This window comes from Aotus nancymaae, unplaced genomic scaffold (genome assembly GCF_030222135.1).
Source record: "Aotus nancymaae isolate 86718 unplaced genomic scaffold, 86718_ANA_hifiasm-v0.15.2.pri h1tg000021l, whole genome shotgun sequence".
In the NCBI taxonomy this organism is placed as follows: Eukaryota; Metazoa; Chordata; class Mammalia; order Primates; family Aotidae; genus Aotus; species Aotus nancymaae.
The window spans coordinates 21,363,478-21,414,403 of NW_026988433.1; the positions used below are offsets into that span (position 1 = coordinate 21,363,478).

General features: G+C 48.8%; 1 protein-coding gene and 1 pseudogene across 1 annotated transcript; both read right to left on the reverse strand.

Annotated features, from left to right (window-relative positions):
- Positions 1-319: 319 nt before the first annotated feature.
- Positions 320-43,996, reverse strand: ALDH2 (aldehyde dehydrogenase 2 family member). The gene is made up of 13 exons (XM_064379838.1): positions 43,883-43,996; positions 27,830-27,934; positions 26,326-26,466; positions 24,325-24,404; positions 20,616-20,727; positions 20,000-20,128; positions 19,138-19,251; positions 18,376-18,478; positions 17,779-17,963; positions 11,926-12,090; positions 9,951-10,108; positions 5,250-5,364; positions 320-760 (listed from the first exon to the last, which is right to left on the reverse strand). The coding sequence occupies exons 1-13, from the start codon at positions 43,994-43,996 to the stop codon at positions 728-730; spliced, it is 1,554 nt and encodes a 517-aa protein (XP_064235908.1). The 3' UTR covers positions 320-727.
- Positions 5,371-6,735, reverse strand: LOC110569268 (small ribosomal subunit protein eS6-like; annotated as a pseudogene).
- Positions 43,997-50,926: the final 6,930 nt, after the last annotated feature.

Here is a 50,926-nt window from a genome sequence, read left to right on the forward strand (position 1 = left end):
GAGATGGAGTCTCACTCTGATGCCCAGGCTAGAATGAAGTGGTGCGAACACTGCTCACTGCAACCTCTACCTCCCAGGTTCAAGCAATTTTCCTGCCTCAGATTCCCAAGTAGCTGGGATTACAGGGACCAGCCACCACGCCTGGCTAATTTTTGTACTTTTAGTAGAGACGGGGTTTCACCGTGTTCGCCAGGCTGGTCTCAAAGTCCTCACCTTGCATGATGCACCTGCCTTGGCCTCCCAAAGTGCTGGGATTACAGGCATGAGCCACCATTCCCCACCATCCTTGGGTTATTGAGATGGACAAAGAGTTACCCAATAAGTTAAGAGCAGCTTTTTTTAATGAATCTGAGCCCAGAATACAAAGCAGGGTGTAGCAGATGCCCTGATGCTGATATAATTTTAAACAATGGCTTTTTCTTCCCCCATTAACTCGAGTTACAGGAAGCGTTTCAGAGAGAGGATAAGACATTTGAATCTATTTTTTAAAAATCACCCTGAAAGCTAGCAGTATTGTTGCCGTTTAAAAGGTTCCCAATATACTCTTACCCTCAACCAACCCACCATGTTTATCAATTCAAATTCGAGAACTTTCTTGACCCAAGAGATTTTGTGGGAAGATTTTCTCTTTTGAGATATTCAGCATGCAAGGATCACTTTTCTTGGCTTTGTTGCTGATCTTGTTGAACTTTCAATCAATGGCTGAGGAAGGAAGCCCGCGTGATTCTTAGGAGTTCTTCTGAGGCACTTTGACTGTGACCTGAAAGGGGCACAGAGAAGCAATTAGATCTTCCTGCTTCCCTGTGATCTGTAGGCGCCCTCAGCTAGGTACTGGCTGAGTGCGAGCAGAAGGGGCATTTTCTTTTTCTATTCCCTCAGGCTGGAGTGCAGGGGTGCAATTCACAGCTCACTGCAGCCTTGACCTCTTGGCTCAAGCGATCCTCCCACCTCAGCCTCCCAAGTAGCTGGGACTACAGGCATGCACCATCACACCCAGCTAACTTTTTATATTTTTATTAGAGATGGGGTCTCATTAAGTTGCCCAGGCTGGTCTTGAACTCCTGGGCTCAAGCATCCCTCCTATCTGGGCCTCCCAAAGTGCTGCAATTACAGGCATGAGCCACCGCACCTGGCCTGTAACTATCATTTTGATGAACAGTTATAGGCCAGTGATATCAGAATTTCTATTTTGAATCTGGATCTTGCCCCTGGAGCTCCAAGCCCATCTCCTCTTGGGTTTGGACAGGTACCCCAAACACAACCCTAGAGAGAACCAAGGAACTTCAGTGTTCCCTGTCGCAGGACTAGCGTCACCACTCAAACCCTACTTGGAAACTTGGATGCCACCTTTGATTCCTAGTTTTGCTTTTCTTCTCCATATCCAGAGTCGCCAATCCTAGTCCAGGCTTCTCATCACATATGCCCTCTCTTCTCCACCTGCGCTGCGCCACGCCAATCTAAACCCCCATCATCTGTCTCCTTGGAGCAGTCTCCTGACAGCTCCCTCATCCCTCCTCTTACCAGATGGTCCATTCTCCCTACTGAAGGCAGAGTGAGCTTTGCTAAATTTTTAAACAACTTTCTTGGGCCAAGTGCGATGGCTCACACCTGTAATCCCAGCACTTTAGGATGCCAAGGCAGGCGGATCACAAGGTCAAGAAATCAAGACAGTCCTGGCCAACATGGTGAAACCCTGTCTCTACTAAAAATACAAAAATTAGCTGGGTGTAGTGGTGCGCACCTGTAGTCCCAGCTACTCAGGAGGCTAAGGCAGGAGAATCGCTTGAACCCGGGAGGCAGAGGTTGCAGTGAGCCGAAATCGTGCCACTACACTCCAGTCTGGTGACAGAGCGAGACTCCATCTCAAAAAAAAAACACAAAAAACTAACAAAAAACTTTCTTGAGATACAATTTATGCACAATCAAGTATAATTGCTTTTAGAATATTTCAAGTTGTACAATCATCACTATACTCCAATTGTAGAACATGTGCATCATCTCCAAAAGCAATCTTGCACCCATGAACAGACACTCCCCATTCCCCACACCCTAGGCAACCAGTAATAAGTTTCTGTCTCTGTAGATTAAGCAGAGCAATCTTTTAAAAATACAAATTGGGCGGGGCGCAGTGGCTCATGCCTGTAATCCCAGCACTTTGGGAGGCCAAGGCGGGTGGATCACTTGAAGCCAGAAGTTTAAGATCAGCCTGGTCAACATGGCAAAATCCCATCTCTACTACAAATACAAAAAATTAGCCATGTGTGGTGGCAGGCACCTGTAATCCCAAGTACTTGAGTGGCTGAGGCAGGAGAAAGGTTGCAGTGAGCCACAATCGTGCCACTGTGCTCCAGCCTGGTCAACAGAGCGAGACTCTGTCTCAAAAAAAAAAAAAAATTTTGAGCCACCTAATTCTTCTACTTAAAATGCTCCCATAGGTGAGAACAAAATCCATTATCACAGACACCAAAACCCACATCATGGCCAACAAGGCCCAGTGCAGTCTGGCCCTGCTGTCTCCCCACTAACCATATCTTCCACCACCATCTTTCTGCAGTTCCTGGAAGAGCCATATTTCTCACCATCACAGCTTTTCCCGAAGCCATCCTCTTTGTTTAGAATGTTCTTCTCTTCCTCCTTTCACCAACTCAACTTCCACTCATCCTTCAGGTATATCAGCTTAAATACCCCCCTGTCACATGACCATCCTAGATATCACCTCCTTAACCCTAGTCATGTGCCAAGATTTGAGACTCTCCAGGCCAGGCGTGGTGGCTCACGCCTGTAATCCAAGCACTTGAGGCCAAGGTGGGCGGATCACCTGAGGTTGGGAGTTCAAGACCAGCCTGACCAACATGGTGAAACCCGTCTTTAAAAAAAAATTTAAAAAAATAAAATAAATAAAAAAGACTCTCCAGCAACTGAAGGACCTTTTATCCAGTTTCATGACTCAAAGCCCAGCACAAGCTGTCCACCCACATGGGCACCTCCTGCTGCTGTGGGCTCTGCTCGGGCAGTGGATGAAGAATACCCACTGGGAACTGGGTGGAGTTAAAGGAAACAAGACTGTCTGTGAGCTGGTCTTTGTCATAGCTTTATGGTGGGGACACAGAGACTCATTCTACTGTTTTTTTTTTTGTTTGTTTGTTTGTTTGTTTGTTTGTTTTGAGACAGAGTCTTGCTCTGTTGCCCAGGCTCTGTTGCTCAGTCTCAGCTCACTGCAACCCGGTTCAGACAACTGTCTGCCTCCCGGGTTCAGACAACTCCTGCCTCAGCCTCCCAAGTAGCTGGGACCACAGACACATGCCACCAGCCTGGCTAATTTTTGCATTTTTAGTAGAGATGGGGTTTCACCATGTTGACCAGGCTGGTCTTGAACTCCTGACCTCAAGTGATCTGCCCACCTCGGCCTCCCAAAATGCTGGGATTACAGGCGTGAGCCATTGTGCCTGGCATCATTCTACCATTTATACCTGTTCTTTGCATAGATTGGAAAGTTTCCACACCAAAGAAGCAAACATGTTTAGTTGATTCCAGTGAGCTTTTCAGGAACACAGGCTGCGCCCTCGGCCTCTCCAGTCTCAGGCTTGGCACTGTAGCCCTGAATGAGTCCCATCTGCCTTTTCTCACCTACTCCATGGCTGGCAGGCTTGCCTTGAGGCTCCTCTTTTCCAGTCCTGGAAAGGCCAGCTCAACTCATTTGCCTCTTCTTTAAACACCACTTGTGTTTATGTTTGTTTGCTGGTTAAACTGTAATTAGTGTTCATGGTAGACAGAAAATCATTTTTACTTTCGTGTTTTTCCCTGTTGTGTTTTTCTTTAATGAGATGGTGTCTTGCTACGTTGCCAAATTAGTCTCATGAAATTGGCCAACATGACTCTTATTTGGCCTGACCAAGTTTTTCGACTTACAAAACTGAGAGCCAGTCTGAGTGTGGTAGCTCATGCCTATAATCACAGCACCTTGGGACCAAGGCAGGAGAATCGCTTGAGCCCAGGAGATTGAGACCAGCCTGAGTAACACAGTGAGACCCAATCTGTACAAAAAATACTAAAATTAGCTAGCAATGGTGATATGCACTTGTAGTCCCAGCTACTTGGGAGGTTGAGATGTGAGGATCACTTGAGCCCAGGAGGTGAAGGCTGCAGTGAGCTGTGATGGCACCACTGCACTCCAGCCTGGTGATTCCAATCCTGGAAAGGTCTGCTCAATCTGTTTTCCAGGCTGGCCTCAAACTTGTAGCTCAAGTGATCCTCCCACCTTGGTCTCCCAAGTAGCTGGGACTACAAGCACGGACCACCACACTCCACGTTTTCCTGTCTTTTTTCATATTTATAAGTAAATGTATCTAAGTATCTATATATGTACATATATTCCAAAAATTGGGCTTATACTGAACGTACATTACTTTGTGTACTGTTTTTACTTTAAAGGCTAAGCATTTTCCATATAAATATTCTACAAAAGCATCTGTAATAGACACCTATTACTCCATGACTGGGGAATTTACTGGACATTTAGGTTACATCTGATTTTCCCCTCTTAGAGATAAAGCAGTGATGAACATTTATGGAAGTAATGCTTTCTTTGCATTTCTGATGAGTCCTTCAGGCTATATACCAATCACTGAAATTGCAAATTAAAGGAGATGGGTATAGTTACGAGCCTTGATATCTCATGCCTAATAGCTTATTCTTTTTTTATTTTTATTTATTTTTAATTTTTTTATTTTATATTTTTACTATGGGAATTGCTCCATTTCAATCTAATAGCCAATTCTTACTAGAAGCTTTTCCTCTTGGCTCCGCACCCTGAGGTCTCCCCCTCTTCTCAGGCTCTATAGGCCTTGGTCTATAACAAAGCCCAGCAAATGACTGCATAGGCCTGCTGGGGGCACATCCCTCAGTATTTCTCATGGGACAGAGCAGAGGCTGGGTCTTTACCCTCTGTTGTTACTTTTCAGGCTTAAAATGGGAAATTAGTAGGAAACACTGATGGCCTCAAGCACAAGGGAGAGGCTGAAAGGTGGCCCGCTCAGCAGACCCCAAACCCCTGGCAGGCCCCAAGCCCCCAGCAGTTCCTAAACCTCTGGCAGGCCCTGAGCCCCCAACAGACCCCGAGCCCACAGCAGGCTCCGAGCCACCGGTAGACCCCGAACCCCAAGCAGGCCCTGAGCCCCCAGCAGGCCCCAAGCCCCCAGCAGACCCCAATCCCACAGCAGGCTCTGATCCCCAGCAGGTCCCATACTCACAGTTTTCACTTCGGTGTACGCCTGAAGGCCGTACTCGCCCAACTCCCGGCCATTCCCTGACATTTTGTAGCCGCCAAAGGGTGACTGGGCGCCAAACACATCATAGCAGTTGACCCTGTAATTTGAAATGAGATTGCAGAAATCACTCTTGGGGGTTATAGGTTACACTCCCAGGATCCCGGTATTGCTCCAAAGTCTTTCTTTCTTTATTTATTTATTTATTTATTTATTTATTTATTTATTTATTTATTTTTTGAGTCTGATCTTATTTATTTGTTACTCAAAAAATCTTATTTCTGACTGGATTCAGACTTAGAAGTAGAAGCTCGCAGAGACGAAAGTCTGCATCTCTTCACAATTTGTTCCTGGCGTTTCTCTTTAGCCTCCTTCATTCTCTGGCCAAAAGTTTAGCATATTCTGCAGCCTCTTCCTTGTTTTTCTTAGTACGCTGCTTCTTCAGAGCAATACACCGCCGTTGGTGCTGCAGGACACGTGGAGTAACAAGACGCTGAATCTTGGGTGCTTTGGTCCTAGGTTTCTTACCTTCTTTGTTTAAGGGCTTTCTTACAACATACTGGTGGACATCATCTTCTTTAGAGAGATTGAAAAGTTTGCGGATTCTGCTAGCTCTTTTGGGCCCCAGGCGACGAGGCACAGTGGTTATCAGTTAGTCCAGGAATATTCTTCTCTCCTTTTTTTACAATAACCAAGTTGAGAACACTCAGATTAGCATCCACGATGCAACCACAAACTGATTTTCTCTTTCTTTCTCCAGTTCTCCTTGGTCTGTAACAGGAATGCCCCTTACTCAGTAGCAGGTGGACACGGCCATGGGTCAAGACACCCTGCTTCATGGGGAAACCTTGTTTGTCGTTCCCACCACTGATTCGGACCACATAACCCTTCCATTCTTCGCCCAGAGCGTCAGCAGCAACTTCTGTCGCCATACGCTTCTCATAAAAAGTACGAAGTTTGCGTTCATTGTCCACTTCAATGAGTTTCTGGCACCCAGTGGGCGGGAAGGAGATGTTCAGCTTCATCTTGAAGCAGCTATACACCTTCCAGGTGCCACGGAAAAGAGGGCCAACTTCCGCTTAGCGCATGTCACATAGCTATTTATTTTTAACTTCAAAAAATTTTTTTTTAGATGGAGTCTTTCTCTGTCGCTCAGGCTGGAGTTGCCATGGCAACATCTCAGCTCACTGAAACCTCCTGCCTCAGCCTCCCGAGTAGCTGGGACTACAAGCACATGCTACCCCATGCCTGGCAGTAACTTTTTTTTTTAAGAGATGAGGTCTCACTATGTTACCCAGGCTGGTCTCCAACTCCTGGCCTCCAGTGATCCTCTGGCCTCAGCCTCCCAAGTAGCTAGGACTACAAGTGTGTGCCACCATGTCTGGCTAATTTTTATCTTTTTTTTTTTTTATTGAGATGGAGTCTTGCTCTGTCGCCAGGCTGCAGTGCAGTGGTGCAATCTTGGCTCACTGCAACCTCCGCCTCCTGGGTTCAAGCGATTCTTCTGCCTCAGCCTCCCGAGTAGCTGGGACCACGGGTGCGTGCCACCACGCCCGGCTAATTTTTTTTGTATTTTTAGTAGAGACGGGGTTTCACCATGTTGGCCAGGATGGTCTTGATCTCTTGACCTCGTGATCCACCTGTCTCGGCCTCCCAAAGTGCTGGGATTATAGGTGTGAACCACCGTGCCCGGCCTTATCTTTTAATTTGTAGAGATGGTGGTCTCACTATTTTGCCCAGGCTGATCTCCAACTCCCGGCCTCAAGTCCTTTGCCTCAGCCTCCCAAAGCACTGGGATTACTGGTGTGAGCCACTGTGCCTGGATGGCTTTTTCTTTTTGCAATTTAAAAAAATTATTAAATTTTATTTAAATTTAAAATTCATACATTTAATTTTATTTTATTTGTTTTTTTTTTTTTTTTTTTTTTTTTTGAGACGGAGTTTCGCTCTTGTTACCCAGGCTGGAGTGCAATGGCGCGATCTCGGCTCACCGCAACCTCCGCCTCCTGGGTTCAGGCAATTCTCCTGCCTCAGCCTCCTGAGTAGCTGGGATTACAGGCACGCACCACCATGCCCAGCTAATTTTTTGTATTTTTAGTAGAGACGGGGTTTCACCATATTGACCAGGATGGTCTCGATCTCTTGACCTCGTGATCCACCCGCCTCGGCCTCCCAAAGTGCTGGGATTACAGGCGTGAGCCACCGCGCCCGGTCTTTTATTTGTTTTTGAGACAGAGTCTTGCTCTGTTGCCAGGCTGGAGTGCAGTGGCGCAATCTTGGCTCACTGCAACCTCTGCCTCCCAGGTTCAAGCGATTCTCCTGCCTTAACCTCCTGAATAGCTGGGATTATAGGTGCCTGCCACCATATCCAGCTAATTTTTGTATTTTTAGTAGAGATGGAGTTTTACCATATTGATCAGGCTGGTCTCAATCTCCTGACCTCATGATCCACCCACCTCAGCCTACCAAAGTGCTGGGATTATAGGTGTAGGCCACCAGGCCCAGCCTAAAATTCACCATTTTAAAGTGTACAATCACTGGTTTATAGCATATTCATAGTGTTGTACAACCATCACCACTGTCTACTTGCAGAACATTTCTATCGCACCAAAAGAAGCCCTATGCCCAGGAAGCAGGCACTCTCCACTCCTCCCTCCCCCAGCTTCTGGTAGCCACCAGTGTACTTTCTGTCTTTACAGATTTGCCTATTCTGATATTTATAATACTGTAAATGCAGTATGTGGCCTTTAGTGTCTTCTGTGTTCTTTTTTTTTTTTTTTGAGATGGAATCTCACTCTGTTGCCCAGGCTGGAGTACGATGGTGTAATCCCGGCTCACTGCAACCTTCGCTTCCTGGGTTCAAGTGATTCTTCTGCCTCAGCCTCCCGAGTAGCTGGGACTACAGGCACTTACCACCATGCCCAGCTAATTTTTGTATTTTTAGTAGAGATGTGGTTTCACCATGTTGGCCAGGCTGATCTCAAACTCCTGACCTCAAGTGATCTACCCACCTCGGCCTCACGAAGTGTTGGGATTACAGGCGTGAGCCACTGCACCCAACCGGTCTGGGTTCTTTCACTCAATGTGATGTTCACAATTAATCCATGCTATCGCACGTATGGCTGCTGATATGGTTTGGCTGTATCCCCACCCATCTCATCTTGAATTATAGCTCCCACAATTCCCACGTGTTATGGGAAGTAATTGAATCATGGGGGCAGGTCTTTCCCATGCTATTCTTTTGATAGTAAGTCTCACAAGATCTGCTGGTTTTCTAATGGAGATTTTCCCTGCACAAATTCTCTTCTCTTGTCTGCCACCATGTGAGATGTGCCTTTTACCTTTCACCATGATTGTGAGGCTTGCCCAGCCCTGTGGAACTCTGTGTCCATTAAACTGCTTTCCTTTATAAATTACCCAGTCTCTGGTCTGTCTTTACTAGCAGTGTGAGAACAGACTGATGCAGCTACTTCATTCCTTTCTGTGGCTGACTCATATTCCGTTGCATGGACTGATCACATTCTATATCCATTCATCAACTGATGGATATTTGGGTTGTGTTCACCTGTGGCTGTTATCAATAACGCTGCTGTGAAGATTCATGTACGTGTTCTTATGTGGATGCATGTTTTCCTTTTTCTTGGAATAAATACCTAGAAGTGGAATTGCTGGGTCATATGGGAGCTTCATGTTTAACTTTTTGAGGAACTCCCAAACCGTTTTCCATAATGAGTACACCATTTTCCATTCCCATCAGCAACATAGGAGGGTTCTAATTTCTCCACATCCTTACCAATACTTTGTTTTTTAAAAATATAGCCCAGCCTGGGCAACATGGTGAGATCTCATCTCTACAAAAGAAAATATTTTTTTTTAGTTGGCCAAATGTGGTAGTGTATACCTGTGGTCCCAGCTACTTGGGAGGCAAAGATGGGAGGATTACTTCAGCCCAGGAGTTCAAGGCTGCAGTGAGCTATAATTGCACCCCACAGCACTCCAGCCTGGATGACAGAACAAGACTCTAGCTCAAAAAATAAAACTAGGCCAGGTGCAGTGGTCTGTAATCCCAACACTTTGGGAGGCCGAGACGGTTGAATCACAAGGTCGGGAGTTAGAGACCAGCCTGGCCAAGAAGGTGAAACCCTGTCTCTACTAAAAATACAAAAATTAGCTGGGCACAGTGGCAGGCACCTGTAATCCCAGCTACTCGGGAGGCTGAGGCAGGAGAATTGCTTAAACCCGAGAGGCGGAGGTTGCACTGAGCCAAGATTGCGCCACTGCACTCTAGCCTGGGTGACAGAGCAAGACTCCGTCGCAAAAAAAAAACTAAAAATAAATAAATAATAAAAATATAGCCATCCCAGTGGGTATGAAGCAGGGGCTAAGCCTTTAGGATCAGTGTCACAATCACGGCTCCCTCTGCTCTGGTCTCCTGCCCTGAGGCAGCTGGGGAGGAGCCCCGCCACCCAGCTCACTGCCAAAGACAGGTGCAGGGCCTTTGCACCACAGAGAAGCTTGATCCCCCAGAGGTGAGGTAGCAAGAACTCTCAAATTGACACCACACCCTGACCCAGGAGAAACTGAGCCCAGCTCCCCAAATTCTGGGATGGTGACCACTGGATTCCCAAAGGCCCTGGCTTTCAGGAATCTCCGTTGGGTTGTAAAGGGCTGCTGGGAGGCTCTTACCACACGGTGCCTGCCTGGAGGGCCTGGGACAGGTAATTGGCCTTGTCCAAGTCCTTTGTGAAGACAGCTGCGGCCAGCCCGTACGTGGAATTGTTGGCTCTCCCGACAGCTTCTTCCATGGTCTTGAACTTCAGAATCTGCATCACTGGCCCGAAGATCTGGAGTGAGAGAGCAGAGTAGCGGGGTACGTCAACACAGAGGCACCTGCCATCAAGCTCTCACAGAGTGGAACAGATGATTCCAGACGGAGGATGAGCCCCCAGCCATGTTCTAACAGTTCTGGGGAAGATAAAAGCCATCAAGTCCAGTAGAATGAGGGAAGGAAGCTAACAGGGGCCAACTTCCTCCTGTGGGCCCCAGGCTTTACATACAATTTCCCATTTCTAAATAATCCTGCCAGGTATGAATTATTCACACATGACATGTAGATTTACTGTCAAATAATTTAAGTTGGCTGGGCATGGTGGCTCATGCCTGTAATCCCAGCACTTTGGGAAGCCAAGGTGGGAGTATTGCTTGAGTCTAGGAGTTCGAGTCCAGCCTGGCAAACATAGTGAGACCTCATCTTTACTAAAAAAAAAAAAAAAAAAAAAAAAAAAAATTTGGCTGGGCATGGTGGCTCACCCCTGAACCCAGCACTTTGGAAGGCTGAGGCAGGTGGATCACCTGAGGTCAGGAGTTCAAGACCAGTCTGGCCAACATGTCAAAACCCTGTCTCTACTAAAAATACAAAAAATTAGCTGAGTGTGGTGGTCCACACCTGTAATCCCAGCTACTCTGGAGGCTGAGGCAGGAGAATAGCTTGAACCCAAGAGGTAGAGGTTGCAGTGAGCCGAGATCACACCACCGTATTCCAGTCTGGGTGACAGAGCGAGACTGTCTCCAAAAAAAAAAAAAAAAAGCTGGGAGTCTGCCTCGGACTTCCAAAGTGCTGGCCCACAGAAAGATGGCCTAAGATATTCTGTAAACAGAAGGGAAGCTTGGGCCAGGCGCAGTGGCTCATGCCTGTAATCCCAGCACTTTGGGAGGCTGAGGTGGGTGGATCATGAGGTCGGAAGTTAAAAAAAAAATTTTTTTTTTGAGACTAAGTCTCACTCTGTCTCCTAGGCTGGAATACAGAGGTGCAATCTCAGCACACTGAAACCTCTGCCTCCTGGGTTCAAGCAATTCTCCTGCCTCAGCCTACTGGTAGCTTGGATTACAGGCAAGCGCCACCACGCCTGGCTAATTTTTGTATTTTTAGTAGAGATGCAGTTTCGCCAAGTTGGCCAGGCTGGTCTTGAACTCCTGACTTTAGGTGATCTACCTGCCTCGGACTCCCAAAGTGCTGAGATTATAGGGGTGAGACAGTGTACCCAGCCTCTACTAAAAAAATTTTAAAACATTAGCCAGGCCAGGAGGCTGAGGCAGAAGAATCACTTGAACCCAGGAGGCAGAGGTTATGGTGAGCCAAGATCGCACCACTGCACTCCAGTCTGGGCGACAGAGCGAGACTCTGTTTTAAAAAAAAAAAAATTAGCCAGGCGTGGTGGTGAGCACCTGTAGTCTCAGCTACTCAGGGGGCTGAGGTAGGAGAATCACTTGAGCCCAGGAATTCAAAGCTCTAAGGAGCCATGATCACCCCACTGCACTCCAGCCTGGGTAACATAGCAAGACCCTGACTGAAAAAAAAATAGGCCATGGGAAGGAGCAGGTAAGGTCATTCCTAGACTCCTGGCTCTCAGGGCCAGGATACAAGGGCCTGCAGGCCATGCTGGGGAATGCAGATGATCTCCCAGACAGAGGGTAGGAGCTGAAGAGGAGCGACAAGATCAGATGCATACCATGAATCACTTGTTCTGGGCACTTGTTCTGGGCATAACTCATGATCTGGCCCCAAGACAGCAGATGGGTGACAGTGTCAGGATGCCAGGCTGAACTGTTTACCTCTCCTTCTGCCAAGAACGGTCCCAGAGCACCGGCCCCAGGTGCTCACCTCCTCCTTGGCGATGGTCATGCCATCCTGCACATCTCCAAACACGGTGGGCTGGATAAAGTAGCCACGGTCGGCAGCAATGCCCCCACCACACAGCAGCTTTGCCCCTTCTTGTTTCCCAGAGTTGATGTAGCCAAGGATCTTCTTAAACTGAGTTTCATCCACCTGTGGGAGAAGGAGACCAGAGTTATGGAGACGTCAGATTCAGACCTCTCCTAGGCTTCAGGCTTAGAATGACGCAGGCAACCAGACAACTGGGAAATGGACCAAGGTCATGAGTAAGCAAGATTGGAAGAGGAAACACACAGGGCCATTATCAGAAAACACAAAAAAGACCCAGCTTCCTCAGCCCGTCAAAGAAATGCACATCACATCCATTTTTTACTTTTCAACTATTAGATTAGCACCGCCTCCCAGGCTCAAGTGATCCCCCCACCTCAGCCTCCCAAATAGCTGGGACTATAGCCACACACCACTATGCTGGGCTGATTTTTGTATTTTTAGTAGAGATGGGTTTTGCCTTGTTGCCCAGGCTGGGGGAAGATTTGTAAAGGCAAAAGATGGAAACAATTCTAAGTATAAACCAGCAGAGGGGTGGTTAAAATTATTATGCAATATATTCTGTCATCACTAACAGATCTGTAAACTAACTGACAGAGAAAGATGGCCCAAAACATTCTGTAAAAAGAAGGAAAGACGGCCGAGTGCGGTGGCTTACGCCTGTAATCCCAGCACTTTGGGAGGCTGAGGCCTGCGGATTACCTGAGGTCAGGAATTCAAGACCAGCCTGACTGACATGGAAAAACCCCGTCTCTATTTATAAAAACAAACAAAAAATATTTAAATTTAAAAAAAAAAGAAGGAAAGCTTGGGCTGGGCACGATGTCTCACACCTGTAATCCCAGCACTTTGGGAGCCCGAGGTGGGTGAATCACGAGGTCAAGAGTTCAACGAGGTCAAGAGCCCAGCCCAAGAGATCACGAGGTCAAGAGCCCAGCCAACACGGTGAAACCCCATCTCTACTAAGAATATAAAAATTAGCCAGATGTGGTGGTGCGTGACTATAGTCCCAGCTACTCGGGAGGCTGAGGCAGGAGAATCGTCTGAACCCAGGAGGTGGAGCCGAGATTGTGTCACTGCACTCCAGCTAGGGCAATAGAGTGAGACTTCATCTCAAAAAAAAAAAAAAAAAAAAAAAAAAAGAAAGAAAGCTTGTAGAACAATATGCACTATACGTCCTTTTTGGGGTGTGGGTAAGGGTGACAGAGTCTCACTCTATTGCCCAGGCTGAAGAGCAGTGGCACAATCACAGCTCACTGCAACCTCAACCTCCCTGAGCTCAGGTGATCTCACCTCAGTCTCCCGAGTAGCCGGGACCACAGGTGATTACCCCACACCTGGCTAATTTTTATATTTTTAGTAGAGATGGGGTTTTGCTATGTTGCCCAGGCTAGTCTCCAACTCCTGGGCTCAAGTGTTTGGCCCACCTTGGCCTCCCAAGTGTTAGGATTGCAGGGGTGAGCCACCACACCCAGCCTATTTTTTTTTTTTTTTTCTTGAGACAGAGTCTTGCTCTGTTGCCCAGGCTGGAGTGCAGTGGTGCGATCTCGGTTCACTGCAACCTCCGCCTCCCGGGTTCAAGCAATGCTCCTGCCTCAGCCTCCAAAGTAGCGGGGCCTACAGGCATTTGCCACCACGCCTGGCTAATTTTTTTGTGTATTTTTAGTAGAGACGGGGTTTCATCATGTTGATCAGGCTGGTCTCAAACTCCTGCCCTCATGATCCACCCTCCTCAGTCTCCCAAAGTGCTGGGATTATAGGCATGAGTCACCACACCTGGCCCACCTGGCCTATTTTTAAAAAATAAACATACAACAACATAACTGTGTGTGCATGTGTGCTTACCTATGGAGAATTTAAAAAATGAAAGAGAGTCTTATTTTTTACATTAAACACCTTTTTTTCAAAGAGTCAGGGTCTCACTCCGTCGCTCAGACAGCAGTGCAGTAGTGTAATCACTGCTCACTGCAGCCTCGACCTCCTGGGCTCCCATCTCAGCCTCCCAAGTAGCTGAGAGTATAGTCACACATCACTACGTCTGGCTAATATTTTTTTGCTTTTTTAAATTTAATTTTTAATTTTTAAAACTTATTTGTTTATTTAGAGACAGAGTTTCACCCTTGTTGCCCAGGCTGGAGTGCACTGGCATGGTTTTGGCTCACCACAATCTCTGTCTCCCGGGTTCAAGTGATTCTCCTGTCTCAGCCTCCTGAGTAGCTGGAATTACAGGCATGCGCCACCACGCCTGGCTAATTTTGTATTTTTAGTAGATACAGGGTTTCTCCATGTTGGTCAGGCTGGTCTTGAACTTCCGACCTCAGGTGATCTGACTGCCTCGGCCTCCCAAAGTGCTGGGATTACAGGCATGAGCCACTGCTCCCGGCTAATTTTTTTTTTTTTTGAGATGAAGTTTCACTCTGTTGACCAGGCTAGAATGCAGTGGCGTGATCTCCGCTCACCACAACCTCCACCTCGGGTTTAAGTGATTCTCCTGCTTCAGCCTCCCAAGTAGCTGGGATTACAGGTGGCCGCCATCATGCCCCGTTAATTTTTGTATTTTTAGTAGAGACAAGGTTTCACCACATTGGCCAGGCTGGTCATGATTTGCTTTTTTTTAGTAGAGATGAGGTCTTGCTGTAGTGCCCAGGCTGATCTTGAAATCCTGGGCTCAAGAGATCCTCCTGCCTTGGCCTCCCAGTGTTGTGGTTACAGATGTGAGCTGCCACACATAGCTTAAACACTTTCTCATTAAATTTTTTCATGCAAGTTTATATTACCTTAATAATGAGCCACAAAGATAAATGAGACAAAAAGAAATGTTAGGATGGGCATGGTGGCTCATGCCTGTAATCTCAGCACTTTGGGAGGCTGAGGCGGTGGATTACCTGAGGTCAGGAGTTCGAGACCAGCCTGATCAACATGGTGAAACCCCATCTCTACTAAAAATACAAAAATTAGCAGGGCACAGTGGTGGGCACCTGTAGTCCTAGCTACTCAGGAATCTGAGACAGAAGAATTGCTTGAACCCGGGAGGTAGAGGCTGCAGTGGGCCAAGATGGCACCACTGCACTGCAGCCCGCATGAGAGAACAAGACTCCTTCTCAAAAGAAAGAAAGAAATGTTAGTGTTCCTAGCTGCACTATTCACAGTAACCAAAAGGTGGAAACAACCCAAGTGTCGGTCAACAGATTAATGGAAAATTTTAAATGTGGTCTATCTACACGATAGAATACTACTTGGCCTTTTATGTTCTGATACATTCTTGTTACAACATGGATGAACCTTGAAAACATGCTAGGTGGAAGAAGACAGACATAAAGAACCATAGAGTGGCCGGGCGCGGTGGCTCACGCTTGTAATCCCAGCACTTTGGGAGGCCGAGGCGGGTGGATCACGAGGTCAAGAGATCAAGACCATCCTGGTCAACATGGTGAAACCCCGTCTCTACTAAAGATACAAAAAATTAGCTGGGCATGGTGGTGCATGCCTGTAATCCCAGCTACTCAGGAGGCTGAGGCAGGAGAATTGCTTGAACCCAGGAGGCGGAGGTTGCGGTGAGCCGAGATCGTGCCATTGCACTCCAGCCTGGGTAACAAGAGCGAAACTCTGTCTCAAAAAAAAAAAAAAAAAAGAACCATAAAGTGTAGGATTCCATTTGTATAAAATGTCCACAGTAGATAAATCTATAGGCAGAACATAGATGGGTGGCTGCCTGGGCCTGGTTGGGGGAGGAATGGGGAGTGACTGCTAATGGGTACAGGGTATTTTGGGGAGATGATGACAACATTATAGAATTAGTTGTGATGGTTGCACAATGTGTGAATATACTAAAAATCACTAAATTGTACATTAAAATAGTGCATTTTATGCTATGTGAATTGTATCTCATTAAAGCTATTAAAGATAGAGATGGAGACCAGGAATGGTGGCTCACACCTGCAATCCCAGGACTCTGGGAGGCTGAGGTGGGAGGATCACTGGAGCCCATGAATTCAAGACCAGCCTGGGTAACATAGTGAGACCCCATCTCTACAAAAAAATATGAATATTGGCCAGGCACAGTGGCTCATGCCTGTAATCCCAGCACTTTGGGAGGCCAAGGCGGGTGGATCATGAGGTCAGGAGTTAGAGAAAAGCCTAGCCAATATGGTGAAACCCCATCTCTACTAAAAATACAAAAATCAGTGGTCATGGTGATGTGCACCTGTAATCCCAGCTACTCAGGAGGCTGAGGCAGGAGAATCACTTGAACCTAGAAGGCAGGGGTTGCAGTGAGCTGAGATTGTATCACTGCACTCCAGCATGGGCCATAAAGCAAGACTCCATCTCAAAAAAAAAAAAATGTGGTGACGTGTGCCTATAGTCCTGTAGTCCCAGCTACTTGGGAGGCTGAGGCAGGAGGATTACTTGAGGCCAGAAAGCCATGATCACCCCACTGCATTCCAGCCTGGGCAATAGAAAAAGACCCTGTCTCCAAAAAAATCAAAGAGGGAGATGTTGGGCACATAACCGTGTCCCATGGCAAGGCCATCCCATTCTCAGACATGGCCATGGCTCCTCACTGAGGAACCAGAAATGCAAACTGCCAAAAGAAAGAAGCCAGTCTGAGAAGGCTACCTACTGTATGATTCCTATAAGACAATCTGGAAAAGGCAACACTATAGACACAATAAAAAGATCAGTGGTTGCCAGAGCTCAGGGGAGGAAAATGACCCCGAGGCCAGGAACGGTGGCTCACGCCTGTAATCTTAGCACTTTGGGAGGCCGAGGCAGGCAGATTGCCTGAGGTCAGGAGTTCAAAACCAGCATGGGCATAGTAAAACCCTGTCTCTACTAAAATACAAAAAATGAGCCAGTCGTGGTAGTGCTTACCTGTAGTCCCAGCTACTCAGAAGGCTGAGGCACAAGAATTGCTTGAACCCAGGAGGCGTGAGCCAAGATCACGCCACTGCACTCCAGTCTGGGAGACAGAGCAAGACTCTGTCTCCATTTAAAAAAAAAAAAGACACACACACAAAAAGCGATCCCAAATGTGCACTACAGACTTAGGTTAATAATAAGATACCAGCATTGGCTCATCAGTACTAACGGATGGACTACACTCATGCAGGATATGAATATAAGGGGAAACTGGGGGAGGAGGGAGGTGCAGAGGAATATATGGGTACCATCTGTACGTTCAGCTCGATTTTTCTATAACCTAAAGCTGCTCAAAAGTAAAATCCAGGCTCGGTGCAGTGGTTCATGTCTGTAATCCCAGCACTTTGAGAGGCCAAGGCAGGAGGACTGTTTGAGCCCAGGAGTTAGAGGCTGCAGTGAGGTATGATTGCATCACTGCACTCTAGCCTGGGCAACAAAGTGAGACTTTATCTCTAAAAATTAAGCAGGTAAATAAAATCAAGCAGCTCAAAACATGAAGTGAAATCAAGTCCCTACACACTACCCATACCATGGCTCTCAGACACCACAGTTCACAGGGCTGTGTATCTTCTGGTGGATATATTTCTATTGATGACCAAGGTCTGGGAAACACACACTCCCTTTTGCATACACTCTTGGTATTTGTTACATATGTGCAATTTCCACATCACAGTCACCCTGTGAATAAGGCAGGGCAGGCTCCGGGATGGGGAAATGGAGGCTGAGGGAAGTAACACAGCTTCCCAGGGGCACACAGCTGCTGCATGGCAGAGCTGAGACCTGAACCGAGTCCCACCTGATCCAAGCCTGATGCCCTATCTGCTTCTCATGCTGGCTCTGGACACCCAGACCCTGCTGCACTGCCCGGCTCACCTGCGGCCCCTGCTCGGTCTTACTGTCAAAGGGGTTCCCGACCACCCGAGACTTGGCCCGGGCAACGCTCCGCTCCACAAACTCATCATAGATGTCCTCTTGCACGAAGGTCCGGGAGCCGGCACAGCAGCACTGGCCCTGGTTGAAGAACAGGGCAAAGTGGGCCTGCTCCACGGCCCAGTCCACTGTGGGAAGCAGGCAGGGGACAGAAAAGCAACAGTGAGAAGAGGAGGAGGACCCTGGCCCCGGTGGCCATCTGCCCAAAGGAGCCTGTTCTCACCCCTGTCAGGGTTGGTGCCTGCTGGGTGCCAGAGACAGACACAGGGAGAAGAGGGGCGATCTGGGAGCCTACCACCCACCAGGACAAAGGGCCTGATGGTGGCAAGTGGATGAGTCAGACAGCAGGGGCGTGGCTTGGCCTGATGATGCAGAGAGCAGCCAGGGAGAGGCTGGGGACAGGCCGAGGCCAGGCCACATGGGCCAGCACTGGCGTCTTATCCTGAGGACTGAGAGACAGCAATGCCACTGGGCACTGGGGCGACAGGATTGGGCAGAACCACAGCACAGGTGGCCAGCCTCCCCCCGCCAGAAACTCACTGTCGGCATCTGACATGATGATATTGGGGCTCTTCCCTCCTAGCTCCAGGGTCACTCTCTTGAGGTTGCTACTCCCGGCAGCTACCTGGATTAGGCGGCCAGTCTGTGGGGACACAGAGAGAGGAAGGAGCTCTCAGTGTGGGGAGAAAGAGCCCAGCGCTCTAGAGACACAGAACAGGGACCCCATGCCTTGAGCGAGCAACTGGACCACAAGAGACCTAGAGAATTTCACCAAATAGACGTTCACTTTTTTTTAGGGGGGGAGCGGGGGGCAGGGTCTCGCTCTGTCACCCAGGCTGGAGTGCAGTAGCGTGATCTCAGCTCACTGCAGCCTTGACCGCTCAGGCTCTGGCAAACCTCCTGCCTCAGCCTTCCGAGTAGGTGGGGCCCAACACACACGGTACCACACAGGGCTAATTTTTAACCACAATGGCAGTCCTGGTCAAGGAGTCTGACCTGGCCAGGGTGATTTGCTTTGGGGCAGGCGGTCAGCTTTGGGCTATGTGGAGCCTGGTGGGGCCTGGCCTCCTTAGTCCACATGGGACACCAACCCCTCCCAAGGGCAGCTAGTGTGAGACAACCAGACCACGAAGGGCTCAACCCTGCCCCACCCCTCCTGGTACCTACAGGTTTCTCGCCTGAGCTCTGCAGAGGCAAGTCCTGGAGGAAGAGACCTCCACTTGACACCCAGAAGCTCATCTTGAGCGTGTCGTCCACTGAGGACAGGGGGAACTTGCAAGCCTGAGGCCAGGGTCACCTTACCTCAGTGGAGCCTGTGAATGCCACTTTGTCCACATCCTCATGGGAGGCAATAGCAGCCCCGGCAGTAGGGCCAAATCCAGGAACAATGTTAACCACACCAGGGGGAAAGCCGGCCTGTGAGCAAACAGCCAGGGGACATTGGGAGTCACCCTCCTGTTCAGAAGGGCCCGACCAGGGAAGACACATCCTTTCTCAGAGAGGGTAGGACAGTCTGCCAAGGACACATGAGTACAGAATCCAGTTTTATGGGGTACCACATGGGAATTCCTAATGGAACAGAGAAGGAGCCAGTTCCCTGGGGTTCCCTGCGTCTTTGCCCCTCCCCTGACAGCATTCACTTAGAACAATAGTGGGTTTTGTTTGTTTTTTGAGATAGAGTCTCTCTCTGGCACCCAGGCTGGAATGCAGTGGTGCAATCATAGCTCACTGCAGCCTCAAACTGCTGGGGTCAAGTGATCCTCCTGCCTCAAACTCCCAAGTAGTTGGGACTACAGGTGCATGCCACCACACCCAGCTGATTCTTAATTTTTTTTAGAGATGGGGTCTTGCTATGTTGCCCAGGCTGGTCTCAAACTCCTGGGCTCAAGCAATCCTCCTGCCTTGGCCTCCCAAAGTGTTGGGATTACAGGTGTGAGCCACCAAGCCTGGCCTAGAGCAATATTTTTAATTCTTCAAAGGGGATCTTGCAGTGAAGTCCAATGTGAAAAACAGGTAAGAGGGAGCCACTCTGGTTCACATGATGATGGAGGGACTCCACAAACGCCCCTCCCTGTTTAGGGACCCCTGAGACCCTCCTTAGAACTCCTTTAGAACAAGCCTCAACAAGAGCATTTAGAGGTTAAGACCAGGACAAGTCACGCACCTCCTTGATCAGGTTGGCCACATAGAGGGCAGTAAGGGGCGTCTGCTCAGCTACCTTCATCACAACCACGTTTCCAGTCGCCAAGGCTGGGCCCAGCTTCCACGCTTGCATCAGGAGTGGAAAATTCCACTGCAACAAACAACAGCTGCCCTCAAAATCCAAGCTTCCTCAGCTAACTACACCAGGTACCAGAAGGTGGCACACCCAGAGGACAGAAGCAGCACCGATTCTCTGAACCCTGCATGTCCTCCCCTAACTCCATCCATCGTGGTTTTAAGATGGATGGACGAGGCTGGTGGTGCATGAGGATGACAGAGACTCACATTTATTCATGCTTTTATGTCCTAATTGTCACCTCCCTAAGACAGGCACTATGTTCATTTCCACTTTCCAGATGGGGAAACTGATGTTTGGGGGATAAGTAACTTGCCCAAGGTTACAGAATTCATGAGTGGCAGGGCTCAGACTCAAACCGGGTTGGCTTTGTCAGAGTCCATCTTCTTACCCACCACCCAGGCTGCCTTCTGACACCACCCTCAGAACCTCTGTAATGAGCCTGGCAAAGACTGCCAAATCTCAGGGTGCCCTGAAGAACTTCCAGGGAGGCTGGGCTCACCGGAATGATCTGCCCACACACCCCCACAGGTTCATGGCGGGTGTAGCTGAAGAAGTCTCCGTCAATAGGAATGGTTTTCCCATGGTACTTATCAGCCCAGCCGGCATAATACCTTTGAAAAAAGAAACACTCAGGCTTAAATCAGTGATTGTCAGGGACCTCTGCAAACCCTGGCAGAAAGAGAAGACTCAAACTGGTCCAGCTGGGTCTTTCTGATAACTGCCCTTGCTTTTGGTTTATTCAGAGAAAGATAAATGACTGCTAATGTCACGATAATCTACTCTAGGTAGCTAACCCCTAAACCTCAGAATCACCTGGGGTGCTTGTAAAAAACACCAGATCCCAGGAGTCCACTTCCAGTCTACTCAATCCCACTCTCTGGGGCTCATGCCCAGGAATTAAAATTTTTTTCTTTCTTTTTTTTTTTTTTTTTTTTACGAAACAGGGTCTTGGCGGGCGTGGTGGCTCATGCCTTTAATCCCAGCACTTTGGGAGGCCGAGGTGGGCAGATCACGAGATCAGGAGTTCGAGACCAGTCTGGCCAATACGATGAAACTCTCCCCCTACTAAAAATGCAAAAATTAGCCGGGCATGGTGGTATGTGCCTGTAGTCCCAGTTACTCTGAAGGCTGAGGCAGAAGAATCGCTTGAACCTGGGAGGCGGAAGTTGCAGCGGGCAGAGATCTCACCACTGCACTCCAGTCCAGTCTGGGTGACAGAGCGAGACTCCATCTCAAAAAACAAGAAAAGAAATAGGGTCTTGCTCAGTTGCCCAGGCTGGAGTGCAGTGGCACAATCATAACAGCCTTGACCTCCTGGGCTCAAATGATCCTCCCACCTTAGCCTCCTCAGTAGCTGAGACTACAGGCACACGTCACCATGCCTGGCTAATGTTTTTAAATTTTTTGTAGAGATGGGAGTCTCCTCATGTTGCCCAGGCTGCTCTCGAACTCTTGGGCTCAAGCAGTCCTCTTGCCTTGACCACTCAAAGTCCTGGGATTACAGGCATGAGCTATTAGCATCTGGCTAGTGATCTGGGTTTGAACACGGGTTTGTGACCCTGGAAGAAAGCCAGCCAGGGGATTGCCAATCTATGCAAGTCCAGGCACTGCAGCTTCCCTAGCCCAGATCTATACAAACACAGTCTACATGACATGTGTTTTGCAAGCCCCAGAACAGTTACTTCATCAGCACAAAAGCAGAATGCCAAAATTCAGGCAGGCGTATGGCTCCAACTGAGATGTATCAGGCTGCTGTCTCTGGGGTGTCCTTGCAGAAGAGTTTCTCAGCTTGGCACTGCTGACATTTGGGGCTGGAGAATTTTTTGTTGTGGGACTGTCCTGGGTGCCGTATGATGTTGAGTGGCATCTCTGACCTCTACCCACTAGATGCCAGTAGCACCCTTCCCTCACAGTCAAGGCTGCCAAAAACGTCTCTAGACATTGCCCAGTGTCCCCGGGGAGGCGTGATTGCCCCGAATGTGTGTCCCTGTTGTGAAGGATACCGACTGTTTTCTTGTCCAACCTCTACTCTTCTGGCACCGCTTCCTCCCTACCACCTCTGTTTACATGTCATAGGGAGACAAGCCATTATATACACAAATGATCTATCCACCCCTGGCCACAGCTGGCCAGGCTCAAGGCCAGCCACTCAGGGTCCTCCCCCAGGAAGGGGGAGGCATTACAACTAAAAGATGACAGCTTAGCCTGGCTGTAATCAGGCATGGAGATGCAAGCCCAGGTGGTGTGGGCTGCCAAGTCTCAACATAAAAACTGACCCTCAAAGCCAGTGTAGCTGAGAATGAAGCAAGCAGGGAGGTGAGTGAGACTCAATGGCCTTTTACATTAGAGACTCCTGGACTCTATTGTCTAAGTTGGGCTCAGTGAATTTATTTATTTATTTATTTATTTATTTATTGAGATGGAGTCTTGCTCTGTCACCCAGACTGGAGTGCAATGGCATGATCTTGGTTCAATGCAACCTCTGCTTCCTGGGTTCAAGCAATTCTCATGCCTCAGCCTCCCGAGTAGCTAGGATAACAGGCACGCACCACAACTGCCTGGTTAATTTTTGCATTTTTAATACAGATGGGGTTTCACCGTGTTGGGCAGACTGGTCTTGGACTCCTGACCTCAAATGATCCACCCACCTCAGCCTCCCAAATTGCTGGGATTACAAGTGCGAGCCACTGTGCCCGGCCTCAGTGAATTTCTGGCAGCTGCAACATGAAAGCTCTAACAAAGCTCTTGGTCATTGAAATGTTCATGATTGCTGGGCTTGGTGACTCATGCCTGTAATCCCAGCACTTTGGGAGACCAAGGTGGGAGGACTGCTTAAGCCCAAGAGTCCAAAACTAGCCTGGGCAACATAGCAAGACCCTCCATCTCTACAAAAAATTTAAAAAGTAGCCAGGCATGGTAGTGCACGCCTGTGGTCTCAGCTACTCAGGAGACTGAGGTGGGAGGACTGCTTGAGCCCAGGAGTTCAAGGCTGCAGTGAGCTACCACTGTACTCTAGCCTGGGAAACAGAGTGAGACCCTGCCTCAAAAAAAAAAAAATTAAATATCAATCAATTAATCAATAAAACATTTATGATTAAACTAAACCCAGAGCTAGTAAAAGGAAGGAAATAATAAAGACTGAAACAGAGATAGATGAAAGAGAATACTTCTTGAATAGACAAACAATAAAAATCAACAAAACCAAAAGTTTGGTTCTTTGAAAACATTCACGGGGCTGGGTGTGGCCCACGCCTGTAATTCCAGCACTCTGGGAGGCCGAGGCGGGTGGGGGGGGATCACAAGGTCAAGAGATCAAGACCATCCTGGTCAACATGGTGAAACCCCGTGTCTACTAAAAAATACAAAAATTAGCTGGGCGTGGAGGTGTGTGCCTGTAGTCCCAGCTACTCAGGAAGCTGAGGCAGAAGAATCGCTTGAACCTGGGAGGCAGAGGTTGCAGTGTGCCAGGATCGTGCCACTGCACTCCAGCCTGGCAACAGAGCGAGACTCTGTCTCAAAAAACAAAACAAAACATTCACAAAATGGACAAACCTTTAGCTAGACTAAGAAACAGACAGAAAAACCAAATAACGAAAAATGGTGGCGACATCACTACAGATGTTACAGAGATAAAAAGGATTACAGGAGAATACTGTGAATAATCATACACCAACAAATTAGATAACCTTGATAAAATGGACACATTCCAAGTAACACAGAAAGTACCAAAAGTGACTCAAGAAGAAAGAGAAAACATTTATGACTAAGTCACAATTTGTGATATTGAGGGATTTTCCCATGAACTAGAGTCTAAATGGAGTAGGTGTCTCTAACTCCTGTGATCCTTTTGAATTTCTGTAATTTTTGTTTGTTTGTTTCGAGACAGAGTCTCACTCTGTTGCCTAGGCTAGAGTGCAGTAGCATGATCTTGGCTTACTGCAACTTCCATATCACAGGCGTGAGCCACTATGCCCGGCTAATTTTTATATTTTTAGTAAAGACAGGGTTTCACCATGTTGGCCAGGCTGGTCTCAAACTCTTGACCTCTTGATGTAATCCGCCTGGCTCAGCCTCCCAAAGTACTGGGATTATAGACATGAGATAATGTGCCAGTCCCTTTTGAATTTTTGTGATTTAATTTTTACCTCCTAACAACATTGCCTCCCCTTTTCCAGCCAGAACAAAGAACAGGAAAGCGGAGCCCGTACCTGAGACATTTGAGGACCATGTCCAAATCCACCAGGTAGGAGATGACATAGGGCTTGCCATTGTCCAGGGTCTCCAAGGCCTGAGAAAAGAACAAGGTCAGTAGAGACATGGGTGCAGGACTGAGAGGAAAATAAAGGCTGACAGAGGGTGGCAAGGCTGGGACTGAGAAGGGCTGGTGCAAGCCCAGGGTGAGAGTCTCCTTTGTGCCACCAAATGTCACTGGCATTTCTAGACTATTGCCATGGTGTCTCCAAAGGCAGGGAGGAGGAGGAAGGGGGCCAGGCAGGATGAGGCAGCAACTTCTCACTCAGTCATTTCACAAACACACTCTTTTAGCATCTGCTCTCTGTCAGATCCAGGTGCTGGGATAGAGACCAGAATGGAGCTTACAGAGCAAAGAGATCATGCATAATGACACAAGTCCTCAGTCACACATGTTAAGAGTGCTAGAGGCTGAACACAGTGACTCACACCTACAACCCCAGCACTTTGGGAGACCGAAGCAGGTGGGTCGCTTGAGGTCAGGTGTTCGAGACCAGCCTGGCCAACATGGTGAAACCCTGACTCTATTGAAAATACGAAATTAGCTAGGCATGGTGGTACACACCTGTAATCCCAGCTACTGGGGAGGCTGAGGCAGGCAAACTGCTTGAACTTGGGAGGCAGAGGTTGCACTGAGCCAAGATCGTGCCACTACACTCCAGCTTGGGTGAAGAGCAAGACTCCATCTCAAAAAAAAAAAAAAGAATGCTAGTGCAGGGAGTCAGGCTACCCAGCCCTGTCTAGAAATATTAGCCAGAGATGAATCCTTTAGGCTAGAACCTGAAGGATATGCAGGGGGCAACTGGGCAAAGGGGATAGTATGGATGGTGATGGGCAAAGAGCATCCCAGGCAGGTGCAAGCCCTGATGCTCAAAGAGGCTTGGCAGTCAAGCATGCGAGCACAAGCTCAGGAGCACATGTGAATGTGAGGACCGTAGTCCAGCATGACTCAGACAATGGAACCAGAACAGGCTGGGTTGTTTTTTTTCTTGAGACAGAATCTCACTCTGTCACCCAAGCTGGAGTGCAGTGGCACCATCACAGCTCACTGCAGCCTTGAACTCCTGGGCTCAAGCAATCCTCCTGCCTCAGCCTCCCAAGTAGCTAGGACTACAGGCATGTGCCACCATACCCAGCTAGTTTTTTAACTTTTTGTAGAGATGAGGTCTCTCCATGTTGCAGGCTGGGTCTTACAGACCATGTTGAGGATTTTATCCTAAGGATACCACGTGCCATGGTATAATCTGCCTTCTGGAAGGTTCACTCTCATTGCTGTGTGCAGAGTTGATTGGGGCTGGGAGGAGATTGCCTCCTGGTTTCTTCTCCTCTTGCAGCCAGGGGGAAGGCCTGCCATGGAGGGGCCCAGGGAGAGGTGTCCATTCCCAGGGGTCTCTCTCCCTGACACAGCTACTCTCCCCTCCCCTAGATCCTTCTTGCTTAGCCAAATCCGCCACATCAAAGGAGACACTGAGGATGGGCACAGTGGCTCATGCCTGTAATCTCAGCAATTTGGGAAGCCAAGGTGGGCTGATCATTTGAGGTCAGGAGTTCAAGACCGGCCTGACCAACATGGTGAAACCCCTCTCTACTAAAAATACAAAAAATTTAGCCGGGCGTGGTGGTGCATGCCTATAGTCCCAACTACTTGGAAGGCTGAGGCAGGAGAATCGCTTGAACCCAGGAGGCAGAGGTTGCAGTGAGCCAAGATCATGCCACTGCACTCCAGGCTGGGCAACAGAATGAGACTCTGTCTCAAAAACAAAACAAAACAAAACAAAAAACAAAACAAAGGAGATAGTGAAAGGCTCCTCTGGCTAGAACAGAGGTGCCGCCCAAAGGTGTCCAGCCTACACCATTCCCATCAGGCCCATGTCAGCAGTGTGGCCCCGGCTGTTCACAGGATGCTGCAGGCCCATTCACCATGTGGGATCTGATGGGGAGAAGGGCTGAGGACTCACCGCCAGGTAGGTCCGGTCCCGCTCGATCAGATCAGCCAGGCGGTTCAGCAGCCGGCCCCTGTGTGATGCATCCATGCGGCGCCATGGTGAGCCTAGCTGGAAGGCGGCCCGGGCAGCCTTCACCGCCTTCTCCACATCTTCCTGGAAAACACAGGAAAACTCAAGCCTTCCTGGAAAACTCAGGCCTTCTCAGCAATAACCGACTCCGAATACAAACACATCCAGAGGGCTGTCAGCACATTGCTGCACAGAAAACCTGCCCATAACTAGTGCTCCTAGCCCAGCAGAGCCCTGTCTGATGAGCACCAGATTTTGGCAAGGGTCTGAATAACATGACCCTCCCCTCCTTTCCTGAAGTTCCGACGGGAATGAGAATCTGGACAATTTCTTTCTTTCTTTTTTTTGGATCCCGGCTGGGCCAGGCGCAGGACCGAGGCCCCACAGCTCCAACCCGGGCCTGCAAAGCCCTGTACTTTTATTTTAAAATTATTTATTTATTTGTTTATTTAGAGATGATGTCTCACTATGTTGCCCAGGCTGGTCTCAAATTCCTGGGCTCAAGTGATCCTCCCACCTCAGCCTCCCAAAGTGCTGGGATTACAGGTCTGAGCCACCACACCCGGCCATTTATTTATTAATTTTAGAGATGGGGGTCTCACTATGTTGCCTGGGCTGGTTTCTAACTCCTGGGCTCAAGCAATCTGCCCTCCTCAGCCTCCCAGAGTGCTGGGATTATAGGCTTGAGCCACTGCTCCTGGCCAAAAACACAAAATACTTTTACTGAGTGTAATTTGAGGCCAGGCTCGGTGGCTCAAGCCTGTAATCCCAGCACTCTGGGAGGCCGAGGCGGGCGGATCATGAGGTCAGGAGATCGAGACCATCCTGACTAACATGGTGAAATCCCATCTTTACTAAAAATACAAAAAAAAATTAGCTGGGTGTGGTGGTGGACCCGCCTATAGTCCCAGCTTTTCGGGAGCCTGAGGCAGGAAAATTACTGCAACCCAGGAGGCAGAGACTGCAGTGAGCCAAGATCAGGCCACTGCACTACAGCCTGGGTGACAGTGCGAGACTCCATCTCAAAAGAAAAAAAAGAGTGTAACTGAAAAATTTTAAACATATTATTATCAGCTTTGATTGGTTCCTACAGCCTATACAATTCAAACCTCCACAGGAACTAGTTCTTAGGATATCCACATTCTACCCAACAAGGTTTCCATCTAACAGTGCCTCTCCCTTCTCTGACCTTCAACTTCCAGGTCTGGAAAGAAGATAGTGTATTAGATATTTGACAAATTCACTTCCAAGTCTATAGTTCTACACTAAGTGAATTAACACCGTTGTCTGCAGTGAAATTTCTGTTGATTAATTTACTCGGAATTTTTCATTGGTATCTGTTAGTTGTAAAAGTAATACACATACATGGTGAAGCTTTCGCCACATAAAAGCATGCAAAATAGAAAACGAATCCATCCCTGCCCCAAGGTAAGTCACCAGTTCTCACCTTGTCCCCTTCAGCTACCTGACAGATGACCTCTCCAGTGGACGGATTGACCGTGGGGAATGTTTTCCTGCTGACAGCATCATGCCATTCATTGTTTATGAAGATCTACAGTGAGAAGGAAAGAAGTTCTCAGGACCAGCTCTCAACCTAATACTGACTACCAGTATTGTAAGGAAAAAAAAAAAAAAAAACACAAGGAAAAGCAAATATGAATTAATTTCAGAGTGGTATAGCCTAGAAATGAAAAGCACAGGCCTTGCAGACAATCTAGACTGGAATGCCCACTCCACCAAGTGACCTTGGGTAAGTCATTTGACTTTTCAGTGCCTTGGTTTCCTTGAAAAATGAAGAGGATGTTCCTACTTGTTTTAAGTTATCCATTGTTGTGTAACAAAGCACCCTAAAACTTGGTGGCTTAAATTCATTTCTTATGCCCAGATGATGGTTGGGCTTATCTGGGCAGTGTTCCCTTGTATGGCTGCAGTATGAGGGGCAGCTGGGGTCACAGTCACCCAACTCTGAGGCTGAATGTGCAAGATGCCATCTGCACTCACTCGCCTAGCACCACGTGGCTGGTTGGGGTTCCTGACTGCATGGCTGACTCAAGCTAGTCCAAATTTTCACATGGCAGCTGGCTTCTCCTAAGACAGTATTCCTAGAAACCCAGGTGGAAGCTGAAAGTCTTCCTAAGATGTAGCTTCAGAAGTCACCTGGCCTCATTTCTGCCACCAAATTCGGTTGGTCAAAGTGAGTCACAGGCCCAGTCCAGAGTCCCAGGTTGAGGAGAGAGTCTCCCCTTCTCCCTAAGAGGAACGGCAAAGAATTTGCAACCACCTTCATTCTATTCCACTCCCACACAAATTTGTTGTGAGAACTAAATTAGATTTATTTTTATTTTTATTATTTTTTGAGACAGGGTCTTGCTCTGTCACCCAGACTGGATTGTAGTGGTGCGATTACAGCTCCCTGTAGCCTCTTCCACCCGAGCTCAAGCGATGCTTCCACCTCAGCCTCCCAGTAGCTGGGACCACAGGCACACACCACTACACCTGGCTAATTTTTGTATTTCTTGTAGAGATGAGGTCCCTCTATGTTGACCAGGCTGGACAGGAACTCCTGGACTCAAGAGATCCTCCCCGCTAAGCCTCCCAAGGTGCTGAGATTACAGGTGTGAACCACTATGCCCAGCCTTAGATTATTATTTCATTCACTCAGCAAATGCTTAATGAACACCTGCAATGGACCAGGCATAGTTCTAGGACTGAGAACACAATAGAGCCAAAAGCCAACAAAGACCATGCTCTTATGGTGCCCATAAAATAAAGAGGCAATCAAATACAGAAGATCACCTCAGACTGTAAAGATGAGGGCGAAGGGAAGAACAGGATCCAGAGAAGGTGACTAAGGTGAGGGGTAGAGGTAGTGGCAGCAGCAGGCTGCCCTGAGGAGCAGACATTTGACTGAGTCCTGAATAATGAAAAGAAGGGGTCCAAAGGAAGAGCTGGAGGACCAGCAGTCCAGGCTGTGGAACAGAAAGTGCAAAGGCCCCGGGGCAGGAATACTCCTGGTGGATTTGAGAAAAAGCAAAGGTGGCCAAAGTGACTGGTGAACCAGGAAGGAAGTAATAAAAAATGGGGTCAGGGAGGAGTGCAGGTCCCAAGACACCCTTAGTTCCTCTGGCTTGTAATTCAGACCGGGCCGTCACCCAACCAAGCCACGTTTGGGGGAAGACTTCCTTCCTCATGAAGCAAATACAGGGAATGAAAGTCCCTCCATTCGCTCAGAGGAAGGGTCCTTACCTATTACCTAAAGTTACCTAATAAAGTGCCAGAGTTGGCTGGGTGCAGTGGCTCACGCCTGTAATCCCAGCACTTTGGGAGGCCAAGGCAGGCAGATCACGAGGTCAAGAGATCAAGACCATCCTGGCCAACATGGTGAAACGCTGTCTCTACTAAAAATACAAAAGAATTAGCTGAGCGTGGTTGTGCGTGCACGTAGTCCCAGCTACTCAGGGAGGCTGAGGCAGGAGAATCAGTTTAACCAGAAGCCAGAGGTTGCAGTGAGCCGAGATTACACCACTGAACTCCAGTCAGGGTGGCAGAGCGAGACTCCATCTCGAAAAAAAAAAAAAAGTGCATTGTTTGCCATCTTGCTCTCCAGGCACCAGGCGATGGTCTTGGGGAGGCAGAGAAGACATCTCCCAGCAAGCTGATCCCCTTGGGCTTGGTAAACCAATCTCCTGGCAGGGTCCATGGTCACCTCACCAGTGCTGGGGCAAAGGCCACAGGTGACATGAGGCAAAAACATCTGCCTCTTTGCCTGCCTTCTTTGGGGGTCCCTCTCGCCCCAGCATCCCTGCATGGCCTGGTCCTGGCCTAGAACTACAGTGAGACATTTGTGGCCACTCTGGGCCAGAGTCTCTTACCATAAACAACACGGAGCTGCCAAGCAAAGCCTGGAGTGAGGCTCACATCAGGGCTAGGGAGGGGTGGCCAGGCTCACCAGTCAAAAGTAGACGTTCAGCCCAGCACGATGGCTCATGCCTGTAGTCCCAGCACTTTGGGAGGCCAAGGTGTAAGGATCGCTTGAGCTCAGGAATTTGAGACCAACCTGGGTAACACAGTGAGACCCCATCTCCACAAGAAAATGAAATATTAGCCAGGTGTGGTAGCGCACGCCTGTAGTCCCTCCCAGCTACTCAGGAGACTGAGATGGGAGGATTGCTTGATTGTGGCTGGGAGGTTGAGGCTGTCAGTGAGCCATGATCACACCACTGCCTCCAGCCTGGGCAACAGAGCAAGACCCTGTCTCAAAAAAGAAAAAAAAAAAGGAAGCAAAGGTTCAAAACAAGAATCTGGGTGGGCTGGGTGCAGTGGCTCACGCCTATAATCCTAATACTTTGGGAGGATAAGGCAGGAGGATTGCCTGGGCTCAGGAGTTCGAGACCAACCTGGGTAACATAGTGAGACCCTGTCTCTACAAAAAATGAAAAATTAGCTAGGTGTGGTTGCATGTCCATAGTCCCAGCTACTCAGGAGGCTGAGGTGGGAGGACCACTTGAGCCTGGGAGGTTGAGGCTGCAGTGAGCCATGATTGCACCACTGCACTCCAGCCTGGGTGACAAAACAAGACTCTAAAAAAAAAAAAAAGAAGAAGAATCTGGATGAATATGGGCTCTTTTGCTCCTGATTTTGTCATGTGGGACAAGGCTCTCACCCCCTCACCCCTGTGTCTTTGTTTCCTCATCTGTAGGGTGGGAATCACTCTAGAGCCCCCTTTATAAAGCCATGTGAGGGTCTGAAGTCTCTGCACCAAGCATGGAACGAATGCCCAATGCTGTGACGATGGTGGGGTGGTGACGGAGTGCCCCAGGAAGGAATCGCTCAGGTAAGGGCCTAGCAGGAGTCATGTTCCCAGGCTGTTCCGCATAATCTCTGTGGTGGAATCCGCAGCTGTGCACCCACAAGAAAGGCTCTTGGCCTCAGAGAAGAACGTGTGTAAACATTAACCAAGGTTTTGGAGGCACACTTGTGTGGTTTCATTAGTTGATCAATCATTACTCTTTAGGGAAATGGCATCCTTTTTTCTTCCCACAGGAGGGTTGGGTCATTTCCAGTGTGGGGACAGGCGTGGCATAAAGAGCTGGAGACGTGGCAAAGCCAGGAGATGGCCAGACCTAAGTTCAGGTTGGACTATGCTGTGCCTGGGCAGCGGGCCCTGGGTGTTTGCTCCCCAACTCTGAGCGTCGGCTCCTCTTCCGGGTGCCTGTGGAGGAGAGGGGAGCTCCCAGGGCTGCCTGCTAGAAGATGGGGGCTCACAGGCGTGGGGGGCAGGCAGGCAGCCTGCAGTCGTTAGGTGAGTGTCCTTCTCTCCTTCCCCTTGCAACACAGGCTCAGGGTTCACACCTCACACACAACTGCCTCGCAGCAGAGCACTTGGGTCAGCAGGGTTAGGAGGGTAGAGAAGCACCAGGTTGGGCTGGGCGGAAGTAGGTTTGGTTGGCCTTGTACTGTCCCCCAGCTTCTCCTTCCTCCCCCAGCTAGGGAGGAAGTCCACTCAGCCCCGTGTGTCATGGACACTGCTAACATTTACTAGCTATCCCTCAAGCAGCAGCCCTGCACCAGGGTTTTGATATACTTGGATTGTTCCCATTTAAACATCATAGCAAACCTAGGAAGTGAACTTCATACTCTCCACTTCACAGCAGAGGATGCTGGGCACAGAAGAGATCCAGCCACTTGGCTCTAGGTCACACAGTAGCAAGGCAGAGCCAGGATTTGAAGCCAGGTCTTTGGGACTCTAAGGCCTGTGCCCTTTGCTCAGTTCTTCCAACTCTAACCTCCAGCCAAGCCCAGGTCTGCCTTCAAGGAGGCTGGAATTCTTGATTCCCAAATCTCCATCTTTATGGTTTACTTGTTGCCCCAACACAGGTTGATTTCAAATTTTGATTCTGAGCCAAGCACAGTGGCTCATCCCTGTAATCCCAGTACTTTGGGAGGCCGAGGCAGGTGGATCATTTGAGGTCAGGAGTTTGAGACCAGCCTGGCCAACTTGGTGAAACCCTGTCTCTACTAAAAATACAAAAATTAGCTGAGTATGGTGGCACTCGCCTGTAATTCCAGCTACTCAGGAGGCTGAGGCAGAATTGCTTGAATCCGGGAGGTAGAGGTTGCAGTGAGCCAAGATTGAATCACAGTACTCCAGCCTGAGCAACAGAATCTCAAAACAAAAAAAAAATTGATTCTGCATGTTGTAAAAAGCACCAGCCTAGGCCAGGTGGGGTGGCTCATGCCTGTAATGACAGCACTTTGGCAGGCCAAGGCAGGTGGATCATGAGGTCAGGAGATGGAGACCATCCTGGCCAACATGGTGAAACCCTGTCTCTACTAAAAATATTAAAAAATTACCTGGGCATGGTGGCACATGCCTGTAGTCCCAGCTATTCGGGAGGCTGAGGCAGGAGAATTGTTTGAACCCGGGAGGTGGAGATCACAGTGAGCTGAGATTGCACCATTGCACTCCAGCCTGGGCTGGGCAACAGTGCAAGACTCTGTCACACACACAAAAAAAACACCAACCTCAAACCCAAACAGATCTGGGTTTGAATTTTTTTTTTTTTTTAAGACAGGGTTTCACCATGTTGGTCATGCTGGTCTTGAACTTCCGACCTCAGGTGATCCGCCCGCCTTGGCTTCCAGAGTGCTTGGATTACAGGTGTGAGCCACCACGCCTGGCCAAATTCTTTTTTTTTCTTAAATAGAGATGGGTTTTTTGGATTTTGCCAGGCTGGTTTCAAACTCACTGCCTTGGACTCCCAAATGGTGGGATTACAGCTGTAAGCCACCGCACCCAGCCTGGGTTTGAATTCTGACTCCATCCCACACAGATGTGACCCTGGGCAAATCCCTTCATCTCCCAGATGCCTCATCGAATACTTCTGGGGGGCTGACGTGAAGATCAAATGCAAGAATGGGTGCACACTTCCTAAGCTAGGACCTCGCCCGCAGGGCATCCTGCAGTGTTCTAGATCCTGCAGCTCTGGTGGCTTAAAGATTCTTAGGACTAAGGGCCAGGTCTGTACTCTTTGTGTTGTTCCCTGCACTAAACTGTCTTAGATTTTAAACTTTGTTTTGTAAAGATCAGGAAATAGGAAGGGGAGAGGTAGGCCAGTCTAGCTAAAGCCCCACCCCTTCCTTGATGAGCTGGCCCCTCTGATTTGGATTAGGATCCTGGAAAGACGACTCCTTGGCATGTTTGCCTTTCAAAGCCCAGAATGTTCTCAATTACTCTTCACTCCTGAATCAGGCTGCATTTTCAACAGCCCAGCCTCCCTTCTACACTGACAAGATAAACCTGGGTCTGCCAAGTAGGACTCTGGAAACTTCCTCTGGTTTAGATTTCCCATTTCCCTTCTCCTAGAGCCAGACTCAGTTGTCTCCCTCCCCAGTTGGGGGCTGGGTAGGAACTGTTCTCACACTGAGTCTCCGCCCAAGTTCTGCTTCAAGTGAGGAGCAGTTCTCCTGAATAAACACCAGGACAGACTCTGGGCCAAATGCTTTATAACCTCCTGGCCCGAAACCCAAAGATCAATTTATATAACACACTTAACCAGTGCACTCTTGTGGAGAGCTGTCTTAGCTCCCACTTCCTCTTATAGTTTATAGAAGCAGAGTGATGTCTGGAGTTGACACTTTCAATCTAGACTGTTGGCAAAACACATAAAGATTTTCCATCAAGGCTGGGCGTGGTGGCTCACGCCTGTAATCCCAGAACTTTGGGAGGCCGAGGCAGGTGGATCATAAGGTCAGGCGTTCAAGACCAGCTTAGCCAAGATGGTGAAACCCTGTCTCTACTAAAAATACAAAAATTAGCCAGGTGTGGTGGCATGTGCCTGTAATCCCAGTTACTTTAGAGGCTGAGGCAGAGAATTGCTTGAACCTAGGAGGCGAAGGTTGCAGTGAGTCAAGATCACGCCACTGCACTCCAGCCTGGGTGACAGAGTGAGACTCCGTCTCAAAAAAAAAAAAAAAAAAAAGATTTTCCATCAAAATATTCAAATTCCTACATATTTTAATAAATACGCCTCACTTTGTTTTGTAAAAGTTGGATTCATTCACCCATGCATTCCATAAGCTTTCACTGACAGCCCTGGCCACTCCAGCACTTGGGAGCTGAAGTTATGGTGAGGAGAGGGCGTGGTTAACAAGCAAAACCAAAAAAAAAAAAAAAAACAAGCAAAACCAAGCAAGTAAGAAGTGGAAAGAGGATTGGCCAGCTGAGGGGTCAGATGGCGCCATTAAGCAGGGACAGGAAGGGTGACTGCTAGGAAGAGCCTGGGGAAAGGAGGAAGTGAATGAGCTGCTGTGGCTGCAGAGTGTGGGTGAGGGGAGAGCGGGATTCTATCCACTGTGTGCCAGGATCTGCACTTGGTGCTGGGAAGACCCAGGAGACCAGGGGAACTGGGACTGACACGGCCATGTCATTTCTAAGAGTGGGTAATAGACTTGCTATTTACTAACTTGCTTTTCTTAGTTACAGTTTCTCTTGGACATTATTCCACAGGCGATCAAGTCATGGTTTATTTAACCATTTGCTACAAATGCACTTTTAAGACAAGTGATCGCCATTCCAGCAACAGCTGCGGCAAACATTTTTTCACATGCATTTTTGCAAACGTGGGGCAGATTACCATGCAGAAATGAGAACTACTGAGTTAGAGGGTAACAGGATCCCTCTTCAACTTGGATATCTTGTTCTCCATGCCAGGGAGAGACTTGGTGGTGATGGTGGTGGCCGAGGGGCTCAGAAGCTGGAGCATGGTCAGTGCCCAGAGTAGGACAGCTGGACCTTGGGGGTGGAAGCCAGACCTAGGCGAGGAGGGAATGAAATTCTGGCAATCACCCCCAGACCCCATGACAATGGGCAGTCATCATCTGCCCAGGGTCTCCAATGAGAGGCTAAATTGTGTTCAGTGTTCAGTAGCTCTGATTTAAGAAGGCAGAACACATTCTTGCAAGATTTCACTTCAAGCTTTGATGCATGAAAGAACTGGGCATGTTTCCTAGGAAATCCTCGTCCCTGAAACACCGTATTTACCCAAAGAGTGAGTGAGCTAATGCCGTGGTTTTGCAGCCCAGGATGATCCCGACAGCAGGTGCTCTTTCATTTACTAATCTGCAGTTAGGTAATTAAGTCCGGTGGAAAGCAGATACCATTGCTTGTATTGCAAGATCCCAGGGAGTAAAGTTCAAGACAAACATGGAATGCCACACACATTCCCTCTTCCCCACACAACATCCAGAACCCTGGGTTAGCTGGGGATTAAGACAAAGGGCAGCCGTCTCCCCAGGCTTGCTGGGGACACTCCCACCTGAGACTAACCCAGGAAGATGGCCGCCAACCCCCCTCCCTACTCCTCCACCCCAGGGCCTTTTCTTACCACTTCCAAGATGGGAGGTTTGATTCTACTCTGGACTGTTTGCCAGGCAGATGCAGTTTCAATTTGTTGTTCTCCTTATGGTTCGGCAACCTCTGTCTTGCTGTGATGGACTTCCCCTGGGCCAATTTCACCACCCCCTGCATGTCCCCACGTTCCCACTAATAAAAACTCCCAAAGTATTTGCAATAGGCCCTTTTGAATAGAAATACTGGGTTCCCATTAAGCAACCCCTTTCCTCACTTCTGGAGCACAAAACTGTAAACACGGTTTCATAGACCAGGTGTGGTGGCTCATGCCTGAAATCCCAGCACTTTGGGAGGCTGAGGCGGGTGGATCACGAGGTCAAGAGATCGAGACCATCCTGGTCAACATGGTGAAACCCCGTTTCTACTAAAAATACAAAAATTAGCTGGGCATGGCGGCGCACGCCTGTAGTCCCGGCTACTCGGGAGGCTGAGGCAGGAGAATTGCTTGAACCCAGAAGGTGGAGGTTGCAGTGAGCCTCTCTCATGCCATTGCACTCCAGCCTGGATAATAAGAGCGAAACTCCGTCTCATAACAAAACAAAACAAAACAAACATGGTGTCATAAATGGCAACCATTCATCATTCAATAAATATTTACCCAACTGTGATCCTCTGCCAAGGTGCTAGATGCCAGGAATGCAAAAGTGAACAATACAAACATGATTGTCCCTTAAATGTTTATGAATACATTCTTATTATCTGATCATTAGTCAGGGAGGTCAAGTTCACATTAAGTTCTAAGTCTGAAAGCGGGCTTCAAATTCAACCCTGCCCAACTTTCAGACACATGCCCTTAGTTATACTTAACCTGAACTTGACCTCCCTGAGCCTCAGTTTCCTCACTCGCAAGATGGGACAGCAATAATAGCTGGCTTACAGAGTTGCCGGTAGGATGAAGGGTGAAACGCAGGTACAAGTCCTCAGCAGAGGGCCTGATAGATAACAGGTGATGAATAATCATGATTACTGGAGCAGGGGAGACATACTCTTGTCTACAACATGTACATTCTCAACTCAACTTGACCTCAGGAACACAAACATTATTATAGCCCCGTCATCTGAAACCCAAGTATGTCCCACAGATTCTGGGCGGGCAGGAAGTACTGAATGGCCATTTGTGTTCTCTGATTAAAAACATGTTATTAGAAGAAGAAGTAACCAAGGTGGGGCCCGGTGAAACCCCTAGACTCTCTGGGCTGCCTAAATCTATTTCTATAGAGGCTCTTAAAACTCCTAGCTGACCGTGGTGGCCCATGCCTGCAATCCCAGCACCTCTGGTGGCTGAGGCGGGAGGATCACTTCAGCTCGAGTTTGAGGTTGCAGTGAGTTTTGATCATGCCACTGCACTCCAGCCTAGGCAACAGAGCAAGGCCCTGTCTCGAAAAAAAAAAAAAAAACTCCTAAAGAAGCCATCAATCTGTACATTCAATAGGGAGATTCAGTCAGCATAAAGTCACTCCAAAACATAGGTTTTGGCTCATTCTGTAAGAAAAAGCAAATTCCTGCTCCAGATATACTGTTAACAGTGATTATCTACAGAGGTGGCACATCAGGGGACCATTATTTTCTTTCTTTTAATATCTGTTCATAGGGTATTAAGTTGTTGTTTGTTTTTTTTTTGGTTTTTTTTTTGAGACTGAGTCTCACTCTGTTGCCCGGGCTGGAGTGCAGTGGTGCAATCTTGGCTCACTGCAACTTCTGCCTCCCGGGTTCAAGTGATTCTCATGCCTCAGCCTCTCGAGTAGCTGGGATTACAAGCATGGGCCACCACACCTAGCTAATTTTTGTATTTTTAGCAGAGACAGAGTTTCACCATGTTGGCCAGGCTGGTCTCAAATTCCTGTGCTCAAGCAATCTGCCCCACTCAGCCTCCCAAAGTGCTGAGATTACAGGAGTGAGCCACCGTGCATGGCCAATTTTCAAAGAAATCAAACATTTAAATGAAGCTAGAATCCCCATTCATCACTACCCTTATCCCATCCTGCCCATCTCCTATCCTGTTCTACCTGCCCAGGCAGCAACTACCCTCACACCAATGAGAATTTTCCTTCTAGCACATTCTTACATATGTTTTATTGAGATCTGTCTATCAGGTCGGGCGAGGTGGCTCACGCCTGTAATCCCAGCACTTTGGGAGGCCAAGGCGGGTGGATCATGAGGTCAGGAGATTGAAACCATCCTGGCTAACAGAGTGAAACCCCATCTCCGCTAAAATTACAAAAAATTAGCCAGGCGTGGTGGCAGGCACCTGTAGTCCCAGCTACTCAGGAGGCTGAGGCCAGAGAATCGCTTGAACCCAGGAGGTGGAGGTTGCAATGAGCCAAGATCCACACCACCGCACTCCAGCCTGGGTGACAGAGCAAGACTCCCTCTCAAAAAAAAAAAAAAGAGAGAGATTCGTCTATCTACATGCAATATAAAGTTTTGTTTTGTACAGTTTTCATGGTTTCATATGGTGTAGAGTGCTGGACACTTTTCCTCTTTGACATATTGTTTTTGAGATACATTATTTGTACAGGTCCAGCCAATGATTTGTAACTGCTGCATGCAGAGAATTAGTCCCTCCTATAACTGTAATATAGATGTTCATCTATTTCCCAATGGAACTCAAGCTGGCTTATTTCCTAAGGTTTTACTGACATAAGAGAAGTTGCAATGAACATTTCCGTACAGTGCCTATGTATACTTGCAATGTTGCCTAGGCTGGAGTACAGTGGCGAAATCAAAGCTCTTTGAAGCCTCAAACTCCTTGGCTCAAGCAGTCCTCCTGCCTCAGTCTCCCACGTAGCTGGGACTACAGGAGCTCACCACCATGTCCAGCTCATTTTTTAAAGTTTTTGCAGAGATAGATTTTTGCTATGTTGCCCAGGCTAGTCTTGAACTCCTGGGGTTAAGCAATCTTCCCACTTTGGCCTCCCAAAGTGCTGGGCTTACAGCTGTGAGCCACTGCACCTAGCCTTCGGACATCCATCCTTAATTGCCTTTCTGTCAGTTCTCTCTTTAGTTCAGTGGTTCATGCCTATAATCTCAGTACTTTGAGAGACCAAGGAGGGAAGACTGCTTGAGCCTAGGAGTCAAGACCCAGCGTGGGCAACATGGCGAAACCCCATCTCTATAAAAAATGCAAAAATTAGGCCAGCATGGTGGCTCACACCTTAATCCCAGCACTTTGGGAGGCCAAGGCAGGTGGAGGAGTTTGAGACCAGCCTGGCCAACATGGTGAAACCCCATCTCTACTAAAAATACAAAAAAAATTAGCCAGGCGTGGTGGCAGGTACCTGTAATTCTAGCTACTCAGGAGGCTGAGGCAGGAGAATCGCTTTAACCTAGGAGGTAGAGGATCCAGTAAGCTGAGATCGTGCCACTGCACTCCAGCCTGGGTGACAGAGCAGGAGTCTGTCTCAAATACATAAATTTAAAAAATAAAAAATACAAAAATTAGTCAGGTGTGGTGGGGTATGCCTATAGTCTCAGCTACTTGGGAGGCTGAAGGAGGAGGATAACTTGTTGAAGGAGCCTGGGAGGTTGAGGCTACAGCGAGCACCACTACACTCTAGCCTGGGCAATAGTTCGAGACTCTGTCTCAAAACAAAAACAAAAAGAGAGGGTAAGAATAAAGATGCAAGTTTTAATTCACCCCAAACTCCCATTCTACTTTATCACAACCTAGCTCACCCCTTCAGGAAACAAACTGTAAATACAACAGCACTCACATCAAATGGAGTTTGATCAACAAGACACTGCAAGCCCACAGCGTCACTGTTATTCTAGCTCCTCCTTAAGCCTGCAATCAATATAGAGGCACCAGTGGCCATGAGGCCAGCACTGCCTGTGGCTGTGGAAGCCTCACCCCATTTGGTCCTCATAGCAACCCAGTGATGCAGATGAAATTTTACCCCATTTTACAGATGGGGCAGCTGAGGTGCAGAGTCTACCGCTGCACATACCATCCCTCTCCCTGCTTTTTCTCCATAGCACTGATCATCTTGTGCCGTACTATTCATTTCACTTATTTCTCTGTCTTTCTCCACTTCCCAAGATACCTGCTATCCTTGGCAGGGATTCCTCTCTGTTTTGGTCACTGGCACTGGTGGTACAGAGGAAGTGTCTGTTGAATGAATGAACCTCCCCAAGGGCTCATTAACTAGTGAGTGGCATGCAGCCTGAGACCAGGGCAGCAAATGGTGTCTCATGATATTTTCTTCTTTGTTATTAACAAATATGAATTGATGATATTGAAGATGGAATTATGAACTATGCCCCAGCCATGGTTTGCTGAAACTACAGCCCCTTGGGTTTTCCTTTGAGTTGTGTTTCTAGACCGCAATGACTCTCCCAAGTCAGAGAGAAAAAAAGAATGAAAAAATGAATAGTAGTTTTGTTGACAGGGATCTGTCCCTGAAACACGACAAATGCTGCCCTTCGGGGAGCCCGGCCATCATCAGCCCCTACTACAGGTCCCTGCTAGGAGAAGGAGCACTCATCCTGGAACTTTTCTCACCCAGCCAAGAAGTTTACTCACCCTGCGGCTGCAACCAGGACAAGCAGAGGCAAGAGGACACAGGAAGGTAGACCAAATCACCCCACACAATCTTTTGGGGGTTCAGAAAGTTGAGAAAGTGCCTGTCCCCCATCTAGGTGAGAGAAGACCAGCTTGTAGAGCAACTTTCTCCCAAGTGCCCATAACCCTCCAAATGCTCTTGGGAGAGAAGACCCAGTGTCTGAGGAAGCATCTTCAAAGCCAATCTAGTAAGCTGCTTTTGTGAGACTGACTCCAGAACAGTTTACTGAACTTCAAGGAACCACTGTACCCCAGGGAAATGTCCAGGTGTATGATCTATTAATAGTTTGCACCCAGGTCCCCAGGTAAGAGGTCCTGGAGCTCCTGCCAGCTGAGTCAAAAATAAGGCCAAGCTGCACACAGCCCAGGGGGCTCTAAGAGGGCGGGTTCCAGCACAGTGCTGCCAGAGTAGAATGCTGTGTGGTCCCTGGAAAGGATTTTAAAATATCTGAATGTACTCAGAATGATAACCCAGGTACACTGTTCAGTGAGAAGAGAAGCTTCAGAATATAAATTGTTGCATCTCATTTATGTTAAAAAAAAAAAAATTCTGGCTGGGCGCAGTGGCTCATGCCTGTAATCCCAGCACTTTGGGAGGCCGAGGCGTGTGGATCACCTGAGGTCAGGAGTTTGAGACCAGCCTGACCAACATGGAGAAACCCCATCTCTACTAAAAATACAAAATTAGCTGGGTGTGGTGGTGGTGCATGCCTGTAATCCCAGCTACTCGGAAAGCTGAGGCAGGACAATCTCTTGAACCCAGGAGGCGGAGGTTGCACTGAGCTGAGACTGTGCCATTGTACTTCTGCCTGGGCAACAAGAGTGAAACTCTGTCTCAAAAAAAAAAAAAATTCTAGTGTGCTTGCATTCTCTCTCTCCCTCTGTCTCTCTCTCTCTGCAGGCCCTTGTAAATGCAAACATGTCTACAAGCGACATATCCACTGGTTCACAATGCTCTTGGAAGGAGTACAATGGGGTATCCAGAGAGGTTTATTTATTATTTTTTTAAGAGATGGGTTCTTGTCCAGTTGCCCAGGCTGGAGTGCAGTGGTGCAATCATAGCTCACTGCAGCCTTACATCTAACCTCAAGCAATCTTCCCACCTTGGCATCCCAAAGTGTGAACAGGCATGAACCACCTTGGCCGACTGTGTCTAGAGTGTTCTAAGTCAGTCCTCTGCATTTTTATACAGTGACCATGTGTTACTTTAATGATATTAAAAAATATGATAAAGAAGATTGGGCGCAGTGGCTCACGCCTGTAATCCCAGTACTTTGGGAGGCCGAGGCAGGCAGATCACAAGGTCAGGAGTTCGCCACCAGCCTAGCCAACATGGTAAAACCCCGTCTCTACTAAAAATAAAAAAATTAGCTGGGCGTGGTGGCGGGCGCCTGTAATCCCATCTACTTGGGAGACTGAGGCAGGAGAATTGCTTGAACCCAGAAGGCGGAAGTTACAGTGAGCCAAGACCTCACCACTGCACTCCAGCTCTGGGTGACAGAGTGAGACTCTGACTTGGGAAAGAAAAGCAAAGTCTGATAAAGACAAGCGGCTATAGGGGAATTGACTTGGCCCCTCCAACCTACACCCACAGATGAAATCTGGAGAACAGGACGTCTTACCCATGCGTCTGGGTGCACATTTGGACCCAGCTGCCTCACCTGCATGTGATGAAGGATAAAGATCGTAATCAGATCCTGTGGCCACAAGGGTTCACAGTGTGATGGCTGTCCCTTGAGGACATTTCTGAAACAGGGTCTCACTCTGTTGCTCAAACTAGAATGTAGTGGCCTAATCACAGCTCACTGCAGCCCCAAACTCCTAGGCTCAAGTGATTCTCCCACCTCAGCCTCCCAGATAGCTGGGACTACAGGCATGTGCCACTGCATCTGAATAATTTACTTTTTTTAGTAGAGACTAGAGACAGGGTCTTGCTATATTGCCCAGGCTGGTCTCGAAGTCCTAGACTCAAGGAATCATCCTGCCTCGGCCTCCCAAAATACTGGGATTTACAGACATGAGCTACTGTGCCTGGCCTCTGCTAGATCTTTTGATGTTCAAGTCTTCCAATCATGAACTCCTCAGTTGCACAGGCTGCCAAGGAAGCCACTGCTGCTCCCTTTTTAGCTTATGTTATGCAAAAGACATTTTATTTTATCCTTTTAAAAATTCCCTTGCAAATGACCTTTGTAACATCCCCTAAAATCACATGCATGTGTCTTTACCCATCATCTATGTGCAGATTTGCAGCCACACTCAGGACCAGACCAGCAGGTGTGCTGTTGAAAGCAGCTGGCTAGGAGACGACTCTACAGTATCCCAAATCAGCAATAGTCCCAGAGAATAGGTGGTCCCTTTGTTCCCACCCAGAGTCACAACATACCATGTATGTTCTGGTTAGGGGCTTACTCCTGGAAGTTCAGCTGTGAACCTCAACTGTGCCACTGACTTTGATCTTCAGTTGAGTCACTAAACCGCTTTGTGACTCAGTCTCTTCATCCATAAAATGGAGAATTACAGTCCCTGCCTCCTGAAGCTGTTGTAAGACTTACATTAAACTGAAAAACAGGTAGATGCTTAGAACAGTGCCAGGTACAAAGGCTGTGCAGAGAGGACAGAAGCTGTGATTAACTATGAAGTGACTGGTTGATGAGGGCCTGTGTGAACCTCACCTTCTGAGCCCCTTTCCACTTTATAGGAGAAAAAGCTAAAGTCAGAGAAGGCAGCCAACTTGCACTGGCACAAACAAAACAAACTCTTTCATAACCAGTTTCAGGCTCCGTGAAGTCTAGCACTTTACCCAAACTCAAAGATGAAAAGAAAAAATATTCCAAAGTATTACTGACTGAGCAAGAAATAAATGGACCAAAGGAATCGGTTTTATCCTGGAAAGCTCCTCCTTGGTTTGGTCGAAGAGAACCAGCATTGGAAGCCGCGGACACCCCTTGGGGTCGGCGCCCAGGGGTCGAAGGTCCTCCAGGCTTCCCCACTGCCAGCCATGGAAGCAGCAGAGCGCCCACGGGTGTGGCCTCTCCCGTGGTGAAGTGAACCTTGGCTGCAAATCACCTCTTTCCTGGTTTTTCCTGCTGAACTCCTTGGATGAGGGCATGAGTTGGGGTAAAGAAGATGACTAAGGAAAAGACAGAAAAGTTCCTGCAAAGAGGGACTTGCCCGTGTCTTCCCAGTGGGTGATGGTGGGGACCCTACAGAGACCCGAAGCGGGCCGGAAGCCAAGGACTGTAGGGGGAACGGAACCCGGAGAGCTGGCTCTGGAAAAGAGACGGAGGCTGGGCGAAGACGGAGAGAGGGCTCAAGTTACGGGGAAATGGGACGGGGACTGTCAGAGGCGGCGAGGGAGCAAAAATGCTCGCAGAAGAGGAAGGGGCAAGTGTGCTTCCAGGTCAGCCTCTGCAAACCCCTCGAGTCCCAGATGAGTAAACTGAGGCCCACGGTGGCGCGGGGCCTTTCTAGGGGCCTGCGGGGACTCGGGCCGGAGAACAAAGCGCGGGCCGGGCTGGGGGGCTCACCTGGTTGCAGAACACCTCGGGCTGCTGGTTGGGGGCGGGCACGGCCTGGGTGGCAGCGGCGGACAAGAGGCGGTGGCCCAGGCGAGGCCCGAGGCGGGCGGCGGCGCGCAACATCGCGGCGGGCGAGAGGAGAGCAAGCCGACAGCGAGCGGACAGACTGCCGGGCTAGGGGCGCAGGGTCACTGCGCCGTCCCCGCTCCCGCCCCGAGCGGCCGCCAATGGGAATGCGGGGGCGGGGCGGGGCGGGGCCGGGCCGCCCTTCCCCACCCTCCGGCTGGGGCGCGCCGAGGAGCCACGGGAGTGGGTGGCTGCCTCCCGCCTCGCGCGACGCCTCCGCGCCCGCCAATGTCCTCCGCGTGTGCGGAAGTACCCGGCCCCGCGAACACAGCTCGCCTTGGTTGAGCCCCCAGTGTGTGCCTTTGACCTCAATGTGAATAGGCCCGAGCCAGGGCTACCCTGACCTCCCTGGCTGATGGTCCAGGGGAAGATACCAGCCGTAAACCCAAAGGCGAGATGATTTCGGAGGTGAAGGAGATGAACGGGGTGGCATGGGTGGGGCAGAGGGCCCTGCTTTTATAAGCGCCGTGGTCAGGAAGTGACAAGTGAGACCAGAATGATGAGAGGGAATAGCAAGGGCAAAGACCGGGAGATGGGACCACCTGGCACGTGTTAGAGAAATGGAAAGAAGGAAAGAATTGACCCCAGTAAACAAAGGAGAGAGGCGGCCAGGGCCAGGGCAGGGAGGGTCTTGGAAGCAGTGATTTGGAGCTTAGAACAGGATGACTTGCATGATTTGCTTCTTAACTCTTCTCCGGTGGATGTTAAGGATTTTGCCAGGGACATCCTGGGGTTGGGCCCTGGGCATGCAGGAAGAACAGAGGACATTGGCTGGGACATTTCAGCCAGATAAATGTCAACAAAAGTCGGAGGGGGTGAGAGGAGCTGAGCTGTGCAAGGAGACATATGTTTAGACAGCAGAGAATTAAAGAAAACGGGCACATGCAGGCAACAAGTGTCCAGGGAGCTGTTTGTGGCTGGAGCCCCTGGAGCTGAGGCCAGAGAGGTTGGCTAAAGCCCAATTACAATGACTAAACCCAAGTGTGGATTCTAGGGCCAAAGAAGGACTGCAGAGTGTGTGAGTTTTGTTTTGCTTTGCTTTCAAGGGCTAATACAATGCCAAACGGGTATTACAGCATAGCTGTAATATAATAACTGTAAGAGAGATGCCCCAGAATTCCAGTGCAAATGCAATAAAGTCCCTGCTCATGCTGCTTCCAACAGGTGGGGACTCCTGGAATTCTCTTCCACCTGGGAACTCAGGGACCCAGGCTCCTGTCTTTGTGGGACTCTGATTTCTGAACTACAGTATATTCTGTTTCACTGATCTATTTGTGTGCCAGAATGATGCTGTTTTAATCACTGTAGCTTTCTCCTAAGTCTTTTTGTTTTTTTCCCTCAAGACCAGGGTCTCGCTCTGTTGCCCAGGCAATCACAGCTCACTGCAGCCTCGAACTCCCAGGCTCAAGTGAACCTCCCACCTCAGCCTCCTGAGAGGCTAGGACTATAGGTGCACACCACCATGCCAGACTGATAAGGTTTGGCTGTGTCACCACCCAAATCTCATCTAGAATTGTAACTCCCACAATTACCATGTGTCCTGGGAGGAACCCAGTGGGAGGTGATTGAATTATGGGGGCGGGTCTTTCCTGCACTGTTCTTGTGATAGTGAATGAGTCTCATGAGATCTGATGGATTTAAAAACAGGAGTTTCCTTGCACAAGCTCATTTTTGCCTGCTGCCATCCATGTAAGATGTGACTTGTTCCTTCTTGCCTTCCACCATGATTGTGAGGCCTCCCCAGCTATGTAGAACTATACATACATTAAACTTTTTTTTTTTTTTTTTTTTTGTCTGAGACAGAGTCTCCCTTTGCCACTTAGGCTGGAGTGCAGTGGTAAGATCTTGCTTCACTGCAACCTCTGACTCTCAGGTTCAAGCGATTCTCCAGTCTCAGCCTCCGAAGTAACTAGGATTACAGATATGTGCCACCATGCCCTGCTAATTTTTGTATTTTTAGTAGAGACAGGGTTTCACCATGTTGGCCAGGCTGGTCTTGAACTCCTGACCTAAGGTAATCTGCCCACTTCAGCCTCCCAAAGTGCTAGGATTACAGGCATGAGACACTGTGCCTGGCCTACACCTCTTTCTTTTGTAAATTGCCCAGTCTCATGTATGTCTTTATCAGCAGCATGAAAATGGGCTAATACACCTGCTAATTTTTTTTTTTTTTTTTTTTTTTTTGTAGAGATGGGGTCTCTACGTTGCCCACACTGGTTGTGAACTTGAACCTGGGCTCAAGCAGTCAGCCTGCCTTGGTCTCCCAAAATACAGGCATGTGCCACCACGCCCAGCCTTCTCCTAAGTCTTAATAGCTTATACTAGTATTTCTCTTAACCAAGATCTTTCAGCCTGGAAGTGATGAGGTTGCATATGTGCCTTCAAGGGATTCCTTCAGGAACAGCATGGAAACTCAGTTTTAGAGGGGAGGCAGGCTGGAGACAGAGAGATGAGGAGGGCCTGGTTGGCAGAGAGAATGTGAAGGTGGAATTGACAGGTAGCTGTGTGGAAATGAGGGTGAGGGAGGAGTGGAGGGAGGTGTTGAGGTTCCTACCATGTGCTGTTCCCCAGAATGGGGAAGCCAGGAGCAGCAGGAAGCTTGGTTGTGGGGAGGGGAGGAGAAAATTAAGCTGACTTATCCACGTTCATGTACATCGATACCACGTGCAGCAACATGCTTCATCCCTGCTGGTGTGCTTGGTGCGTTGTCTTAGTGCAGGACACGCTGGTCCACAAGTTCATTTATTCTGGTTTGCTCGTCTGTGGTGCTCACTGTAACCCTATCCAGCAGCTCCCTCATTCCTGGTGCCCTACTGTTGGTGCACCTCTTCCCACACACATCCTGCCCTCTTTCCTTAAGGAAATCTTCCCTATCGAGATCCAGCCCAAGTCCCATCTTCTGGGGAAGTCTTCCCTGACCACAGTAGTCTTCCTTAGCTCCTTTTTTTTAAATTTTATTTTGACGGAGTCTCTCTGTCACCCAGGCTGGAGTGCAGTGGTACCACATCTCGATTCACTGCAACTTGTGCCTTCTGGGTTCAAGTGATTCTCCTGCCTTAGCCTCCCGAGTATCTGGGATTACAAGCATCCACCACCACATCTAGCTAATTTTTGTATTTTTAGTGGAGACAAGGTTTCACCATGTTAGCCAGGCTGGTCTCAAACTCTTGGCCTCAAGTGATCCACCCACCTTGGCCTCCCAAAATGCTGGGATTACAGGTGTGAACCACCGCACCCAGCCTCAGCTGCTTTCACATGGTCCTCAACCAAATACTGCAGCCCAAGATCACCTGGATATGCTGAAACCCTAATACAATTATGGCTCCTTGTGGCTCAGTCTCTCCAAAGCATAAACTAAAACTTAACTCTCAACCTAGATTTCTCCCTGACAGTATCTCTGAGTGCTTTCCTCTCTTCCACGTTTCTTTCCATCTGTTTCCTGGTTCTTCATTGCCCCTTGTCTGTGGGCTCACTGGCAGGAATGGGGCCGGCAGAAGCACAGGCATTCTCATAGTGCTGAGACCTTCCGGGGAAACACCTCAAACCACATCACTTCCTCTAAGGTGTGCAAATTCTTAGCTTTCGACTACTCTGAAATATTTCATTGTTAGGGCACAACTGATGAGTTTTCAGGCTTAAAAAAAAGCCTAGTTCTACTTGCTGTCTAACAAAGCTGGTGACTGAGGTCTCCTTCAGGGTCACTGACTGGTGAGTTTCTAGATGTTTGGCTGTTTTTAGTCCCTGTTCTGGGACATTTACTCTGTCTATGGAAGCTCTTCATTGTTGTTGTTGCAAATAATGATGTTAGGTGGGTAATTCAAAGCCCAATAACAGGAAGACATCTGCCCTCACAGGTAGGAGGAAAAATATGTGGTCAGCCCTGAGCCCCAGCTCTGCCCTCGTTTGCCCATGTACACACATGCATGCGTGTGCGCGTGCACACACACACACACTCTCTCTCTCTCTCTGACACACAGCTGGCTCAACACATCACATGCAGCCAGGCCCACAGGTTGGATGCACCCTAATGGACCCTGACCCACTAAGAGGCAGTGTGGGGGCGCATCCTGGAGATTATTCTGGAAGCATCAAAAACTCATGCACTTCTTGAGGCACAGCACGCTCTCCTTGGTGATGTGGGCGTCATCAGCTTCCTCCTTTCCAGGTGAGGAGGCCAGCACCTCTCAGGAGGTGATCTTAATGGTCCATGCCATGGAGTAGAAAGAGCTCTGGGATCTTCTGAACTTAGGTTTGAATTCACTGACACGCTGTGTGATCTTAAACAAGTTGCACAACCTCTTTGAACCTCTGTCTCATCTGTAGCAGGGGCAGAAAAAAAAGGATGTGCCAATTGTTACAGGGTTCAAAATAACTGGCTGGGCGCAGTGGCTCATGCCTGTAATCCCAGCACTTTAGGAGGCTGAGGTGGGTGGCTCACCTGAGGTCAGTTCCAGACCAGCCAACATGGTGAAACCGTCTCTACTAAAATTATAAAAATTAGGTGGGCGTGGTGGCATGCACCTGTAATCCTAGCTACTCAGGAGGCTGAGGCAGGAGAATCGCTTAACCCAGGGAGGCAGAGGCTGCAGTGAGCCGAGATCATGCCATTGCACTCCAGCCTGTGTGACAGAGTGAGACTGTCTCAAAAAACAAAACAAAACAAAACAAAACAAATAATAATATACAGATAATTCTTGGCACCTAGTATGTACCAAATACCCAGCAGCTCTTATGGTTCCAGCGAGGCGGTGTCAACTCATCCTCCTTCCTCTAGGGATCAGGTGAGGGAAGTCTAGCCCATCTCCTCACCCTCGCTTCTCAAAGTGGGCCCCAAAACAAGGAGCATGGCCTGCAAGTGTGTTAGGAAGGCAGGCCCACCACACCACACTCTGCATTTTAACCTGATCTCAGGGGCATTCCTTTGCTAGTTAAGTGTGAGAAGCATGGCATCTTAGCTGGTCCAGGCTGGTCCTCAGCCCGGATGAGGCCCCACAGGCCTGCACCCCAGCGAGAGCATAGCCGCCTCTTTAGCTGGTCCTGCTCCTGACCCCAGCCACACACCAACAGGTGGTGTGTGCTGTGGCTTATGGTAAGCTACACGTCATCCTACTTAACCCTCAGGTGATTCTGGGAGGCAAGAACTGGTCTATTCATTTTTCAAATGAGAAATTCAGCTGGGTGTGGTGGCGCATGCTTATAATCCCAGCACTTTGGGAGGCTGAGGTAGGAGGATTGCTTGAGCTCAGGAGTTTGAGACCAGTCTGGCCAACACGGTGGGACCTCCGTCTCTAAAAAAATTTTAAATAGATAAAATGAGAGATCTAAGTCTCTAAGATGAAGGAACACTTCCCAAGGTTGCCGAGCTGCTCTGTCACAGAGCCAGGATTTAAACCCACTTGAATATGGGCCATTTGAATCCAGAGCCACAGTCCTGACAAAAATTCTGTCCTTGACCACGCTCTCACCAGCCTCCCTGAGCCTTCGTCTCCACTAGACCTCAACCTTGGCCTAGAAAAACTGCAGACTTTCAACACAAATGCTTAAGTCCATACTCCCAAACCCCCATAAAAAGACTTGAACAGTTACATGGTGTCCAACTGCTCAAGGCCACATCTCAGGGATGACCCTGCCTGCCTGAGAAACCCAAAGCTGTCAAAAGAAGTTACTGTTTGTTCTAGCAACACCAGAAGATGGACCCTGTCCCCCAGCCTCCAAGAGAGGCCAGGAGCCTAACTCTAAGCGCCAGTTAGCAAATCCAGATGGGTGTCACGCCAACCATGCTCCTTCCTGCTCTCTATACAGTTCCCCTTCCTGACTCTTGTGCCCCTGTCCCCACCACCACCCCTCCTGTCACCTCTGCTCAAATACAAGTGGTGCTCAGTTCCCACTGGGTCCCCCTCCCTATAGCAATGGCTTATGAATGATTAAAACGTGTCTTGGCAGGGCACGGTAGCTCACACCTGTAATCTCAGCACTTTGGGAAATCGAGGCAGGCAGATCACTTGAGGTCAGGAGTTTGAGACCAGCCTGGTCAACATGGCAAAACACTGTCTCTACTAAAAATATAAAAATTAGCCGGGCGTGGTGGCACGCACCTGTAATCCTAGCTACTCAGGAGGCTGAGGCAGGAGAATCGCTTAAACACAGGAGGTGGAGGTTGCAGTGAGCCGAGATGGTGCCAGTGCACTCCAGCCTGGGCAACGGAGTGAGACTCTGTCTCAGAAAAAAAACTAAAACCTGTCTCTAACACTATAGTGTCCAGCTTTACCTCTGACAGCTCTTCACCACTGTGACATCCAACTCACGCTGATAGGATAGAAAATCCCCTGGGTCATTTCTCCAGTCAACTTAATTAAAAGAAACCCTGTCCCAGGTTACTTGCAGGTGTGGGCCCCAGGCTGCTGGAGTCTGGGACTCATCTGTCCCCTCTGATGCATATCCATTTTGGTAAAATGGACAGAGGGGAGAAATCTGTACCCATGTTGCAGCAGGAAGGGCAGCAGAAATAACCAGAGGGGTCTCTGAGTGACAGCCCTGGCTCCCGCAAGGCATCCCTGGGGAACTCTGAAGCCCTGGGTGGTGACAGACAGCCCCTGGGGACTCTGTGATGGAGACACATGGCAGAGATCACTGGAGCCTGTTCTTTTGGTGTCACTCCCAGCTGCCATCTTGAAGGGGCCCCACCCAGGCAAGTTGCCTGGAATTGTCTCTTTGCAGCCTCTGTAGGATTGTCTGGAATGATCTGACAGTATCTGAAATCACGCCCTGGGGAAACACAGGTCTTGGCATCCAGATGCCACATGGGTGCCATTACAGTTGTCAGCCACTGTGCCCAGTCTTCCCTTTCTTCTTGTCAGGCAGGTTTGGCGGAAACCCCTCTTCTGGAAAGAGTCCTCCCTCAGCCTCCAGCCCCAGCAGTGCATGCCC

Bases quoted from the DNA above. Each gene is read 5' to 3' on its own strand.
- ALDH2 (XM_064379838.1), bottom strand. From the start codon at position 43,996: ATGTTGCGCGCCGCCGCCCGCCTCGGGCCTCGCCTGGGCCACCGCCTC. The intron at 18,479-19,137 runs GTAAGGTGACCC...GTGTCCCCACAG, and splicing joins CATTCACAGGCTCCACTGAG to ACTGGCCGCCTAATCCAGGT. The intron at 10,109-11,925 runs GTGAGCACCTGG...CTCTCACTCCAG, and splicing joins TGACCATCGCCAAGGAGGAG to ATCTTCGGGCCAGTGATGCA.